The sequence below is a fragment of the Vigna umbellata genome, chromosome 5, assembly GCF_029865625.1.
Source record: "Vigna umbellata cultivar VRB3 chromosome 5, Vumbellata_1.0, whole genome shotgun sequence".
NCBI lineage: Eukaryota > Viridiplantae > Streptophyta > Magnoliopsida > Fabales > Fabaceae > Vigna > Vigna umbellata.
Genome location: NC_142169.1, coordinates 29,085,224 through 29,139,119, shown reverse-complemented (window position 1 = coordinate 29,139,119; position 53,896 = coordinate 29,085,224). Strand labels below are relative to the sequence as shown.

General features: G+C 29.4%; 4 protein-coding genes across 4 annotated transcripts; 3 read left to right on the top strand and 1 right to left on the bottom strand.

Annotated features, from left to right (window-relative positions):
• Positions 1–11,679: 11,679 nt before the first annotated feature.
• On the top strand, positions 11,680–13,778 carry LOC124844040 (uncharacterized). Its single transcript, XM_047320895.2, has 4 exons — positions 11,680–12,209; positions 13,063–13,173; positions 13,302–13,382; positions 13,482–13,778. Exons 1-4 carry the CDS (start codon positions 11,973–11,975, stop codon positions 13,554–13,556), a joined length of 504 nt encoding a protein of 167 aa, XP_047176851.1. The 5' UTR covers positions 11,680–11,972; the 3' UTR covers positions 13,557–13,778.
• Positions 13,779–28,170: 14,392 nt separating this feature from the next.
• Positions 28,171–31,273, top strand: LOC124844047 (uncharacterized). Its single transcript, XM_047320907.2, has 3 exons — positions 28,171–29,333; positions 29,885–30,077; positions 30,557–31,273. The coding sequence occupies exons 1-3, from the start codon at positions 28,506–28,508 to the stop codon at positions 31,048–31,050; spliced, it is 1,515 nt and encodes a 504-aa protein (XP_047176863.1). The 5' UTR covers positions 28,171–28,505; the 3' UTR covers positions 31,051–31,273.
• A 4,723-nt stretch (positions 31,274–35,996) lies between these two features.
• On the top strand, positions 35,997–38,066 carry LOC124844011 (transmembrane protein, putative (DUF247)). Its single transcript, XM_047320865.2, has one exon. It carries the CDS (start codon positions 36,510–36,512, stop codon positions 37,863–37,865), a length of 1,356 nt encoding a protein of 451 aa, XP_047176821.1. The 5' UTR covers positions 35,997–36,509; the 3' UTR covers positions 37,866–38,066.
• Positions 38,067–51,283: 13,217 nt separating this feature from the next.
• HRD (Integrase-type DNA-binding superfamily protein) lies at positions 51,284–52,495 on the bottom strand. Its single transcript, XM_047320876.2, has one exon. It carries the CDS (start codon positions 52,277–52,279, stop codon positions 51,701–51,703), a length of 579 nt encoding a protein of 192 aa, XP_047176832.1. The 5' UTR covers positions 52,280–52,495; the 3' UTR covers positions 51,284–51,700.
• Positions 52,496–53,896: the final 1,401 nt, after the last annotated feature.

The window sequence follows — 53,896 nt, the reverse complement described above, 5'->3', positions numbered from 1 at the left end:
GACAACAGTAATATGGTATGAAATTTAAGATTTTATCATATAAGTTACTTAACTCTTTAATGTTATACATATTTAATTGCTGTAATTTTCTCATGTAAGAGTCATGAACACATCTATGCTGTTGTATTTAACACTTTTTGTATCTTGACTTATATAGTATTTAACGACGTAATGATATTTCTAAGAAGGTATTCTCAGTGACTAATCATAAAATGTAAATGGAATCCTAAGCAGAAATTAGCATATACATAGAAGATTAATAAGTTTTGTTAGATATGGTGATGAAGAAGAAGAAGTGGAAGAGAAAATCCATACGAAGCCCATTGAGAAAGAGAAGTTGGGCTGGGCCGCAGAGAGTGGGGCCTAAAATGAGAAAAAATAAAGGACAAAGGGATTATCCGAGCGTGATGTCCCACGTGACAATGTTTTGGAGTCTAAGGTTGTGGACGAGAAATGATAACGAGGATAAGAGGTAGGACCAGCATACATACATACATACAAAGGTTGTTCCAACGTTCAAAATCCTACTCCCACGCAACTCCCATTTAGAAAGAAACTACCTACTTCACCTGTAATAATGATTTCTATAGTAGTCTTTCACCAAAACAACCCACTCCATATTTTTATTAAACATCCTGGTCCTTCCCTATCTTATAACTTTTTCATATCTATATATTATTTCTGGAACCAAAATATCCTGGCACGTGTATATATGAATATAAGGATTTCAATCTAGTCTAAAAACGCAAGATATAAGATTAGTGGAAAAGAACGAGATCAAGTGCAAAACTTATCGCATTATTACATATTCAATCATTGTTTTTTTTTTCTTTTTTACAATAAGAGATGGAGAAATTTTCAAACAATGCAAATGTTGGGTTTAGTGTTGAAAAATAGAGTCACAAGTGTCCCATGATTATATAGGGCCTAATATTAGCCCAAACGTTTCAACTGGAATTACTAGTGAAACTGCCACATCATTTTTCCAACAACTACATCACCCTATAAATTAAGTGAATCAATGCGGATTAGTGGGTTAACCATCTACTTTGACCCATCAACTTCGAGATCTTTTACTTCATCTTTAGTTGCAAATTTCTACTTAATAATTGAATACTTAATCTCAATATTTTGTTAAGAAATCAAAATGCCAAACCAGTTTTACTATCACATCATTTAATTTATTAAAATTTGTATTTAACATTATTTCAATGTATTCAATAATTTTACATAGTTTAAAAATCACTGTCATAGATAATTTAAATATATATTTATTTTCAACATTTCAATGTGATTGTGTTTTTTTTTAAATCCCAATAAAATTCTAAACTTTAAAATTGTTAAAAATATAAGTTTAAGTTTCACATTATATAAAATAAATAAAATTAGACATTTTATAAGAAAAAAACTTATCAGTTCAAGGTTTGGAATTGAAAATGATGTGAATTTTTTTATATAGACTGGACTCTTGTTACATTTTTATAATCTATCTGATATTTGACCATAAAAAATAAACAATACTATACACAATTAATCTATTTTTTGGAAATCTTTATATTTTAGGAATTAGTTAAATTCAAATGAACTAAAAATATATTTTTTATAATATCATTTAATTATAAATTGTCGTATAGGTTAAAATGTTTAACTTTCGTATACTTCAAAAATAACATCTAAGATGATTTCTAATTGTTTCATAATATAAAAAAAAAAATCAAACTCGTTTTCAAACTTCACTTAAAAATCAATATATATTAAAAGAACACTGGTTTTCACTTAAAAATATACTAACTGTCTCTTGAATAAAAAATAATGTTGACAATTCATTATATTCTTTCTTTGGTGAAGAATGATTTAAAACTGGGTAGATTTTGGGTGCATAATAAAGTAGAAGCGTACAAGAGTGATATAAGAAAGTATAGGGAAAATGGAAAGAAAGGAAGAATAGAATAGGAATATCGTGAACACTGAAGAGAAGCTTTCAAAAACAGTTGTCATGGGTGTAACGTAACAGCCACCTAAATCCAAAAACCCAACGGCTACGGAAAGCAACACTCTTGTGTTCTTCTCAGTAGTACAGAGTGGAAAGAAAGCTCACACACACTCATACTTTCATCCATATATATATATATATATATATATATATATATATATATATATATATATATATATATATATACTAAACGAAAAATTAGTCACTGCTTTCTTTCTTTTTCTTTTCCTTTTCTTTAACCAAATAGTGCTACTTAAGATTATATAAAATTAAATATCATTCATTTATATAAAAAGATGTCTGTTTTTGTTTTTATATCTCAGTTCAATTTTGGATTTCTATGTTTTGGCCTCTACCTTTCGACTCTGTCGAAAATAACATCATGTTTTCATGCTCTTGTTGCTGAAATGAAACCTGAATTACACTTTTTCTTTGACAGATACCCACTACTCATCATTCTTTTTGTTATATACATATATATATAATTCAGTTATAATAATATTAAAAATGGATCTCTGCAAATTTTGAATGCTACTGAAAAAGGTGATGTGATGTAAAATAAGATTTAATGTTAAAACTATTGAATGTAATGTGATAAAACTAGAAAGAATCAAAATTTGATATATTAAGGCGCGCTCTTTTTAGTGAATCCAAAATGCTTACGTAGGAATTAGGTGTTGTTTACGAGCCTCCATATTTTGCTTTGTTCATTATTTGGTGGGTTGGTGCTAAACTTTTCTACTTTAGTGGCCAATAAATTAATTAAATAAATTTAATTTGTTTAGCTGAAATATCCCATGAGAGAAATGGCCCCACTCCAAGATTCCTTGTTCTATGTTTTTTGTTTTCTCATTTAAGAATTTCATGTTGGGAAAGAAAAAGAGTACATCGATGGTCCCCCACGCCAACGACGAGAAAGAAAGAGATTCATGAGGAGTGTCATTAACATTGGTTTAGGACGTGTAAAGTTCTAATCTACCAAAATTACAAACATCTAAAGTAGAGTAGACCTCGTTCAATCATGCCAAAACTAAAAATAATTCTAAATAAAAGTGAAAAAAAAAAATTATTCTGTCTTTGGAGACCAATATGATATGAGAATTGGAAAGAAAGATGCAATATTTGTCAAAAGTTTACAACACAAACCCCTCCAACGTTGCCTTAACCTTCACGTCTTCTTTAATCCTTGTTGAGGAATGCACAAAACCTAATACTAAACCCGTGTTTATAGACTCATACACTCCTGACTTGGTCCTTCTCTTCTAACTTCAAAACAACGTTAAAAGTTGCATACTATGTTTGTAGTTTTGTTTTTAGGTTTTACTCTAACTTTGCTTTTAAAATTGAAAATTACACTTTTCTATTTATTATTAATACTTTTTGTGCAAACAACGTAATAAAACAAATAGTCGTATGTAATTACACCAAATTTGCCAACTTTCTCGATCTAAACTAATTCAATTGTACCTTGTATCTTAATCTGTAAGTATTATTACGATGAAAATATAAATATATTTATCAAAATTACTCGCTGTGTTCACACAATCTTTAAACCAAAGTACGCAAAGATCATCTTGTGAATTGATATAATTGCAGGAACCATAAAATGTTATAACTATAACTATTTGGCTTTTTTTTTAATTATTATTATTTTATGTAATTGTCTATTTATTTTTAACAAGAAAGGATTTCGTTGGCTTATGTATTTTCAGTACAATATGTATTGTTTAATGTGTCGCACCATGATGAATAAATATGTATTTTGTTGATCTATTTTTATCTGACCTGTTTAAAGAAAAATAATAGCATAATAGAGTTTATGTACATTTCACTATTCAAATTACATTGAAGAAAAAAATAAGAGAAATAAGCTTTTACACAAAAAGGAGAAACACGAGCATTGAAAAAACATTGCACTTCGCATACAACAACTCGTCTTCTATCTGACTAAATCTTTAGTTTTAGATAGACGTTTAAAAAGTTTAGAGACTAAGTTGATTATAATGTCCTATATATTCTATGCTCTATTTTAGAATTTTAATAATTTTAAAGACGGAGTCAAACTTATATTGTAATATTTCAGATGATTTAATTTTTTTCAGATGATTAAATTTACTTGAAACTTGAAACTTGAAACTAAACTAGCAAAAGTTAATGTCTTTCACTTTAGTGTATTTGTTGTCAATGGAATCAATAAAATTTCTTATTTCATTTTTTATAGTTTAATCAAATTTATTTCCTTTTCTATGCCTAAAAACTATACCTTTTAATCCCTAAAACTTTAAATGGTATATGGAACTTAAAGAGATAAAAGAGAACCTATATGTAGGAACTGAAAAAAATTAAAATAATATTTGGAATGGATAAAATGAATAGTTTTAAAAATAAAACTAAAAGGTATAACTTTTTGACAAAATGATCAATGAAACCTAATTACAATGTGGTAATGAATAAAATAACTTTAAGATATTTCATTTAAAAAATTATGTTAAAATGTAGTTTTTGTCAATTAAATTAATAACACCTTAAATTTTAAAAGATTAAAATACCACTCAGCACTCTACACTTTAATCTTTTTTTCCACTAAAATACAAAGAAGAAGAAGTAACTGTAACCTTAATTAAAACATATACCATTTGTCGAGATACTCAAATATATAATCATAAATAAATATAATTAATAATATATTTATTTAGAAAAACCATTATATCTAAAGTATTGTTAAAATTGGATAATCAATTATGTGTTTTAGTTGTTGTTAAAAAACATATTTATTGACTTAATTAAGTGTCAAAAAACTGTTATAAGTAAATCTTCTATCATTTATTACTAGCTCAGTCACTACATTTGGAAATATCCCATTCTACGTTAGAAGAACCTCACTCTTTCTGCCTGAAAAGAACAAATTCTCCTTTTGTTTTTTTTAATAAGTAGAACTACCTTCATTTGTCAAACTATGGATATTATTTTCTTTTTATTGAGTTTTTAACACCGCCTTCCATATTAAACCTACACATCAGTGCACGATTTGAAAAGTATAGGTAGTTTTTACGTTTTAATTTTTAAAATTTTAAGGTTTAATGTCTCAATAGGTCCCTATTTTTGTTCAGAATTTGAAATAGGTCCCTTTATTTTTTGGCGTCTCAATTGGGTCCTTATTTTTGTTAATTTGATGCAAATAAATCCTTTCCGTCAATTTCATCAAAAGGCGTTAATGAATGTGTGACGTGGCCTTACACGTGTCAATACTGTCCTCAGGCCACGTCACACATTCATTAACGCCGTTTGATGAAATTGACGGAAAGGATTTATTTGCATCAAATTAACAAAAATAAGGACCCAATTGAGACGCCAAAAAATAAAGAGACCTATTTCAAATTCTGAACAAAAATAGGGACCTATTGAGACATTAAACCTTAAAATTTTAAAAGATTATGCGAATTTCTAAACTTTTTCCTGTGGAATAGAGAACACCATGCTAGGAATGAAAGAAAGTTTGGTGTAAGCTTCACTTCTTTTATTTCTTAGTTTTAGTAACTTGATATTTTACAATTTTCTTTTATACAAATGGATTGAGATAAAACTAGGAATGACAAATAGAAATAACAAAAAGAATTAAGTTTGGCCAGCCAATCACACTGGACAGTGTTTTTTATTTGAAAATCTTACCAATTTGGTCCGTCAAATTTAGCCGTTCGGGTTCATTAAAATATTTTTAATTTGTATTGTGATATTTTATATTAATATAGTTTGAACAAGGTACTATACAACTTAGTCCATATCTAAATCAGTTCAATTAAGATCTGAATTAGTCCATCATACGATAATCTTTTTCAGCCCTTTCAATCTTAGATGAAGTTAATATAGGTTAACTAAAAAATACAAAGTTAATTTAGTACAAGGTTTAAGTATGTTGGAAAATCCATTTTGAACTATTTTTATCTATATAGTTTTAAATTCAAAGGATTTAAGTTAACAGGTATTAATGTATCTTTTATCCGTGGAATCGAATTCAATTGTCTTCAACATTAAATTCTTAACAATTTTTAAATTATGTGACAATCTAAGTTTTCACTCAAGTGCTTCTTTATACCCTGTGGGGTTACTTGTAAAAGGTATTATAATCCTTAAGTTAGTAAATGATAGTTCGGTAATTAAAGTCGATTCTTAATAGTGTAATAAATGTGACCACCTACTCCTTATCTCAAATATGTATTTGTAAATTTTGAAATGAGTTTTTAATTAGTATCATCCTAATCATGGTCCAAAGTTGATAAACATACTTTACGTGTAAACTTACTTAATTTATAAGTCTGATCAATCATTAGGAGAATTACTGATTGATGGGTTAGTAATTTTTTGTGAGAGTTGTTCAGTTTCTGAAACTAACTCTGGATATATGAGAAGATTGATTATCCAATCAATTGCTAACCGAACAATAATACATAAACAACACATCAAAGTGAAACATAATATATTCAATTTATACTTCTACAATGAACAAAAAGATTAAACAAGTGTTTGTGTGATTTGCATAAGTTGCGAATACTTAGACCAACTTCGCTTAATCAAGATCTTGATTGACTTGAGTTTACATAGTCTTAATTTGGTTGGATAGGAATTGGTTATAATTAAGTGACGCAAAAGCTACTTTTGATAAGAATACAATCAATTTGGTCTTAACCCACCTTGATTGAATATGGGTTAGTCTTAAATTTAATGAACTTGATTGTTATGATTTGCTGAATGTAGACTTACTTTGATTTGATTAAATCTAAGTTTAAGTCAACTTTACTTCACATGACGTTAATCAAATCGATTTGACTTGAATTTGGGTTGATTTACCTTAACTTGAATCTGCACCAACTCAATTTGATTGAATTCAAGTCAACTTATTTCTTTGACTTAGTCGGTCTAATCCAATCTTAATAAATTTAACTGATTTTATCTTATTTAGATATGACCTAACTTCGTAAATGACTTATATGTATATTAATTTTAAATTTTCAAAATTAAAAATATTATTTAATCTATATTTAATCTAAAACCAATTAAATACAACTTAAAACATATTCTTTTATATTTTTTCTCGTATATTAGAGGTCATGCTACTAATATTTGATAGTATTTACATCATCCTATTGGTCAATAATAAATCCAACGATACACAGATTTCAAGAGGAAAAAAAACTGTCATATAAATCAATAAATAAGTTAACGCTCGAGACATAAATTATTGTAATTGATAATAAAATAAATAACTAAAATAAAAACATTAAAATAGTGATTAAAATAAATAAATCTAGTTAATTTAAATTTTGGTTTCTTATAAAGTAATTTATTTTAATATTTTTTTTTAAATATATCTTTCGATTTGATATATTTTTTACTTAAAATTATAGTTTATATTTTAAAAGATATTTTTACTAAATATTTTAAAATTTTTATTGTACACATCATTATCTTAATATATTATTAATACATAAAAAATATTATATTGTATCAATTAAATTACTTACCATCTTTTCACTCATTTTTTTCAAATTCTTTTAGTTTAAACAACTAACCTTTTGCTTTTTTGTTGTACTCTTCAATCCAATAAAATTTTAAGTGAATGAAGATAATATTTGAACAGCTTGGTGGTGTGTAATTTTGAACACATTTTATCTTTTAGCATTTTAAATAATTTAGTGCAGTATTGTAGTGAGGAGGTGATGGAAAGAAGGCAGAAGCAACAAGAACAAATTAATGGCTGCATTATGATATTTAGAAAAAACAGTTGTCAGTTATTATAGCAACAGTGATTTTCATCATTCTGATTCCTGACATTGGCATGGCTCCACCAAAACAACAAAACACCATTGTCATGGCAATATCAGCACCATATAATGGCCGCAAATAGTAAATCAAACATAGAGGACAATAACAATAATTAATATCCATCATTTTAACAAATTAAATCTACAACCTAACTTTGTCAGTGTTTTTCGGCGCATGTCACTTTAAAGTAAAGCTGGATATATATACATATCACTTTCCATCAATGTGAGCTTTTCTGGTTATGTTTTTCATTCTCTATACTGCTTTCCTTTTCTATATGGATTCTTCAATTATCAGAAGAAACAGAAATTTACATCTTATAAAAACTAATTATTTCGTAACTGGAAACAGATTATAAAAGTAAGAGTGATAGTTTCATGAGTTGGAAGAGAAGAGAAAACAAAAATAGTGGTGCCCATGTTAAAGAAATCTCTTCCATGATTCTTAAGAGATAAGTGGAGAAAATTATGTGAGATTAATTAATAAGATTTAAAAAACATACATTTATATATCCTATTGTTTTGTATTATATAAATAAATAACTTTTTTAAATACGCACATTTTTTCCTTCTTTAATTTTTCTATTTCTTCCCCGCCCCCTAAACATATTATTTAATTTTTCATTTTCATTCTCTTGTCTTTTTCACTTTCATTTCTTACTCTTTTGTATTTTTATTCAAATACTACGTCAAAATATTTAACAGAGAACATTTTTATAATAGACAATGTTTTCCAGCAGTTGTTTATTAAACCGATGTCTATTAATATGTAGCGTTTCTAAGAAAAGATTATCTAATATTTTATAGATAAAACTTACAAACAAAAACGCTTTTTTTTAATATATATTCTTCAAAAAAACGACGTTTTCTAAAAAAAATCATGTGTAAACTTTTTTAACACAATATTTTTATTTCCATTTATAGATTAAAATAATAATGAAAATTTACGATTCAACCTTAAACTCATTTTTTAATGTAGTAGACGATAGTGGAGCATGTGAAATTACGTGTTTTAGAATCCTAGGAATTCGTAATCCGCAATTTGGTTTATATTTCATTGTTGTTATAATAAAACAATATCAAGTACAAACTTAGAAAGATTTTAAGTGATCACATATAATTATTACTTATAAAGAACCGTAGCAATGATATAATAATTAGGATGATGATAATGTTGTAGCTGTTATTGATAAAGAAATAATTAAATTCGCACGGTATATTCAAGGTCCACTATCTTGATATACTATAATCGTTTTTTATATACTACGTAAAAATTATCTAGATATTATTCATTATCATTATTTAAAGGAAAAAAATGACAATGAATAATGAAACACAATATATATATATATATATATATATATATATATATATATATATATATATATATATATATATATATATTTAAAAAAATAATGTTAACAAAGTTAACATTGGTCCTTTAAAAAAAATCGTAAACTTTAATTTAAGATCAAAATTTTATTTACTAAAAAAAAATCCAACTTTGGTCACAACTGTAGAGAAAATATAAACATTGTTCACACATTATATCCATTAAAAGGTTAACTAATAATATCAACCCAGGAATTTATGCTCAACTTTGACTATGAACTGTACATATAGATTGCTTAAAACTAAAACAATAAAAGTTGAAAATTATGGTATTGATACTAAAGCGATAAATCAAGTACTCATTATTACAGGTCAAAAAGCTAAAACAAAAAATAATGAAAACTGTTTAAAATTATTTATAAGTTCCTTCCTCTTGAACAAATATGCAACCTCATTAACGGATTCATTTTCCATGACTTCCCAAATTAAATTTGAAGTTAACAAGAAACTAGAATAAACAAACACAACAACGCTTGAATATTCTCTTCTTCATGGGATGTATATACACAACATTTAACGGAACATAGTCTCTTATATTTTATCTACATATAAATTTATGTACATTTCTTGTTTTATGGAAACTTTGTTTGTACCTTAATAATATTATCATCTTTCTTCTATTTCTTCAATTGCAAGTAATTATTTTTAAAATTGGTGGTTTGATTTTACAAAGCTTTCGCAAAAACATGGTACGATTGTCTAACAACCTTGCCCGCTCCAAAATGTTATCCTTTGGTCGGAGTAACATCTTTGTAAGTATCATAATTAAGACAACTGAGAAAAATTCCTTTCAATTTCTATAGCAAGTTCAGAGGAAAAGACAGTGATATTTCTCAAATTTTCATTTTACAAAAAGCCTTTCAACAGATGTATCATAAGATGACAATTAAGATAAATTATATTGAAAATAGGGTTACCTCTCTTAAAACGTGGAGTAAAACAAGGTTTTAGATATCCAGCATGGTAGAGTGGTAAATAAAACAGATAACAATCGCGGCCGGTTGCCGCCAACTGAGAAAGAATAATCGCAACAGTTACAACTTTTAAAACATTTGTTGGACTGAAATATGGTTGTCATGAAACATTTATGGTCAAACAATGATAATTTAAAATTAATGTAACGGAGCAAGTCTCCAAATACGAACAATAATATACACTATCATTCTTATTATTGTCAGTCTACATATTTTTTTTACTCATGTAGGGACACTTACATGAACATTTCTTTTTACATGTATTGTGTTCTTCTTCATCGTGTATTTATGCTAGAACAATAATAATTCATTCACTGTCGTCTCTCACGTAGAAAAGAAAAGAAAAACTGAAGTTTGAATATTCTCCTTTTTTTTTTCTTCTTTAAATGTTTATTTAGAGAAAGTCAAATTCACTCATATATATTATTGTGCCGCTTATGATTTGGGTTCAATTGACTCACACCGTACCTGAAAAATAATAGAGATCTTTTCTGTTACGAATATTCAACATTCTAAAACAAAAATTGATTTAGGACGGAGGATTTTATTACCAATGATAAACGTATTAAATGTCATAAATATTATCATTAGCATCGTAACAATTTAAGGGTAAAATTAATGATTTTAATGCTGGCTGTCATCATAGATAATAAAGAATCATAAGCATAGCCATGTTCCGGCTTAGATGTTTTGAAATTGAAAATAGAGGTACTTTAGAATGATGTTGTTATTAACTAGTAAAAGGAGGTGACAGCGCATGATGAAGGGAAAGATTAGTGTGGGTTTAAAAATAATTTGACAGCAACTTGTGCATTTATGTTGAGGAAGAAATTTGAAGTCATTTTTAGAAAGAACGTGTGGGAGGAAGTCGATGCTCAAATTCCAAGGTTGTTGAGTTCTACTATTGTAGTAGTATTTTAGATAGGAGAGGTGAGGGATTAATTGTCTGAAATAAACCAAAGCAAAGGCAACAATCTTTGTTTCTGTAAAGTTCAAGGCCACTTCATCTTTATCAACAGTGAGTGACTGTCTGGCAGTTGGGCCGGATCAGCTTCTGCTTTTGTAATCTTTGTCTTTTTTTTTTAATCTTTTTTTAATTTTTATATTTCTATTTGTGATGTTTATTTGGGGTTTCAAAAGGGTAGGCCAAGCTGTGACGAAAGAGGGTAAGTTGGAACAGGTCACCCACAATCCTTAAATTATATTTTATTATCATTCTTTGTTTAGAAAGGAAGAAGAAACCAAAGCTGACAGGTGTTTTTAAAGTTTAACAATAGATTAACTGTGATGTGATAGAAAATAATAATAATACAAATATCCGTAAAAATCGAAAGAGAAGAATAATTGGAATTATGGTATGGGTTGTTGTAAAAGTAAAAATGATTGTTGTGGAAATTAAATTGGTGAGATATATTTTCGTCATCCAAATACGAACGTTGGAGATTTTGCATTAATTTAGAAAATGAAAGTAAATGTTTGGTCCATAAAGGCAAAAGGGGTAAGGTGAGGAGGTTTGACGCGAGAAAGGGCTTAAACAAAGGGCAACCCTCCCAGATAACATTCCACACACTCTACTACATAAGACGCGCACTCGCAACAGGGGAAGCAACACACCACTGCAACCTCATCATTTCAAGGCCAACAAAGCACAAAAACAAAAAAGGAAAGCAGAAAAGAAAAAGAGAAACCAGAGAGAGAGAGAGAGAGAGAGAGAGAGAGAGAGAGAAAGGGGATAACAGAGAGAAAATTTTGAAGGAAGAAGAAGGGTTTGTTTGTGTTTAGAGTTTGGACAGGATGCAGAGTGAGCAACAGAGCAACAACAACAACCAGTTGGTAGTGCAGAATTCGGGGAGCCTGAGCTTCAGCAGCCATTTGTCGAAGGAAGATGAAGAGATGTCCAGGTCTGCTCTTTCCACCTTCAGGGCCAAGGAGGAAGAGATTGAAAGGAAGAAGATGGAGGTCAGAGAAAAGGTTCAGCTTCAGTTGGGTCGCGTTGAGGAAGAAACCAAACGTCTTGCCACCATTCGTGAGGTATCTCACCTTCTCACACACTCTCTTTTCCAAATTAACTACCTTTTTCTCTCAATTTTCAGTTTTACTTAACTGGGTAACCTTCTTTTACTTTGCTTTCTTCGTTACTCATCTCAACCCCTTATCTCCTTCTTCAAATCCTGCTTTTTTTTTTTTAGTAATAGTAATAATTTGACCTAGCCAAGGTACAAAGAAATTATTGAGGACCTCAAACAGAGCAGTATTTGTGACCTTTTAACAACAATTTGCTACAGCCTTGCATGGGAGAATTATGTTTCTTTTTTCCATAAAAATAGGAATTTTAACGAGGTTGTGTTGGTTTATTTATCATGTAAACAAGACCTTGGTCGAAACAGCTTTGTTCATTTTCATATTTTTTGGTGATTTTTGTTATAAGTCGAGTTATGTTGTAACGAGGAGAACTACAGAGGCTTGGAGAACATGTAGAGCTCTTGAATATGCCCGATCTGTGGTTTTGTTCTCGACAAAGTGGATTTGCATCCCCAAAACGATGTCTTTCTTTATTTTCCGGTGTGTTTTTCTAGGAAAAGAATTCAAAATTTGAATTTTCTTGTTCCCTTGAAGATACTCTTGTCAGATAGCCGTGTCGGGCTATGAGAAAATAGTTCATATATTTCCTTTCTACAATTTCTTTGGCCACTGTTTTCTTTGAGCAATATACCAATTTTTTTTTTAAAATACTTGAATTGAATAAACAAACTGACAACAATAATTCATGCTGAAAGTTGGTACACTTATTAGTTCGTTTATTGCTTCTGCAATTTAGTCATTTATGCGCAAATTGATGTGTAATTGAATAATCCCAAACTTTGTTTAATTTGTGGAATATCAGGAGCTGGAAGCCCTGGCAGATCCAATGAGGAAAGAAGTTGCACTTGTTCGAAAAAGGATCGATTCCGTAAACAAAGAATTAAAGCCACTGGGTCATGCCTGCCAGAAGAAGGTGAACTCAGTTAAATTTCTGAGAAACCACTAATACTGGTCGAATAATGTGCCACCAAGTGGCCAATTATACGAAGTGAAATTTGGTTGGGGACAGCATTGAAATCTGGTTTTTGATTTCTTTTTCAGGAGAAAGAATACAAAGACGCCCTCGAAGCTTTTAATGAAAAGAACAGGGAAAAAGTACAGCTAATCACCAAGTTAATGGAGGTCAGTGTGATGTTTTGGGAATGATTTGCATATATAGATGATAATTTTGTTTATTGGAAGACATGAGACATAGATATTGTTGTTGTTGTTGTTGTTCAGTTGGTGAGTGAAAGTGAAAGATTGAGGATGAAGAAGCTGGAGGAGCTGAGCAAGAACGTAGATTCGATGCAATGATTTAGCGAAGTGCTGCTAATGACTCTGATTAGCCTTGTGTGGTATATTAAAGATGACATAGTATATTTTGATATGTATGGGGTGTTTTGTGGTTTGTAATTTTGTGGTGTTGATGTTTGTGTTAACTAGCATTTCATGGATAATCAATCAGCTAATTTAGGGAGGGATATATTACCCTACAAACAGGCAGGCTTGTAACTAAATACTTGCTTTTTCTTGTCATTTTTTACCCTTCTTCACTTCACTCTGCTTTCTTCTTTCCCTTATTTAATTTATTCATGTAATTTGAATTCTTGTTCCAACAAAGACATCCTGTGTTTTCATATTATTATTAGTCCAATAATCATTTTCCATTGTCTTAGGAGCAATATTTTCCAATGGAATTGCTTTGCAGATGCTATGCCATGTTTTAATGCAAGTTACAGCGACTCCATAACCTGCACCTTTATGCTTCAAACGCTTCTCATTTTGATATATTTAAGGATTTTGGTTTTCTCTCAAACCATAGCTTTCATGATGAATCAGTGTGATTAACACACCCAGCTTAAGTCACAAACATGGTTCGGAGTAGTTCTTGATTCACAATTGAATTTTGTATAATTAAAATTTGCATAAGGTTAAATATATTTGCATTTCTTGAACTTTGTTGACGAAATTGAAATTTGTTTTTAATTAAAATTTTAATACATTTTAATTTATAATATAGAAAATGAATAAATATATATAACATTTTAGAATGATATTTAAATTGAAATATGTTGAATGATATAAACAGATAAAGATAAAGATGAGTTTCAAGTTTATCTACAAAAATTTACTCAAAATATATTTAATCCTAAATAATATAATTCAATATAATAGATTGACTTTATACTTAAAAAATAACAGTAAGAAAAAAAAATGGGAGTCGTATACTGATTGTAAAGATTGGGAGAGTATATAGGAATAGTATTAGCCGGTAAGACATGGCCGACTTCTTGCGTTTTACTTTAAAAAAAATGGGGACTCACGCGCTGTGGCACAGTTGCGAAGCACGCGCATTTTGTGTGTCAAGAGCATCCTAGGAAAAAGTGTGGTTGTGATGTGTGTGGGTATGGAAATTCATAAAATTGAAGAGCTTACGAAGAGAAAGAGAAATAGACGAAAAAGGAGATGATATTCCAATTCAAACACTTGCTATTAATATAAAATTTATTCCTACTTTATCAAAAGTGTCTATTTATAATAAAAAAATGTGTAATTAAAATAAAATATTGAAGCATCCAAAACAAGAAAAACGGGTTGCGGATTGTATGTGTAATGTAATTAATGATTGATTTGAAATTATTAGGGCCCAATACTTTTTTTGTTAAGGGTTCCCTTAATGTTGTCATTTCTTGTGAGATAGAAAGTCTACCAAATAATGAAATTGAAACCTGAAATGCAAAACATCAACAGTGTTCTTCACCTTTCAAAGCTTTCGAGAGTCATGCAACATCAATTCTTGACACACTCTTTTCAAGTTGCCACAATTTTCTTTTCTTCTCGAGACAATTTCCAAATATTCTAGTGTAATGAAATTTTAAGTGTCTAATAAATTTTATATTTTTAATTGAATTTCATTGAAAACTTTCGTTCCATGACTTTGAAATTTTGAAGTTGACACATAAGTTTTTCTTCTCCTATAAATGCAAACAATTGAACTTATCCAAAGACTGTTATAGACAGTGGTATTTGTTGATGGTGTCAGATACAACAAATTGCATTTAATGTGTAGGTGACACCAAAAAGAGTAGGCTATTAAATTTTAAGGTATGGGCCTTACATATTCATTTTTTTTGGCCCATTTCTCTAAGGTATGGGCCTTCCTTCCTCCAAAAGTATGAAACCCTAAAATTGTTTTTTTTTTTTTTAATTTTTTGTTAACTGTTCTCTTTTCTGATTATTTCAATGAAGATTAAATATTGGTTATGAGGCGATGGCAACCCTTGTAAGAATAAGATTAAATATAATTTGGTTTTTCACATTTTTCATCAACTTTTCTTATAGTTATATTTTCAAATTAATAAATTAAATTTCCAACATTTAAATATACGTGATTTTAGTAATATTTTATATCTAACTTTAACACAAAGTTTAATGATAGTTTTATACTGTTATAAAAGTAATAAAGTGAATATAATCACTTATTTTAAATTTTTTGGAAATTGAATTTTTATCAATTTAAAAAAATACACTGATCAATGTTTAACCAAAAAAATATATGAAGGACAACCAGATATTTAATCGTATCAATGACAGAAGAAAGAAAATGCGTTGAAGATCTCTATCCCACTCTCAGTCACGTTCTTGTGGAGAAAATGCGACACCAGACAAATGGAATTTGAACAATTTTATTTTCTAAATTATGTATTTGAATTTATAATATAAGAATAGATTAAGATTAAAAGCTGTAAAGGAAAACATAGCATCAACTTTGAGGAGGATCCATTCAGCAGAACAAAAAAGGAGGATCCAAACATATTTTTTAAAGGTGGATCCATGTTTAAAAATGACCCATCAAGAAAGACATCAGAGTAACTCTTTCATCAAATTTAAAGTAACTCTTTAATTTTAAGTATTTTTAATTGAGATTTGATAAGAAAAAAGGTTTTGTTTTTATTAAGTATTGCAAACGTTTTTGTATTTTTTCTAGGTTTGATTTTTAACCTGGACATTATAATTGCTAATTTTTTTTTTCCTCCAACTAACTAACCGTTGAACTCAATCTTTTTTTTTATAATTTCGTCTGATTTACTGATAATAGGTTTTAATTTGTTTATATAAAATGTTTTTCAATATAATAGTTTTTAAGTTTCAATAGAATTTGTAAATCTGTAATTTAAATTAAATTTAAGTGAAAAGTAAAATTAATAAATACTTTATTATTGTTATCTTGAGCTCGAAAATTATTTTATTATTTATAATTATTTCATTGACAAATATTTAGAAAATTAATTTATGAATTATTTGATATTGTTAACTTTTTTTATATACTTTTGTTTGTCCGCATAGAAGTTATTTTATTTTATTTATCTATTTATTTTATTTTAAACTAATTTATCTTAAAAATGTGAATATGTTTCTATACTAATTTTTTTACAATATTTAATTAATTAATCATTCAATAAATTATTAAAAAAATAACTTATACTTAAATTATTAAATTTTTTATATCATAATTTTTTTATATATTAATATTTAATTTTTTATTTTTGTAATAACCCATTTTAATAGTATAAAACTATTAAAATAAAATATTACATATAAAGTGATAAAACCATTAGAAGATAACAAACCTATAAAAGATAAAATTTACACATGTAGAATTATCTAATTCTCTGTATGTTTCACCTCATCTCTTACTGGAATGACTAAAAAGAATTTCTTCCTAAACTCACACCATTTAGATGAATAAAAAAAAATAATACATAGACAAACAATAAACGAGCAAGGGTAAGCAAAAAAAATAACACATATTCAATATTCTTATCATTGAATATTTTTTATACTTTTAACATGTAAACATTAAAATAATATTATATAATTAAAAAAGCTATGTGTACATAAAAATTGGTTTAAGGATTTAAATAATTATATTTATGACAAAATAAATTACAATATTGTAGTTAATACTTCATTTCAAATGTTTAAATTATACATTTAATGTAATAAAAAAATAACACTTCTTAATATTAGAAAATTTATTTTATATTCTTTGAATTTGTTTTTTTACTATTTTCAAGTTGAAAATATAAAGCTTAAAACTCTATAATAAGACCAAAAAAAAAGAAAAACTAACAAATTAATTGTTTTAAAATATATTATTTATATTATCAATATAAATTTAGAAATATATATTAGACGCTTACTCACTAGATGAGTCTTTGTAATATACATTACTTAGAGTCTGAATATGCATTGATCAAACACGTCTAACAATACATGTTATATGAGTTTATATACTGATTAGATAATATTAACAATTGATAACTTTTTGGCAAGTATACCAAATCGTTCCAAGTAATACAGTGAATAAGTAAAAGTATCGTTCTCCCAAGGGACTTGTGCAACACATGACAATTCTTCCTTTTATAACTCAATTAGACATCAAAGTGTACAGAAAAACACAAGAAACTCTTTTTGGTATTTTTATCAAACAGTTGGTGTGCAAGGAATTATATTTAAATGAAACTTCGTTGGAATTGGGTTTCATGAATCATATGAATATAAAACTCTGTTCAATATTTCATTGTTCATTCAAACATTCACATCAAGGCATACTAGTCCTAATCCCTTAGCAACTAGTTCTAAATTAATATATTAAAATGTTAATCCCTTAGTCAATTTAATATACAATTTGCATTAAGTCCGATGTTAGGAATGATGAAGTTATTGAGTCTATTCCTAGATCCCAAATCACTTAAGTGCTCTATCTACGTCCATGTTCAAAGTTACTTTCCAGTAATCAGAAACATTCAAATAACATTATATTTCCATACAATGATAGTAAATTCAAGAAAGAGCATATGAACGAAGAACAATATATTGAACAGGAAAATTACATCAGAGTAAGTTCATTACATCCAATTCCAATGAAAGAAAAACTACTCCTAGTCATCTAAACGTACACATTTGAAGTAATCCCTTGCAAAAAATGGTGTCTTGATGCCTTGAAGTAGTCTCCGGAAGTTCCTGAGATGTTTTCCTTTCTTGCTTTTGTCTGGAACTTCTTTTTTGAAGAGCATGTTTCTGTCGCTCTGTCACGTCTTTTAAAGCCACTTAAATTCATTAATTCGCTTAGCGCACATGTATTGGTGCGCTATGCGAATTTTGTGTAACCGCTGCCTCTCAACTGATGTTATTCGCACAGCGCACAAGTAATGGTGCGCTATGCGAATTTCCATTTCCTAGCAGTGCGAATTTTGGCTTTCGCTTTGCGAAAATTGGCTGACAGAATCTAAATAATACACCATTCCCTGTACAATATTTTACATAACAATCTACTACCTATTACAACTTTTCAATGAGGAACAACATGAATAATTACAAGATTGAGTTCATTTATAAGTATAAAAACAACTCTTTTTCACACTTATCAACAATATATATTAGACGAGGTTTTCGATTTATTGATTAGATGAGTTTAATAATACACATCATGTGAATATTTCAATACACTGATTATAAGAATATAACATACAAATTACACTAGTCTAACAATACACATTAGACGATACTGTCTATACAGTAATTAGATGAGGATAATAAAAATTATTAGATAAGTCATTTCATACGTTGATTAGACAGATATAACAAAAATTATTACACAAGTATAGGAATACATTGATTAGATTACTAGAGTAAAAAATATTAGACGAATCTAGCAATGCACATTGGATGAGTTATTTCTATATCGATAAGACAATTATAATAATATGCATTAGACAAATCATTCCTTACACAATTTAAACGAGTTTATTAATACATATTATATGAGTATGTACATTCATTAATTAGATGAATCTTGTGTACACATTACAAGTTTATTCATACATTAATTATATAAGTATAATGAAAAACATTAGATGGGTCTAACAATACACATTAAACACGTTTTTCCATATACTAATTAGATAAGTATATATATAAAAAATAAATGAATCATGTCATACATTGATTAGATGAGCCTTATAATACACATTAGACAAATATGTTTATATGCTGATCAAAAGTTTGTTCATAAAATGATTAAATGAGTTTATTCATACACATATTAAATGAGTTTATTCACACACATTAGATTACTAGATTCATATTTTGATTAGATGAGTCTTACAATGTACACTAGTCAAGTTTGTCTATATAATGATTCAACGAATTTAACAATATACATTAAACAATGTTTTATATCTGTATTTTTACATAATATACTATTTATATATGTATCGACATATTAATTTTTTAAACCTATATATATCATTTTTTTCAAATTAATTATATTTAAAACTTAATTATAAACTTAAAAATATTTATAATTTGAATTGGTAAATAGGAAAAAGTTTTGTTTTTTTAAACTGACAATTAAATAAATATAAAACTTAAAACAATAAGTAGAAACGATATTATATTATATTTAGTACGTATTCAAATAATCAACAAATAAACCGTGAATTGATGGTCATTGACGTAATATCCTGTCCCAAGTTTAGAATATGGATATTAAGAAAAAAAATTAGCCTATAATTATAGAAAATAAAATAAATTATCCTCATACCTTGTGCTCTTAAAAAAACTATAAAGATAACTAATGATAGATCCAGCCGTACTACATTTATTTATTTTTATTTGCCTGTCTTTATCACATTACCTATTATTTAAATTTTTTCCTTTTTTTATATCTCTTAAGTTAAAAATGAGGAGTCTAAATATCACATTCTCAAAGAGAGTTTTCTTCCGGATAAAATTTGTTAAAAGTTGTAAAATTGGGAGGATGTCACCTCTAACTATTTAATAAATATAATTAAAATTTATATTTTATAATAAACTCCAACTAATAAAAGAAGTAACCCGAGAACGTTACATTCAGGGATAGAAAAAAAACTCCTCACTTACGAATACGCGCTGCAGAGAGAAAAGTACTACTCACGTTATTATTCGTAAGTAATTACTACTCACGTTATTATTCGTAAGTAATCACCAGCAGCTAAGAATGAGTAATGAATATTTTAATACCTATTTTTAAACAGATCGAGTGTGGGTATTTAGATATCCGTCTCGTAAGTATCCGTTACTAGCGAAAAATAATAATAAAATATTTATTTTTTTATTTTTAAAATTAAATTTAACTAAAAATAAAATTAATGTATATTTTATTAGGTTAAATTTAATTAAAATTAAAATTTAGTTTATATTTAATTTACTTTATATTATATTATATATCTTTTGTAATTTTATTTAAATTTAATTTAAAAATGTAAAAAATATATTTTTTTTAATTTTTTGCGAGTATCCGCGAGTTTTAAAATACACATAGGTATTTTTTAAGCGGATATCCGTGCGAATAACGAACCGATTGTGGATCAAATTTCTTTTTGTGGGTCGGGTTACAGGGAGTGACTATCTGTGTCCGACCCGACCTGTTGTTATTCCTAGTTACATCACATTTATCTGAACAATCCATTTTTCACCTTCTTTCAGGGTGATGACTATTTTTTATAATTTCAGCAGCTTTTACTTTTGATTCAGCCTTATATATGTCTTAAGGTTAAACAAATTAATTTTCATGAAATAATTTTTTTTATTAATATAACTTAAATATATTCAAACCCTAAACTTTAAATCCATATGCAAGGAAAGTGAAAAAAAAAAACTAGTTTGAGTGTTTTGTCATGTATTGAGTAGGTATGAACTGATACATGGAACCCGACAAGGAATTAAACTGTCTAAGAAAGGTGAATTGAAAATTGAATTTGATAATAGAAATTGATGGTCGTGATGCACTACATACAAGAAGAAACCTCCACCATTATTCTCAAAACAAAGACGAACATTGGATTCGATTATGTACAACAAATTTCATATATATTGATATTATAGAAAGATGAAAATCACATGCAAATGGTAATGGATCCAATTGCAGTATGGAGGAACATTCCTAAATCCTACACGACATGCCTCATTATTGGTTTTTTCCAATCAAATCCATTACTCACTCGATCTAGCTTCCTAATAATACCACCAATATGCATATATTCTAATTAAATTAATTAATTAATCACATAACGAAAGATGTATGTAAACAAAAACACTATATATTCCATATCTTGTGTTTGATTCATGGAGGAAAATCAAATCCCACCAATTCCATGGCCACATAAAGAGAACCTAAATTTTGAGTGAGAGGGGAAATTGATTTTTGGGCGTCGTTTTCCGAAATTGAAAGCTTGGAAGAAGTTTTCTGTGTCCGTAAAAGATTTTAGAAAAGTCGAAAAGATTTTGATGTCTGCTCTGGGAGGGACCTATGTCAATATTATTATACGACTGTCTCATGCATCCTTCGTACCCTTCGGAGTCCAACTATATTATATTACATACAACAAAATACGTACCATTAAAGAATAATGTTTTATCACATGTCACCTTTTTTAGTTTTTTCACATTTTCTTCTTCATCCCACACACACACAACAAGAGAGAAAACACAACTAATAATATCTTTTATACAGACAAAGGATGTGAGAAACGGACGACAGAACGGTGGTTAGAGTTATTTCATGGTTGAATATCTCATGAACCACTCAAAATTAATTATACGTTAATTAAAAGAACATTATAAACGAGTTGCATTTCATTCTTTGAGATTTATGTTGTAGTTACAAAATTAAACTTTAAACATTTTTTTCAAATTTAATAGAATTTTTTTTACTCATGTAAATAGAAATGGATGCAAACATAACACACCAGAAGATCTAACAATTAAAACATAAAATATATTAAACAAATAATTAGCTACTACTACTCATAAAACAAATATATTTATAACTTATACCTTAAATATCCATTAATTACACTATAAAAAAATCATTAAATCACAATAATTAGTTTGACTAATTTAGATTTATTTTATAAACTTGTTAGTATTTAAAATAGTCTTTTATTATGAATAAAACATTATAACTGATTTTTATTAGAGTTTAAATTGGTCTCTGACAGTAATTATTAAAATTTTAGTTATTAAAAATTTAGTCTTTAAATTAGCTTGTAATTTAAAATTAAAAACTAATTTATAATCAATAATACTAAATAGTTAAAATTTAAGTAGTCAATGTTATATATAATTTAGATTCTAACGAATGAATTGATTATAATTTTTTATTCATTATTTTAAACACTAATAAATTTTAGTTTATAAAATATATATAACTTAATTAATACAGTGACTAATTATTTTAATTTCTAAACCTAGTTATTATTTAATGTTAAAATATTGAAATCAAAAAAAGAAAACCTTTTGTATAGAAAAGTGATGATGGAGAGATGTTTTATGAAGTTCAATAATTTGTCTTTATGAAAGTGAAACCTTTCTTTTGGAAAAGTTTGGTGTGTGTAGTGTATGAAATATATGAGCACAGGTGTTATAATTTACCAGCTGCAATCGATAACCTTCTTGCTGAGAGTTCAGCTACCGTCTTTTTAACTTTTACCAAAAGGAATCTGAAACCAAATCCATCTCATATTAAATGGCGACAATAATTCATTAAACTAATGAGTTTATCTTGTTTTTTAACATACGTGGAAGTGTGTGGTAGCCATCATTCTAGTTGTCTTTTGAAATAAAAAGTGTTAGGAGCATACATGATTACTTATATTCAAAGTAGAATGCAGTTATGAATATATCCACAAACGAACCAGCAAAATAGGAATAGCATTTCGACTTTAGAAACTGGCAAACTCTATTTTCATGCATGCATGAAAATTATTGAGACAAATCCGTCGCAACCACCAAGAATAAGAAAACATATACTTTTTTAATGTTTCCTTATTAATTGGATCATTGATATTGATAGCACAAAATTATAGCATGTGTCCACCAAATTGAATAAAATTTCCATATATATATATATATATATATATATATATATATACATATATATAATTCATGTTACAAATATAATTATTTGTTTAATATCATCTACTTAATTATATTAATATAATGCTATATTTTCAATTTAATTTAGAATTGTGGATAAATTCATAACATAATTGTACTATATGAAGTATACCGATCAGAATTGATTGTCATTAAGCAGGTACTAATAGGTCAGATTGCCTTACACTCTACAAATATACAACATTAATGATTAATTATTGGGTTTAATTACCTAAAATATATTGCACTAATGGTTAATCAAATGGAGGTGACTGTCACAAGCCTTATAAGTAGACAACTGATGTCCATGGTACAGTCACATTTTTCTATCCTAATAAAATATAGATCTCTTTATGAAACATATCTGACTTGAGCGTCGGGGTGTCTTGTACAGGTCAAATCGCGTTCTTGGAGAAGATTGAAGATCAAAAGAGAGCAGAGCAAGGAAGGACGACCGACCCTCAGACCAATTCAACCAAAACAATAATAAATTCAAGTACTATATTTAAAGGTTGAAACTCATCTATCTTAAAGTTGTTAATTTTCGCATATTAATTTATGATCTTGATATATAATTTTCTTTTTTAGGTTTAGTGTTAACAAGTAGCCATATTCATGAACATGTGATTATCATGTCATATCTCGAATAAAAAACATCATTAGAACATTAATTAGAAAAAATCAAACCAAGATAATAATATATACCTTTCACATATTAAAAATCATATCAAACTTTAAACATCAAAATCCATACATAATGAAGTTATGATATTTTTTCGGTAGTATAAGAATCTATTACCTATAATAGATGACACAATAAAATAAGATAAGACAAAAATAAACAACACAGTGAAACAATGAAATTAGGATTTCCTATAACATTGATTACTTTTTCACAATGTTAAAAACATTAATTACTAAGGTAAAAACAAAAAGGAAAAAACTAAACTTAAAACAAAATAAATAAATTACAGGATGAAAAATAAAATGTTACATAGTTGTGACAAAAATTACGTTGAAATACATTTAAATGTAAATTTTCTCGTATAGTGAAAATAAATAAATAGAGTAACACATGAGAAAAACAAACAGTTATAATTTTTCAATGATTTTTACATACTGTTCCCCATGTTTATATTTAAAAAGTTGACAGGAAACATAAGGCTATGAGAAAGTCGTGTTGGTCCAAATCTATCTCCAACCTTATCTCCATTTTTTCAGTCATTTACATAAAAGGCAATAAAAGTTAGTATGCCAAGTGACACTATTAACTTTCTACACATGTAGCAGTGAAGAAACACTCAAACACTGTTGAGGTCCACCCTTATCTCTCCATGTTGGGTTATCCCATCACAACTCTCTATGAAAAAGGAACGAATCTTCAACATAAACTTTCAGAGCGAGATTTATTCTCCATTATAACTTCTACATGTTCATTCAATTTGCATCTTCTTTTTCACCTACCTGGGATCTATGCTTCTGATGCATGTAACAAAAAATATCCAAGATTATCACCATCCATCATCTCCTCCATCAATGTTAACACGTATTACGATCGACTTTTGCACCATTTATATATCCTTCCTTACCTTCCAGGTTAGTGGCTTTTCTTGTACATGGTTCAGCATTATATATATAATAACATCATTATGGTGCCTTTACCTCGTTGTGAATCACTTCGTTGTGAATCCAAGTGTGAATCAAAGTATATTGGATAAAAATGAAAAAATAGAATACTATATAAAGATGAAAGACTCGTTAACCCATTATCTCAAGATTTTAAGCAGAAAGTTATATCAATTCCTTACGTGGTTGAACTCCAATTTTATTGGTATTGTGTTTCTTCGATCGATCTCCTCTGTAGAACAACCGGGAGTAGCTATATTCTATGTCTTATAAACTTTACATGAACACTTGTTCACTTGTTCTTGAGTGCATTGTTATTATTTTCCTAACAATTTGTTTAGGAGATCATGAAGTCGATTGTTGCAAGTATAGTAATCATGATCACCATATTTCTAAATTCAATCTTAATCCACTTTCCAGCACGAAAGCTACGGAATGAAGGAAGAGAAAGCGGATTCCTCCCCTTACTCCGGATTAAAGAAAAACCAAGAAATGAAAATTGAAATAAAAAAAAGACAAACGATAATGATTATTTTCATATAAGTGTTAAACTACTTTGACATGCGTTTACAGGTGGATGGATTACATTAATTACCCTCTAATTAGCAAATCATGTTTCAACAACAGAGATAGACAGATCGAAGATTCTCACAATGACCCTTTTGTTATGAATTTTTTATAATTATGTTATTGATGTCAAGTATTGTCTTTTATATGATATTTCATCAGATAAAAAGTACACATTTGTTTAAGTGTTTATATATCATTATATAATAAAAACTTTTAGTGACTACCAAGAGAGGTGGCTAATGTACATGAATTTGGGTTTCTAAGATTCCTTGTTGTAATACAATCTATTATTGATTATCTTATCTCCTTCCCACCCATTTCATAAGTATTTAAGAGCACCCTTATTGCGCCTCCCAGAAAATTATTTGCTAGTGCAATCGAGATTTTTAATACCTACTAATTTGACCGATAATTAATTTTCGTGGAAAACAGGTTTACCTTGTTTTATCATATTATTTATTTATTTTATTCAATTCTTTCTCTATTAATAGAATGTTTTATCACAATTTTAAATTTTAAAAATATAACAACGTGACTTTCTCATGTTTATTCAAGTTCCTAAATTTTTAAAACAGTTAATATTTCTTTTTAATGCTTTTACAATACTAACTAAGTAGAAAGTGGCGAGAAACTTAATTAACTTTTTATTAGCTGTGAGATGAAATAACATAAAATAAACAAATAATCAAACTAAAAGATATGGCTTACCCTAACCCTTAATACATATCTCTTCTAATAACATTTTTTTTTCTTATTTCATTTTGGCTCAACATTAGGTGAGACGATAACGAAACGTGCAGAGAGAAAATTAGTTAATTAATGAATGTCAAATGTAATTATGCATGTTGCGTGGATGGATTTTTAAAATTGGGTTATGCCCGACAAATGGAAGTTAGTGTGAAATAAAAAAATAACAGCTTATTGTGGGAAGATTTTCACTGCAGTGATGAACTCGAACTTCGTAATTTGATACCTTTATTTTGGTTTGTGGCTTCTTCTGTCTTCTGAGTATTTTGAAGCCTCGAGCGAAAAATGAGCGTGCACAACATTTGTTATTACTTTCTTAATCTATGCTCTTGTATCTTTCGCTGTAAAGTTACTCGTTTTACTACATGTTTATAAGCCACGTTGTTCAGTGCACGTTCTATTTGTATTGAGATTAAAAATTTTCAACAACAAAAACAATTTATTTACGAGGAAATCAAGCCTCCTCGTACTGTACAAACAACATAGGAGACTATAGCTTTTCATGCATGGTGTTATAACTACATTTAGTAAATGGAACAAAGGGTATTATATATACAAGTTTTGAATTCAATTATTTTTTTCCAAAAAAAAAACTATGCACCCATAGTCATCCAAATCATAAACTGTCTATATATCCATATATGTAATAAATTTGTTGACTTTTAGCATACTCTATTAAAAATGTTATACATCACTAACAAAAGGAAAAAGGTTGATTAATTTTATAGAAGTGGGTATGTTTAAAACTAATGGCAATTAAGCATCGGTAAATTGTAGAGCTATCAATGGGTAATTCGGTTCGACTTAATCCGGTCCATCACAGGTTGGTCACTTAGTGAGTCAACCCAACCCGACTCACTTATTAGCAAGCTAAAAAAATTCGAACCAGACCCAACTCACTACGGGTTGGTGGGTTAAATAGGTTGACTCATTGGCTCACTTAATTATAAGTTCTTTTTAAAATAAAAAATTATAATTTTTTTTAATTCAAATCTAAATAAATTTCACTCTAAAATGATGTTAAACTTAAAAAAAAAAGACGAATAAATAAGTTTTTAATATTGATAATTTTTGTAGCACTTGTCTGTCTATAATGTTAAAGTCTTGAATAAATAAATTTATAATATTTTTATTTCTTGAAACATTTTTTTATTTCATATAATAAAAAAATGCTAACTAATAATATTAACACATAAAATAATAAATAATTAAATTAAATTAGGTGGGTTTGCGAGTCATGACTCATCAAAGTTGAATCATATTCTAAGTGAGTGAGATTGAAAGGTAACCTATATAAAAAATTAATTTTTTTTTAAATCTAACCCAATTAAACCCGTCGAGTTGTTTAGCTAGTTACAACCTTTTTTAGAGTAAATAGGCATGAGATGTGTTAAAAAAAGAGGTCATATCTGTTTGTAGTATTTGGATTTTGAATGGTCTGAAAGGCGTGGCATTTGTTTCCCTCCTTCTTGTCTTTAACCTGATATCGTATTTTGTATGTTGAGAAGAAGAAATGTATATGATAGATATTATGAGATGAACACATAGTTACATAGAGATAGAGACGGTATTTGATTCAGGCATATGGGTTTTTGGGAGAAGTGTAAAATTGACTTGGTTTGGATTTTGTGGAAGCGTGGGGGTGAGAGACGTACGTGAAAAATGAAGCCAAAAATCTATAGTGACCCAGAAACGCACTTTACACACAAAAAAATGAGACTGGAGTTTGAAAGTTGGAAGGCGAAAGACTTTATACAAAAAGTGAGCGAAAATTCTGAGACCGTAAAATGGAGTGGGTCACGCGTCACCCCTCCCTAGGCGAGACAACCCCTGTGTATTTTTTTGTTTTAACAGTGCAAAACATAGATATAGAAGTGTGGTACAGTAGAGAATTCTCAAAGTTTGGAGAATTTTACCACTGGGGCATGCTTTTTGAAATTTAAATTAAAGTTGAAGTTAGTGGAAATAGAAAATGACCAGACGGGTTTAATTGACAGAAGGAAAAAGAGTTTGGTTTTTGACATGGTTTGTGCCAAGTGTGCTTTCGGCGCAAATCGCTGTGAGTGGAAAATAAAATCCCATTATTTAAGAATAATTGGTCTATGACCAAACCAGTTTCATCACTCTCTCTCGCCTCGATCCTATAACCCATCTTCGTTTGAATCAAGAACAAAGTCTCCTCATTCTCACTCTCTTACTCTGGGGGACACCATTTTTGTTTTATTTTTATTTCCTTTCGTTTTTCTCTTTTGCGCCATCACTCCCTTCTCTTGTGTGAACACAGTTCAGGCTTCACTTTTCTTAATTTGTTTGGTTCTTCATTATAGCATTTCCCTTATGGTTCAGAAGTACTTGTTGCACGAGCTACTTCAGGAGGATCAAGAGCCCTTTCTTCTAAACAAGTACATTTCCGATAGGCGAAGCCAGATGAAACGGCCTTCCTCCAATACCTCTTTGCAAGTCAAGAAACACAAATCAACCAATCCAACCCCAAGCTTCCCGGGGAATTTCTGCAAAAGTGCTTGTCTTTTTTCCCTCACAGACACCCCAGATTTCAGAAAATCTCCACTCTTCGAATTCGCTTCCGCAGCAAAAAGCCCTTGCAAATCCCCCAACGCTATCTTCCTTCACATCCCTTCCCGAACCGCGTCTCTGCTTCTGGAAGCCGCTGTCAGGATCCAGAAACACTCCTCACCCGCTTCACGGCCCAAAATTAAAGCCCAATCCTTCGGTCTCTTCGGTTCCCTCTACAAGAGACTCACGCAACGGGGCCAGAAGAAGCGCGAGATAGAGGGTGCTGGAAGCGTCAAGGTTTCGGTTAAGGACATTCTGAAGTGGGATTCCTCTGTTGGGCGAAAAAAAGGTTCCAACAAGAAAGAGGATGAAGAAACTGTGAATGTGAATGCGAATGCGTGTGAAGTGGGGTTTGTGTGTTCTTACAATGGTAGAACTAGTAGTGCTGTTTGGTCAGAGACCAACGCGGATAAATCCCTCAACATGGAAACGTCTAGTAGCGGCTACTCCGACGAGATTCACTTCATAACCAATTACACAAACTCCACCTGCTTCTGCGAAAGTCCGTTCCGTTTTGTTCTTCAAACTAGTTCTCCCTCCGACGGCCGCCACACGCCGGAGCTTACCTCGCCAAGTCGCCACGCGACTGAGGTTTGTCTTTCTTCTTCTTATTCTTATTATATTAATATTTTATGGTAATTTTTTGTTTTAGTTTTATATTGAACCTGGTTTTGGTCTGTGGCGAGTGAGTTACGAGGAAAAAAACAGGACTCGTTAGTTGAGTGGTGTTCTGATTTTGTCGGTAATGGAACGTGGGTCTGTGAGTTTGGCCGGAATGTCGCTTTTCGGTGACAATCATAGCCCTCAGTCTTTCCGAAATCTGTTAAAGAACAGCCCTGTGAGCACTGTGGAGGGTTACATATGTCAATTTCGTGTTTTTGTTTTGTTTTTCTGATTTTTCTCATAATTGTACTTTTCGATCGTGTTTCTGCCATGCAAATCTTTTCTCTCTCTTCCAGTGGGTTGTTTGGTAAATTGCTTCTTAAAGAGTGACAAATTCTGTTTTCCACTACTTCCAGTACTGCTTGTTGGTAAATGACTCTTTCAAAGGGAGATAAATCAGTCGAACAGTGATTTACTAAACAACCCATTATCGAAAAATGAGTTAATATTCTAATGGATTTTTATGTGGATATTAATAGGAGAAAGAAAGTAACGAAGGCGAGAGTGTGAAGAAGTTCGAATCAGGGGAAGAAGAGGAGGAAGACAAAGAACAGTGCAGTCCAGTGTGTGTGTTAGACCCACCGTTCGAGGACGATGACGAAGGGCATGGGAACGGTGATGAAGGAGAGGAGGGTGGTTTTGATTCGGAGTGCAGCTATGCGATTGTACAGAGTATGTCACTGCTTATTTATTTTTGTACCATTCTGTGTTTGTTGTTGTGTGGTCGTTTTCCACCAACGCACCATCGTACACACTTCTTCAAAGTTGCTTGTCTGTCACAAAATACAATAAGAGGAGGGGCTAATTGCTGATGTAGTGATGTGATTGTGCTGATCTTTAACCGTGCTATCCTTGTGGGTTCCATCCGAAAGATCACAGTTGCTCTACATCCAAACGGCATTTCCCATTTATTGTGGATCCTTTACATCTAGATACAAGGCCATTGGTTATAAATTTTAATGTGACCCACTATTTTTCTTGTTAGGAGATACGTCTTAATTCCCACCATTGCATTCAATTTGTTGGATAACATATGAGCAATCAAAATCCTACCTTCTTCCATACCAATAATGCTAGACACACATATAATCTTACACTTTTTCTTTCATTAATTCAAGATTTGCCGCTAATAATAGCATTGAATTTTGCAGGAGCCAAGCAGCAGTTATTGTACAAGCTTCGTAGATTTGAGAAACTGGCAGAGTTGGATCCGGTAGAACTTGAGAGAAGAATGCACGATGAAGAAGACGAGGAGGAGGATGAATCATTTATGAAGGAAACATTACGTAAAGAAAATGCCAGTAGAGAGGTGATTTTGAAAGGTCTGTGGCAGTCAAGGGTGTATGACAGACAGCAAATCCCAGATGAGTTTAAGAAGCTGGTATCTGATCTGATAATGGAAGAAGAGAGAGCACTCGATGAGTTGGAAGACAGGGATATGGTGATAACAAGGATATGCAAGAGGTTGGAGTTGTGGAAAGAAGTGGAGTCGAATACAATTGATATGATGATAGAAGATGACTTCTCTAGGGAGGATGGTGGGTGGAAGAAAAATGTGGAGCAGATAAGAAATATGGCTGGGGAGCTTGAGTGTGCTATCTTCGGCTTTCTGCTGGAGGAATTTTCAGAGGAACTAGTATGCTAATTGGGGGGAAAACTTAGTATGAATGATTTATCTTTATTCTTTAGAGTACAGTCTGACTTGCATGTATTGGGTATGATAGGCTAGTAATTGAAAAGGAAGAAAAAAAAAAGTAACCCATAAAGATAATCAGGGTATATATGTACATGACTCATGTTCGTAGCTGGTTGTGGGGATGCTGTAAGTCACCTTTCTTAATTTAATAATATAGTCTCTTACAATGACACTTTGTTTTTGGTGTTTTAGTTCAATGAAGAAGGGATAAACCTAATGCGGTTTTAGATGATAAATGAGACTTGATAGGGAGTTTCCTTTTGTTTTCACCGGAACAAAACATGTCACGAAAATTTGTTTGTATGTTTGGGGAAGGAATATTTGAGTTGGGAGCAGTGAGGGTGAGTTATGTGCAGGGGATGGAATATTATAATTCGGTGATCTTTGTCTAGGAAGGAGGAATTTGACAGCGACTTATCAGTTTAATCTCATGTTGTTTTCTTTTCCAAGGTTCCTTTTATTATTTAATGGATAAACAACTTGTCTAATTTGCATCTTGCTTTCTGCCTTTTCCTTTTTTTCTAATCACTCCAGGTGGCATCTCTGCTTATGCTTTTCTGCTGCCACTCATCGATCACCATCATTTGGAACCTTCAAATTAGTGTTTATCCTAGGGAACGCCACTTTTTCAATTCGAACACTGTTGGTCAAACACGTCATCGTCATAATGTCAATAGTCATGAACAATTTAAACGAAAACGATTTTCTTTTTCAAAAGAAATATTTTAATGTATCTACAGTGATTTAAAAAAAATACATAACATGGCTAAATTATATATACAGTAGTTGTGCTAACCAGCATTAGCCACTACGATCAATAAAGGATAACCCAATTAAACATAAACTATGGTTCTTTGGGTCCCCGGCTTCAACACTAGAAATGCAATATCTTTCATGTATTATTGTTCATCAATAGGTTTGATAATACAATCTTGCATAGTAACTTTTCTGCAGCATTCTTGGCTCTTTGTGCAGCAGAAGAATAGATGATATTCAATTTCAAGGCCAGCATACAAGACATATAGCAGAGGCACTCAATACCTTTGTCCCTTAGGTCCATTCGGCCACACAAACACTTTCACCTTACACTCATATTCAATATAATCCTCCAATTAGCAGATGAGTTTTGTCAACAACACTTTCCATGAAGGTTATATAGCCCTCTTTAAAGAGACACTCCCAAAACTGGACTCTTTATACAACGATGTATTCAATACATCTTTTCCCTCTTCCTCATCAAAGGAATCACTGTAACACTTGAGAACTCTACGAACAGTCTGTAAGTTGTTCTTGCCATCACCTAGAGTTTTACCCAAACAGTTCCATCTATAGCCTTCCTTTGACACCACATGTGAGGCACGTATACTGCGCCACGAGAAAAAAGGATTATGTCCCATCTTAGCTTTAAAATAAATCCACTACTGGATCGTATTTCACTTGGAAGATCTTAGATTTTTTTTTATCATTAGTCATTATTATTATTATGTTTAAAATTCTATATTTTGAAACACTGAATAAAAAATTTAGGTTCTTTTTACTAAAGGGAAATACATTTTTTTTTCAATTTTTTTAGGGAATTGATTAAATTTTTAATAGGATAAGTCACGCATATAAACGATTTTGAATCTTTCTTTAGCATCAACAGCGTTAAATTTTATCTAATGTGAAAAATAACGTTTTATTGCGATATATGACCTATTGGCTCGTTGCTTCACACTTGTTGTCCACATGGCAAAAATTAATCTTATAAATTTAATTGAAAATTAAAAAAGACGAGTATTGGAATCCCAATTATTTTATGTTCTTTATCAGCCATGATTACATTTTAGTACTCATCTTACCATTTTCAGTATTGAGTCATTCATTTAACTCCATTTTTTCTTCCATCATTCATCCCATATTCGCATTGATCCACACCGACCACAAGAACAACTCAAGAGTTTGGAAGGCCAAACAAACTTAAGAATGAAGTGTTTTTTATTATAATTTCATTTCAAATTTATTTTCTAAACTTTTTAAGATCTTTTTTATCTTGGAGGCCTAAAGTAATTAATATTATTTTTTTAAAACTTTTTTTCTAGAATAGTTTCATCCTACACCTCCAAGATCTCATCCTGCACCTTCAAAAATTCTAGTTTTAACCTTCTGAAATCTCATCATTATTCTACACTTCTAACTTTATAAAAAATTTTATTTTTAATTTTAATAAATATATTTTATTTTCTTTTTTTCTTGTTAAAAAGACTCTACACCACCTTAATAATAATTAAATTTAAAATTCAAATATTATTTAATATAATTTTATATTTTAATAATTATTAAAATATGATTAATGTTATAATAATAGTTATAAAATAATTAAAATGAAAATAATAAAAATAAAAATAAAATTATATTAAATAAAATATTTAATATATTAAATTAAATTAAATAATTATTAAAATGTAAATAAAAAATAAAAATTTAAAACAATTATTTATCAAATAAAAAATAAAATTATATTAAATAAAATATTTAAATATACTAAATTATATTAGAATATTAAATTAAATTAAAGAATTATTAAATTTTATATATAAAATAAAATTTTGAAAACCATTCGGATATGGATATCCGATTCATAACTTATCGGTATCCGATTAACAAATTTTTAAAATTTTTTAATAATTATTAAATTTAATTTAATATTTTAATATAATTTAATATATTTAAATATATTAAATATGATTTTAAGTATTATTTTTATTTTCATTTTTATTCTTATTTTAGTTATTATTTTTTAATTTTCTTAATAGGACTATTTTAAAAATATAAATCATATTTTATTAATTATTAAAATATAAAAATATAATAAGTAATATTATAATTTTTATTTAAGTTTAATATTTATTAAATTTTAAATAAAAAGCAAAAGTATTAACATATTTTACAGATTTTAATATATAGATAATTTTTTTAAAATTTTCATTTTTATTTAAAATTTAATAACTATTTAATTTATTTTAATATTCTATTATAATTTAATATATTTGAATATATTAAATCAAATTTATTATTATTATTATTATTTTATTTTTATGTTTTTAATATAACTATTATTATAATATAAATTGTATTTTAATAATTATTAAAATACAAAATTATTTTAAATAATATTTAAATTTTAAATTAAATTAAATTATTATAAAGCTGGTGAATATTGTTTTTAATAAAAATGAAAAAAAATGAAAAAATATTTGTTTAAGTTAAAAATGAAAGTTTTGAAAAAGTTGGAGATGAAGGATGAGATGTGAGAAGGTTAAAAGTGAAATTTTTGGAAGTGCAAGATGGGATCTTGGAAGTGTAAAATGAAACACTCTTTTTCTGGAGGTCTAAAGAATTGATTTTACTTGTTTGGGCCTTAAATCGGCCCTGGTCCACCATCATCCTCCTAACCATTCATTACCTCAATTTTTAATGTTATTTGATGTGTTTGCTTCTCAAACTTTCAATTTCCTGAATCTAAATTGATTATTTCAATTGAGTATCAAATGACAAGTTTTTTAACTATATAAGTACCACTTCTTAATAAAGCATAGGGGTTTTGAAATGTTTTGAAAAATAAAGGATTTTGAAGGAGAAATCATCAATAACAACAACATAAAATATATATATTTTAAAAAAATGTGAATCTTTACTTTTATTTTATATTTGATCTCAAAGTTCATGTTTAATTCCTTCTATCCAGTATGAAATTTGTATTTTACATTCGTGTGAGTGTTGGTTGATACGAAATGTTAACTACGAATGAGACACATGTTTTGGAGTGATAGAGTGATGTGTTTGTACTTCGAACCATTATTAATCTCCGTTATAATCTTGTTAGACAAAAATATTCAAGTGTTTAACATAAGTATTCTGTTTTTCATGAGTAAAGATATCTAACCAAGAAATAGCATAAGAGGATATCGAAATTCTCAAGCTCTCCTTATCTTACCGAAAAAGAAGTTGAAGGAATCACAATACGGTTTTTATTTTTATTTTTAAATAATATGAGTTCATTCGATTAAAGAGTATAATGATATTCCATAAGACAATAGCCCTCAATTGGATACTTTATTTGAATGTGAACAAATATTTTTTTAAACATCATCTTAAATTTTATAAGATGATCAATTAAGATTTCCAATGTCGTATTATTAATATGTGACATAACATTTAAATTACAATAATGTTATTTTTGGTCAACTAATAAAAGTATGAAAGTGTTTCAATATATATTATATTTTTTTTCTAAATATTATGTAGTCTTTGTTTGTACTCAAAATTAGTTACTTAAATTGAAATAAAAAGGTAAATAATTCTTTTTAAAGTTTGAATTAAAACTTTTGGTTATTATAAATTTAGTATTTATATATTATTAATGATGAGTTGTATATTAGGAGAAATATTGGAAGAGCCTACTATTAAGGATGAGATAAAAAAAACATTGAGAAATTTATGTCACCATATCTTGTTTTGGAATCATATCGTCACGAGTCACGAGACTTAATGTTTAATGCAAACTGTTTTTGAATTTAAATTTTTATTTAGGTTTTGTTTAATCGATATAGTTTGCATGTTTCGAAAGAGGGATTCAATCCGTTGAAATTTTTATTTAGGTTTTGTTTAATCAATATAGTTTTTCTTAATGCCATATTAATGGCATATGTGTACACTACCATTAAATTTTTTTTATTAATATTCTAATGGTGTCTAAGTCCAAGCAAATGACACACCCTACTTTTCCAGGAAATATCAATTTCTTGGTACTGCCAAGAAAAATTATCCAATATAATATCTTCTTTACTTGGACAAAACAAATTGAAACTTCAAATATGGCGACAGCTGTGGAAAAAAACAAACTACTGATGAATAAGGTGGCCACATTGAAAGGTACAGTTTTACTAATACAAGACGTTGTCCATTCCATATTTATTTCTTACCATCTAATCTAATGTTCTCGTCAAACATTGATAGTGATCAATAGTCTCCCTTCCCCCTAGTTTCCTCCATTTCTAATTTTGTAAACCTTATAAATCTAATTTAATATATTTTGAAGGCAACTTGTCTGAGTTCTACCAATTCTAATACCATATGTTCTTTTAATTTTTTTTAATAATAAAATTTCTTAATTTAATAAATAATATTTGTATAACATAACGTGTTAGATTTATAATAATAATAAAACCTATAGGTAAGTCATCAGCATATGCTGATGTGACTGAGAGACTTTCTTTAGATACCAAACATTTTTTTGTGGCTGAATGATTTTGTAAGCTTTCGGAAGTTTGTCGAATATGAGTTGTTCTTAAGTCCAACCTAGACAATAACACATTTGAAACACAGCCAATCATTCTGAAAAATCCAAAGGGGAGGGAAGAAAAAGCATGGATATGGAGGAAGAAGCCAATGATCACCACACAATAGACATATGGAAGGTAATAGACAGAGAGAGGTTGGCGTCGATGGAGCTGAAGATTTCGGAGAATCCCAAGTTGCTAAGTAAATCAGCGGGAAAGAGATCGTGCTGCATCTTGAGGGTCCCGCAGAGCCTAATCGAGGTCAACGGAAAAGCCTACCAACCTCGAATCGTGTCCATAGGACCATACCACCGTGCCCAACCTCGTCTCAACATGATCGAGGAACACAAGTGGCGTTACCTCGGTTCCCTTCTCAACAGAACCAAAACCAAAGGTTTTGGCTTAGATGATTTATTCAAAGCCCTTGCCCCTTTAGAATCCGAAGCCAGAGAGTGCTATTCAGAAACCATCCCCCTTGACTCTCACGACTTCATCCAGATGATGATCCTCGACGGCTGTTTCATCGTTGAGCTCTTTCGCAAAGTCGTTGGATTAGTACCCTTTGAACGCGACGATCCTCTTGTTACCATGGCTTGGATATTACCCTTCTTTTACCGAGATTTTCTCAAGCTTGAAAACCAGATCCCGTTCTTCGTTCTGAACCAGTTATTCCAAGTTACAAAACTACCGGGAGAAAAGTCAACGTGGAATCTGTCAACTCTGGCTATGATGTTCTTCAACAACTCGTTACAAAGACCAGACGATGTTTCTGGCTGGGCAAACGTGAATGGAAAACACTTACTCGACCTGGTTCGTTCCAGTTTCATTCCGAACCACGCAGAAACTAGAGAGCCAAGAAAAAGATTCACCACGCCGACCCACGTGATCCACTGCGTCTCTAAGCTTCGTAGTGCCGGGATTAAGATCAGCCCCGGCAAGGAAAGCGAGAGTTTCCTTCACGTGACGTTCAGGCGCGGCGTGATGGAAATGCCATCGCTTACAATGGACGATTTCATGAGTTGCTTTTTACTGAACTGCGTTGCGTTTGAGCAGTGCTATGGTGGATGCTCCAAGCACTTCACAGCCTATGTTACTCTCTTGGACTGTCTCGTGAACACTTACAGAGATGTTGAGTATTTGTGTGAACGGAACGTGGTCGAGAACCACTTTGGGACTGAAGGAGAAGTTGCCAGCTTCATCAACAAAGCGGGAAAAGATGTGGCGGTTGATTTAGATTTGTGTTATTTGTCTCAGCTGTTCAATGATGTTCATAGATATTACAGAAATAGTTGGCATGTTCAGTGGGCTAGCTTCATGTACACTTACTTTGACACGCCATGGTCGTTTATCTCTCTTCTTGCGGCCTCCATATTGCTGCTTCTCACGGTGGCTCAGACCTACTTTGCGGCTTCTCAGTATTTTAAAGACTCCGAAAAACAATGATCCTAAGCTCCAGTCGTTTTGGAAGGAATAGTTTAGGATCTTGTAGCCAAAATCTCTGTTAATTTTTGGTTCACTGAAAGACAAATTTGATAAGATAGAAACATGAGTTTTAAATTCGATTAATTGAATTTACATATAGTTACCTATCGTATTCTTTTAGCTACGTGTTTGAGACTAATGGGTGGAATTATTTATCATGTATGATGGTCTTTTGGTTTGTTTATAAATAATAGAGAAATAATAGAGTCACAAATTTTAATATTTAATTTATTTAATATATAATATAAGGATAAAATAGTTATAAAAATAATTTCTTTTATTTTTAAAAGAGAACATAAAAAAAAAAATAAAGGATTAAATATGTTTTTAGTCCCTAAACTATCAAGCGATTTTGGTTTTCGTCCCTCTTGAAAATGTTTGTTCATTTTAGTCCTCTTAGTTTTAAAACTCTTATGTTTGGTCCTTAAAAAGTAACGGTGTTAAGTTTTTTTTAACGTGACAAACGACGTGCCCACGTGTGATGTCAACTTGGGCCACTTTTTTTTTTCTCTTTTACTCTTCAACCGAGTAGCGTTCGTCCACCGCCTCTGATGATGGAAACAAATCTACATCTTGGACTTCAACAAGGAGGAATTTGGTTGTAGAATTAGAGACTCATGGTAAATGGGGTAAACAATCGAAGTATTCTCACGAGAGCACTTTTGAGAAGTCTCTGATCGAGAAAAATGGAAAAAAAGAAAATGAGCATCAATTTAACTATAGGGACACTTCTCCACCAGAATCGTTGCAGGAAGGCGACCAAACTTTGGCTGCAAAAACAATACCATCATTAGGGATTGATAAGGTGCAAGAGCCTAAGATTGTGATAGATTTTGTGATAGATTTTGATAGCAGTCAATTGAGAAGTGCGATAAAAGAAAGGCATGAGTTTAATTCAATCTCTGGGAATTCTATATTTGACGATTTGAAAAGGGTTCTCCCATGGCTAGTGATGGAGGTTTTGATTCAGATACTGATTTCGATTCAACATCTGATTCTGAAAGTGAGCATGAGAGGGAGGAAAGGAGAAAAAGGAGGGAAAGGAGAGGGAAAAACCCTCTTCTCCCATCATAAGCAGAGGCAACATTTCCCCAAAATCAGAAACCCTAATTTTTTGGGTAGTGGTCTTTAAGATTAAAATTGTGTGTGTTGGTTAAAAACTATGAATGTGAATATTTGTGAGATAGTTCTTTTATTTGTTTGATCTAAATGGTTTGTTTCCTTTTACCTCCATAACAACATCACGATACTTTTCTTTGCAAAAGAAGGGGAAGGTTGCATCCTAACCCTAATGAAGGAAAATGTTCTTCCACCCGTGATTGTAAATTTCCAGCAAAGTCTTGGCCACAGGTTTAAACAACCAGCTGGAACTGGTATTGATTTTTCGATATTTGAAGAGTCTGAGTTATTGAATGTGGGGGACGACGATATCTATCTTATTGCAATTAAAGCATATGCATCCACTGGTGACCCCGATGAATCAAAATCAAATGAAACTCCATCATATGGTAACACAAACTCTCAGATAATTCGAGCAGTGTTTGAGAAGGAGAAAGGAGAGTTTCAGGTGACCGACACTTGCCAACTTCAAACAGAGCACGAAGCTCCAAGAAAACAACGTTGGCCTTAACAGAAAGCTCTTGGTTGAGGAGAGCAATGTCAGCGGTGATGATGGTGTTGTCTGGCCGGATGGATTTCTTCTACTAACAAGAAGCTGCTTCAGGCAACAACAATGAAGGTCGATGTGGTGATGGTTGTCGAAGGTGGTGGACGCTGCTCCGTTGAAGAGTAAAAGAGAAAAAAAAATGTGGCATCACACGTGGACACGCTTGCCATTTGCCACATAAAAAAGAACTTAACACTGTTACTTTTTAAGGACTAAACATAAGAGTTTCAAATCTAGGAGGACTAAAATGAACAAATCTTTTGAAGAGGGACGAAAAACAAAATCGCTTGATAGTTTAGAGACTAAAAACATATTTAACCCAAAAATAAAAGATAAATAAATTTATAAATTTTTTGTGTGTCAAAATATTATTGTTTCAAGAATGGTTATTATGTATTCTTTAGTTTTGAATATGTTAATTCAGATTAAGTAAATTAAGAAATATGTTTATTTTGATTACGTCTATTTTGTTTTAGTTTACCCCATTAGGGTGTATGGTTCTTATGGATTATATTTTTTTGGAATATGCTTATTTTAAAAAAAGAAACATGGGATATAGATCTAGATTTTATATTATGAGAATACGGCTATTACAAATTACATAATAGGAATATGATTGTTTTAGATTTTAAAATATAATTATTTTGAATTACATAAGTCGAAAATATTCACAATAAAAAATTATACATTTTAATGACCAAAATTATATTGTAACAAAAATCCTAATTGCAAAGCAATTAGTAACAAAATTTTAATTTTCTCGTTAAATATATAGTACTAAAATTTCTATCTCTATTTCATCATTTAATAATTTGGTCACTCCTGACCAATTTTGCAACTAAAAAGTGTTACTTATTTCAATTGTTAATTCAGCAGTAGAAATTAAAAATCTAACAATAATTATTTTAGAGACAGTCGGTGAATTCATTGTTTAAAATTAAATACTTTTTTATCACTAATTCGATTTCAAAATTTCATATTTATTTGCATATTTTAGCGATCAAAAAATCTGTTGTATTTACAATATTTTTTACCTGCTTACGAATAATATTTTAATTAGCTTTGAACGCGAAAAAGTTAATCATACTACATAATAATAAACTACATTACTTAATCTAGTAAAGAGTAATGCAAACATTAAAAGTATTAAATAATATGATCCAAAGGACCAAAATGAAAATAAAATTTAACAAATGTAGAACATTCAAAGTTACTTTAACTAAACATGAAACTAAGAATCTTGTGATCTATCATTACTTATATTGTATAATATATCATCTTCGTATAAGTAAGTTTGATCTAGTCATCTTTCTAATGTATTGGCGCTCACTTTCTCGCTCATAATTTTTCATCAATGTTTATACCAAAGTAGTAAGTCTACTAATTTGTAAATTTAATTAAGTGAGAAAAGGAAATTAATTGACTAATGATTTGAAACCTTTTACGTTACTTGATTAGAAAATTCAACATGTCCCAACTTCAACTTTCTCGGGTAAATCTTTTTTACAGGCCACAGATTTAAGGGCCCAAAGAATGTGGACTTTTCAAAGATGAGCTTAAACCTATCATCAGGCATTTCTTCCCCGTTTCATTCGTTTTGTTTCTTTCTTAATAAATTGTTCTTTTCTAGTTATATTTATTTGTAAATGTTTAGTATAGTCTAAATGGAAGTACAAAACTTCATTGGATTTTAAAATAGGATTAACAACCTTTAATCAAATTTCGAAATTTAGAAAAATCCTTATTCAAGTCAAAATTTTGACCCATGAAGTGGAGGAAGAAACCTTGGATGTGCACGTAGAAGCCCCTATCATCGTGTGTTTAGAATTTAGCTGTCCAATAAAAAATGTTTCCACTGACGTTCATATATGGAAAATCATCCACACGTGAAACCTTCCATGGATGATGTTGTGTTTCTTTTTAGACTATTTCAAAAGGTTCATCTCTCATTTTATTTTTAATTTAAAGAATTCATTATAAATATGTTTGAAACTTTCAAGTAATAAATTAAATTTGAATTCATCTCTGCACAAAATGTTCATTCGTGGAAGGTTTCGTGGCTCTCGCAGGTAGTTTACAGTCATAAGTCTTATTTTGCCCAAAGGACAAGGAATCAATGCAAGACACGGTCTTCCTTTGACCATAACCTTAACCTTAACATTTGAATTGTGAAGTCGTTGGTCAAGAAATCAACTCCGAGAATCTATCCAGAATTCTCGTATATAAATAGTAGACATTTTGTCTTGCCTCATCATTTATATTTTATCACTCACAACAAACAGAACCACCCAAATTAACAGGTTTCCCTTTGCATCCATCATTTCAATGCCCATGACTGCTTCAAGTGAAAAGTTTGTGTTAAATCAATTTCCTCAACCGGCAAGACCCATGAACAGTTACGACACAAGCTTAGGACTATCATCCACGATTTATCCACCACAACAACAGCCGATTTATGAGAATTATGGCCGTGCCGTGGCAGTGCCACCAAGCATTAAAGATAAAGAGGGAGAAAGGAAAGTAGCCCTTGTATCTAAGCTTGTGAATCGCGTTTTCGATGAGTTCGAAAAAGTCGAAGAAATATTGAGTAAAGAAAGAAAGAGACATGTTGAAGAAACCCAAAACACCACTTCCCGTGGTCTTCAGCAACCGGTTCAAGAGAAGCTTGAACGCTTCAAGGTTCGATATGTCTCTACCCAAGAGGTTATTAAAGATGACGACAAGAAATAGTGAGACTTTCTTCAACTGATTCCATACTCTTGGAACGCAATTTCCAGATGATTGATATAATTTTCCGTTATCAATCATATTGATTAGGTTAATTAAACCCTGTATAATTAAGAATATTCCTTAATTCTTTTCAGACTCGTTTATTACTGCGAATGTTAACGTTGGTGACTGATGAAATACTGCGTTTTAGGATTACTGTACCCAATTTTTGTTTTAGTTAATTTTAATCTTCTTTTGCAGTTAAAGTGTGTTGGCCTAAAGTATTGTTAGCGGAGTGGGATGAGTAACAAATGATGATATTTTAACAATTAAAAATTAACAACTTTTTAATAATAACTACATGTCAAAATGTTAATAAAATTTTCTTTTAACATCTTTTCATAATTTTTAGCTTTTTATCAATGCATTTAAAATATTCAAAAAATATATATTTAAAATGGATCAATAAATTTTTGATATTTAATTATTATTAAAAAGTTGTTAATTTTTAGTTGTTAAAATATCATCATCCTAATAAAAATTACGAAAAAAATTGGTTTAACTTCTTTTAATATATAGTCAAAATTATGAAAAAGATTAATCTTTCTTGATAAATATATATAAGTTTATAGTAAAAAGTATAAGATTAATTTTTCTTAATAAATATATATAAGTTTTTTTATTTATAATAAAAAAAATATAGATTAAATTTAAAACAGAGATAAAAATTAATAAGAAACTGATTATAAATAAAAGAAAAAAAATAAAGATAATATATATGTCAGAGTTAATAAGATTACAGTTATTAAGATCAAAGTTTAATGTACATTCTACCTAGATTATTGGCATTGGGGTCTAGATAGAGTTGATTAATTGATTTATGTGCAATCAGTGGAGCACTGAGCAAATCTTTGTTTAGAAATGACTGGGAGATTTTACTATTATAGAGGGAGACAATTATAATTATGTGAATTTTGAAAACATGATCTATTGGCTACGTACTGCAATTAAAAATTCATGGATGACAGTTATTGGGGAGCAGTGAAAGTCAGATAGAAAAAGATGTGACGCCAATTATTCAGGCTACCGTTAAAAATCCACGATCTACCGTGTTAATGGCAAAACCAATATTAACCACTACTTCTTACCACTTTAATTTAGTATATATATACAGATTCCATTAATAAGATAAGAATTGTTTTTGGTGTTCTATTCAGATTCCAATATTTTATGAATTTGAGAAAAAAAAAACAAAAATAAGTTTTACTACTGTACAATTTAAAAAAAGAAAAAAAAAACAAATTAACATATGCAATATTAAAAACAAATTTTTATTTTTATCTTAAAAAATATATATTTTAATTAACAAGTCACAATAATATATATATATATATATATATATATATATATATATATATATATATATATATATATATATATATATATATATATATATATATATATATATATATCATAGATTTTAAGATTTAAAAAGTATTGAATAATTTTGATTATCAAAACTAAAGAAAAAATTCTCAAACCCTTACTGATCTCTCTCATCTCTTAACTCCTTTCTCTTTCATCTCTCACTCTAATATTTTTTCCGTCATCTTACTGTAACCTCAACTAAATAATATTATTATATACTGACAAAAAAATTGTTAGAGTGAGAGATAATTTATTACCCCAACCCACGCGAGTTAGGACCAAACCATATAAGGAGAGCAAAATTGACCGGGTGTACTAGTAAGGATGACTCTTTTCTTCACTAGTAACATTATAGTAGTAGATAAGAAATAATTTAAAATATAATTTTTTATTTCATTTTTTTTTTACTTTTTTAAAAAACCAAATCGTAATATAAAATTTGCTTTGAGTGCATAATAATAATCAATTTAAAATCAATTACCTGATTTTCAGCTATCAGATATAGAATAACACCTATAATTGTTTATTCAATAAAGTTTAAAAACATAATTGATATCAAATTTGCTTAAAAAGTTAAGATTAACCAGCTAATTTTGTTATAAATTTTATATAACATGTGATTGCATAGAAATTAATATTTATACTTTTAAAAGGATTTACCATGATTAATATTTAAAACACTTTTTTAATGATTTCGATTAGCCTCTCGAATATTTTATCATAATAAATATGTTTTTATATATTTGATAAATATGACTTTTTTTTATTCCTTAAAAATTAGTTATTTTTATTAAAAATTAGAATTTAAATTTAATTTAATATTACTAAATCGATTTATAACATGAGGTATAAACTCATTTATATATTATAAATTATTTTTATTTTTAGTTAATGTTTGTAAATTTCATATCTAATTTAATTTTACAAAAACCAGTTATTAAATATGTGTATTCATTTATATATAATGTAAATTGACCTAATGCAATAAAATCAATTTTTATAAGACAAAATTTATAGTATCTTATATATTCTAAATTAGTTTTATTTGAGGTAAAAAAAATTTCTTAATTTATATATATAATAGTAATATAATGGTATAATCATTATTTAAATAAGGAATTGTTTCGGTTTGTGGGATCGAGATTAATAGCTCTCCAAACTTTGTTTATCTAATTTTTTGCATAGGTCAATGTTTATCCTTCACTCTGTTTGATCGTATTGGGAGGTTATTTGTAGAAAATACTCTGGTGTCAAAGTCAGCAAAAATTCAAGAATCTATCAATAAATGTGTATTAAATGTAACTAACCTAGTGCAATACCTATATTTATATATTTTGAGATGGGTTTCGAACTAGTAATCCAACTGACAATGATCGTGTTTTAGTTTAAATTAATCATTCTTAATCTTAATTTTTACTTAAGATTGACTACTCCATTTATGCTACTCGACCAATCAATTTGCTAAGACTGATGAGACCATATAGTTCTTAGCTGACTAGATATCATCCAGTTCAGGAATGGTTAGATACTAATAATTTTTCCAAAAAGAAAGTTCAACTAGACTTGCTGAACCCGTCCTCTTGCATGTTGAAAATTCTTCCAAGTCTTAACCGAGTTGTAACCTAAACTAAGAGAAAGTCCAATTTCTATCTTTCCAGTGTTTGATCAGTTCTTTACCTTTTGCTTCCATTGGTTACCATATTCATCCTTAATTACCCACTACATAAGAAATCGTTACACTTATATATAAAGCTTGGCATCCCACACACCAACCCTTAAACCACTTTCATCTGCATAATTTTCATATCTTTAATCCATTACTACTCGTTGACAAGTTTTTCTACAACACTGGTTTCAAATTTTCAATCTCAGAACATGCAAACATTTCAAAGCGAAGGCACAGCCACTGAATCACACCTGGCACACCCTGGTGAACCTGCAGAATCAACTTCAATCAATTGCAACTTCATCTCCAACATTCCCAACTTGCCTGAACAGAAAAAGGGTAGCCATCATAATTCTTCTCAATGCACACCGAATGCAACCAGAAAGAAACTCGTCTTTCGGACTAAAAGGGCTTATTCAACCAGAACCCGTGGTCGATCTGGTTTCATACACTCACTGTCTCGGAAACTTGGTAGATTCAAGATCCGAACAGTAACTGTGCAAGAAATTACCACCGAGCAAACCAATCCAAAATAGTGATTTCTGATAAGCATATCCAAAATATAGTAAATTGCTGTAAACCAGAAAGGATTGTACTAATAGTGAAGATCTAATAAGATCATACTAATGATGTCATTTAAATTAAATATATTTTACAATATATATATATATATATATATATATATATATATATATATATATATATATATATATATATATATATATATATATATATAATAAGATCATACACATAAATGACTGTTTTAAATTTTGTGGGCCCAGTAACTATTTTAAGTTTTATTTCATTATCCAATAAAAGGGATGTAGTATTTATTTTTTATTTGTTATGAAGAGAGGGATATTAGCTAAAGATTATATATAATGAAGCATTTATGGAGGTCTTTATAAATGGGCCCACTGGGCTTAACTCTTTGAAGGGAGAGAAGACAAGGTGTGCCAGTGGCACAGTGACAACAACAATGCAATTTGTAACTGTGGATTGGATTTGGACAAAATTCTTTGTACCAAATATTTTATCACTAATTAGTGGTTTTCGATAAGACAGTTGTAATTGTCTCTACAAGAAAAAAAATTATGTAACACTCAATTAAACAACTATCTACAAATTTTAAATTCTAAGTTCTAGTTTGTCGAAAGAAAATCATTTTTTTCTCTTTAGTTGAGTACTTCTATGTATATATATAAACATAAGTGTAAGTTGTAGTTATGTAAATCTTTATCCGGAGTGGTGGCTTAAGGATTTAAATTATTAATATCATCAGTACAAATTGTTTAAAACTATATTTTACTCTTATAGTAATCTTAACAGTTTAATTTTAATCTATTTTAAATTCTATCCATTTTTTGTTCTTTTAATTTGAAAGTATTCTATATTTTTTTTCACACTTACGTTTCAATAGTGTTTTATAAGCGCCATTGGATAGCACTTTTGGACTAAAAGTGACCTATTTTAAATTTATGGGGATGAAAAAAATCAGAGAGACTAAAATTTAAATTAACAAAAAATCTAAAAGGGTAAAAAATTATTTATAAACTAATTTAATTAAGAGTATAAAATAAACGTCTTTGATAATGTAAACAGTAGATCTTTAAGAAAATTAATGATTTTCTTATCTAAAATTAAACCCTTCAAAATTAAATTTGGATAACAACATGAAAAATAAAAACTAAAAAATTTGAAATAATTATTAAACATGTGATTCTATAAAAAAACATGAATAGATCACGATTAAGTTATACATCAATATCAAGCTTATTAAATTTAGATTAATTCGATTAAGTATTTAAATATAACTTTAATCTTAATTTTTTTAATTAGTTTAATTATAAATAAAAGGTTAAGTTAATTAAATATTTAATCATTCAAACTTAAATGATTGAAAAATAATTTAAGCAGTCCTTTTGTAGGTCGCAACTTTGTGAGTGTTCTGAAATTTAAAAAAAAAAAAGTTGTGTTGGAGGAGCACTTAAAGAGGGTGATGTAGTGTTATTTTAGACATGAAAGGAAAAAGATCACACATAATCATAACTACAGTCAATAATGGTGATAATTAACATTTACGTTGTGCTTTAACCATTGCTTATTACCTAATCATCACACCTTGACTGCCACCATTAACGTGTACAATTTCTTTTCCACGTGCACCACTAATTATAATTCAGAAAATTTAGTAAACAATATATCATATGAAAAGTATTAATATTTTTAATTTAATTTACTACAAATATTAACTAAAGGATAAGATTTATATATATATATATATATATATATATATATATATATATATATATATATAAAGAATATGATAGGTTAGTCGATTGTTCTCTATTTTTAATGTTCTTCTTGTTCTCTTGAAAATAGTTATTCTATCATAATTCACTATCCATAAGTCGTCCATAGATGAGGATAATAATTTTTGTTTTCATGCCAACAGTAGGAAATTAGTTTTCTTATATAAAATGTTCTTTCTTTACTAGTTTAATTATTTTCATAACTTTTATTAATGTTATCATTAAAAGAATTGCGTTAAGAAAAGAGAGAAAATGAGTTTATTTTGTTATTATCTTGTATTTTTTACATAATAATCATCCAAATACATGATAATATTAATTTTAAAAAGAATTATTTCTTACATAACTTTTTTTACTTAAAAATACACGGTAAAAAATATATTACACAACAATCAATTTTAAATATTAAAAATTATTTACTATATTTAATAAATTAGATATTATTTTATAAATTAAAAATTACTATTCTTTAAAATAATTTTGTATTATGAATAAAAAATTATAATTGTTTGTAATTTAAAGTTTAAAATAGTCTCTAACATTAACAACATTATGATTCTAAATTAATCTTTAATTATAATTTTAATGAGACAGATTTAGACACTAATATTTTAGTAGTCAAAATTTTGATAACTAAAATCTTGATGACAAGTGTTAGAGATAGTGTAAACCTAAAATCACATATATATTAATTATAATTTTCCAATTCATAACTAATACATCGAGGCGTGTTATATTACAAATATATCATTGTGTTCTAATATGTTTACTAATTCTAGTTATAATGTGAAAAATTAATCTTAAAAGTAATAATATGTATATATATATATATATATATATATATATATCACTTTATAAACACATTGCGTTTTAATTTATTGTTCACATCATCTTGTTATTACTTTCACGCAATTTCAATTAACGAAAAAGTAAGATATATATACTTTTAAAGCTTATATAATAAAAATTCATAAAAAAATATAAAGTAATATAGTAGTAAAATATTAAAAAAAGAGGAGAATAAAGGGTACTTCAACCCTTTTATGAAAAAAGAGAACAAGAAAATAAACTAAACTAGTGAACAGAAGATAAAAAAAAAACTAAAGGTGAAATGTGTGCAACTTCAAATTGCATAAGAGAGAGGATTAAGTTTATAAAAGAAATATATAGCAAACACACCAACCTAGAGAACATAAATTACATTTCAAATATAATCCTTTGTCTCAAGTAACTGGTTTGGTATCCTATAAGGAAAGATAAACAATATGAACTTTACCTATTTATAAATAATCCTCTTAAACTTCTTAAAAGTTTTTCTTACTAGTTAGAAAAATAATTTGACACCAATTATTTTTACATTTTCACTTCGCTTTTTCTATTGAGACGTATTCAAACCAAAAGAAATTTTTAAGTTTTGGTTATTAATAGGAGCATATTCTTCATAAATAGGTTTTGATTCTTATATGTAATATAAAAAAAAATTAAAGTTATTTAAATACAAAAATCTTGACAAATTATTTAATAATTTGAAATAGTATGTGAATACAACGAGCAAGAGAAGAAAAGCGAGTGTAGCGACAACGAATTCACATACCGGAGTTGTAGATAAATTCTTAGGAAAAGACTTTGATCACAACCAACTTAAACAATGACAAAGGGTGGTGAAGAACCTGGACACAAAATACTTGTATTAAGAAACAGGAAAATGTTCTTTTAACAACTTTCTTTGACAACTTTTTTACAATCGCCTGTGATAGCTTGTGATTGGTTTGTTTCAAATATACAGACCAATAAAATAATAACATGTAATCTATTGTCAAAAAGTTGTTAAAAAAAATTATTAACATATCATGATCGTAAAAAACGAGCCTTACAAACACAAAAAAAAAGTATAAGATGAGATCACAATGACATTCGTGTTTTCAATTATAATAAAAAACCAAAGAGATCACAATAACATTAAAACAAATGCCTTTATTAGGATCTAAATATTTAAAAAATTAATCCTAACCGAGGAATATGTTTTAGCTCTCTATAAAATTGAAACCTATAATCTAATAGATATAAAATTAAAAAATAATATTAAAATTTTTAAAATTTTGGAATAACTTTAAATTTTGGTTATTTTAAAATGGAAAACTATAATTGTACAATTTTTTTTTTAAAGAAAATGTTATTATATTTTAAAAGACTTCATTTCTAAAACTAAGTTTTTCTTGAAACTAACGTATTAGTTGATTTCGAAAGTGGTTTTTACACTAATATGCCCAATGTAGAGTTTTAACCACCACATACACTAACTTTTTTATTCTCTAGGCAAGTTTGTCCTTCAATAAATTTTCCATATGTTTTTCTTTATGCATATTAAATGATGGTTTTCAGTCTCTATGAATTATGTCAAAATTAAAATGAAAATAAACAGTTACAAGTATATTAGTCATGCCTCCTTAAGAATATCCCAATTATATACTAGTTTCTCTGAATAACCAAAGTCGAAGCCATAATAACCCCTTCAAAGTAACGAAAATGGAGGGGATGTAAAAATCGGATGTGATTTTGCTGCACTTACCTGTGTTTGAAGAATCCTAGGGTATAGTTACAAACTTTGGCGTAAGAAATATTTAATATACACTCTTTTTGTACTTTTTTTTCTCTCTCTTTTTATTTCCTCTCATTTCTCACATGGTATCTTTATCATTACTCTTTTGCAAGAACTGCTGCGTGTTTCTTTCATACTACTTGAATTTGGTGCGCTTCAAAGACATGCACAAACATACATTCAAACATTTTAATATATACACGTATGGAATTACACGCATGCATGATTTAGAACCAATACCTATCAAGGTAAGGTAAGGTGTCAATGTCACAAAAATATGCTCAATGGTATGTGTTTTTTACGTTCAATAAAACTATGGAATAGAATTATATATTATTCTTTTACATATATAATTTTAATCTATACCTTTTTATACCATTCATTTTATTTGACACCTGTCTTTGTCTGCTTTTGGTGCCTTTATTGCAATTTCGTATCTACATAAAAATTTTTCTTTCTCCTTTAAAAACACCAATTTCTTGAGAATGAAACGTCAACAAAAGGGTAATTAAGGTGGACCACAATTAGATGCTTGAGTTTGAAACAGCCTCCAAGAAGCTAAATCTAGCCTACATTATTCTTGTAACCTCAATAAAATAGTAGGCTGAAACATGATTATGATACCAGCACTCATTAATTGCCTGAAGTAATAATCAATTCTAAATGATTAAGCCTTCCTACCACTTGCTCCCTTTTCTTTACCAAACTAGCTACGATATCTGGTTTTTCATTTTTTCTGTTCATTCCTATTTTGATCAAATTCCCACGGAGAGAATGAAGGTAGGGAAACACCAAAACCTCACAATGCATTAATATTCGAATTTCTTCTCTTTCAACCTCAGTCATTCTAATTGCTCCCTAGGATGTCTTCAAACGAAGTTTCTTACTAGTAGCAACCTACGACTAGGTTTTAAGAAATTGATTAGAATTAGTTCTATTTGAAGTGAGGGAGACATTTGATTATGGTTTGCAAGAAACATGAAATAAAATGGCCGGTGCCATATATTAGTGTCTCCAACTTAAAGCAAATTTGTTAAATCTAACAGAAAGAACACCTGCAAATACACCAACTGAGAATTAAGATAACATATCAATATCAAAAGAAGAAAAAAAATAAATTATTTAATTAACATGTTACATAAACATTACATATACTTAGATTCGAGGTGAAACAGCAGCAAACCTCAGTATAACTAGAAGGTGGTACTGTACAGAAGGAAAAGAAAAGAAAAACGAAATGGAAAGAGACTAAGAAAGATACACTTTCCACACACTACCTTTCCTGGCGTCTAAGCAAAGACTGGATAGAACTTCTCCCATAATTCATTATTATATCTTACTTACCTTTTTCCTTATTAAGATTTTTGCATTATTAGTATAAAAGGTTATTAATACCATCTGATGGATAGTAACTAACTAGTAAGGGAAGCCCCAGAGATTAGGATTTTCATCCATGTAGTCATAATCTGTAGCAGAAAAATTGTCAAAACGAGGAGGGCTGAGTAGCATTCCTTCAGCCATGTTGACCAGAATATTCGGCATGTCAAAGATCAAGTCATCATCCACGAAGTGGTTTAAGTTTCCCCCTGGAAACTCTTGTGCCATCGAAACCGAAACATTCCCTCCTCGGCTTCCTTCACTCAGTGCATCATTAGCTGCTCCGACGGCGGCTGCAGCACTGGCAGCAGCCATCTGAATGTCACGAGCAGCGGATGAAGCAGGAACGGGAAGAGAAGAGGCGGAATCAGGGAAGTTGAGTTCGGCATCCTTCCCCTTAAGAGCAAGCGCTGCCACGTCATAGGCAATAGCCGCCATTTCAGGGGTGGCAAATGTCCCTAACCAAATCCTGTTAGGTTTTCTGGGCTCACGGATTTCAGAAACCCATTTTCCACTGCTCCTACGCCTCACTCCGCGGTACACAGGGTGGCGCCCTGTGTTACCGTTAGAGGCTCCGGTGCTTGATGCAGCACATGTGGTACCGTTGCTGGAACGCATGGTGGTGATGTGAAGGCTAAGGGATATCTGAGGTGAAGGTGGAAGAACTTGGATGATGGCAGTTGGCAGTTGAGGGGAGCCATTTATTGGGGTTAGAATTGCGATGGCTGGAGAAGGAGTTCTGAGATGGGAGTGCAAACCAGTTGTTGATGAACTACGGTGTGTGAAGGATTAGGGTGTAAGCCAGCTTGGTGATGTTGGATAACTGGGTTGGAGTTGGAGAGCGTTTTAGCAAAATTATAAAATAAAAATCAAAAAATCAAGGTATTAGCTGCTTGCAGCTCCCCTTAAAACCACGTCAAAATTATCAACAGTGATAATGCACTTTGTCTGTCAATCGATATATATGCACATCACTAACCACCATTCTTCGTTTTTTTCAACAGGGATTTTGATATGTTGGAGAGAACGTAAAATTCCATCTTATTACTATTATCTATAACGCAATATAAGAGTGCTGACATGGATTTTTCAGTGGCTAAATTTTATCAGCCGAGGTTATGGTTTTCTTAGTTACCCTTCGTTTATTTTGTCCCACCAATTAGGTAGGGTTTCTCCTCCTGCTGCTGCATTGCTATGAGAATTTGGAAGGCTTTACGAACTATTTCTTCCTCAGCACATGTTTTCCGAACATGTTTTACCATTTTACTATGCTATATGTATGCTGCCATTTGTAGGTTATTAAAAAGGTTCCAGACGCATGAAAGAGCTATCAGACTGGATCATATAGACTCGTGAAATCACTTATCTCTTCTTTTAGGGATACATCTAAAGGAAGTAGCTGATATATAAAAAATATTAATACACTTATCTCTTTCCTATCAGAAAGTTGAAACTTTCAGTCAAGAAGGAGAAATGAAAATACTCTCCACTTTATTAATTCACAGCGTTAGAAATCCAACAAGGCTTTTATTATCACAATTGTTTTTTTCGTTATAAGTCAGGTTGAAGCCCGTAACATATTATTCTCACACATAATATTTAGCAAAGTTTCATAGCAAATGATAAAATTGTCAGATTTCATCAAAAGTAGCTTAATAAAATATCATTTAATTGATATTGCAAATGAATATTCTTAAGCTTCTGCCTATATATGTAGTTTGGTCAATTGATGAGCTGCTTAAAAAAAATAATTAAGCTCTTGTCTATTTTTCCTGTTTAATCACTAGTTTTGACAACTATCATCTTTCATTATATTCATTCAACGCTGAAAGTTGAAGATTCAAACAGAAGTTAACTTGAGACATAGCAACTACCAATGAATTGATTGAGAATATATATATATAATTTGAAAATTTAAGTATAAGATTAAGTCTTATATTGTGTAAAGATGATAAAATATTGAACACCATATAAAAAATAAAATTCATAATTTATTATTTTAAGATTTTGGGTTTAAAATGTTGTCAATTCTTTGTAAGACTCATATTTAATTAAGGTTGAATGATTGTCTTGATAATTAATTTAGATGGAATATAGTACAAATTCACAATATCTATATGTTCTATTTTGGGGTTTATAAAATAAAAATACAAAACTAATGGTTTTGAATAAAAACATTTGGATATATTTCTTAAACACTCATTAATGGAGCAAAGAGAACATCCAAAAGCATTT

Coding starts and splice junctions, on each gene's coding strand:
- LOC124844040 (XM_047320895.2), top strand. CDS start 11,973: ATGCAGAGTGAGCAACAGAGCAACAACAACAACCAGTTGGTAGTGCAG. Junction 13,174..13,301: donor GTCATGCCTGCCAGAAGAAG/GTGAACTCAGTT, acceptor TTTCTTTTTCAG/GAGAAAGAATACAAAGACGC. Junction 13,383..13,481: donor TAATCACCAAGTTAATGGAG/GTCAGTGTGATG, acceptor GTTGTTGTTCAG/TTGGTGAGTGAAAGTGAAAG.
- LOC124844047 (XM_047320907.2), top strand. CDS start 28,506: ATGGTTCAGAAGTACTTGTTGCACGAGCTACTTCAGGAGGATCAAGAG. Junction 29,334..29,884: donor CAAGTCGCCACGCGACTGAG/GTTTGTCTTTCT, acceptor GGATATTAATAG/GAGAAAGAAAGTAACGAAGG. Junction 30,078..30,556: donor CAGCTATGCGATTGTACAGA/GTATGTCACTGC, acceptor TGAATTTTGCAG/GAGCCAAGCAGCAGTTATTG.
- LOC124844011 (XM_047320865.2), top strand. CDS start 36,510: ATGGATATGGAGGAAGAAGCCAATGATCACCACACAATAGACATATGG.
- HRD (XM_047320876.2), bottom strand. CDS start 52,279: ATGCGTTCCAGCAACGGTACCACATGTGCTGCATCAAGCACCGGAGCC.